General features: G+C 42.6%; 2 protein-coding genes and 1 pseudogene across 2 annotated transcripts; 1 reads left to right on the top strand and 2 right to left on the bottom strand.

The window, feature by feature from the left end:
• Positions 1–11722: 11722 nt before the first annotated feature.
• LOC127913247 (YTH domain-containing family protein 1-like) lies at positions 11723–18467 on the bottom strand (annotated as a pseudogene).
• Positions 18468–24548: 6081 nt separating this feature from the next.
• On the bottom strand, positions 24549–28286 carry LOC127913251 (sodium/potassium-transporting ATPase subunit beta-1-interacting protein 3-like). Its single transcript, XM_052485108.1, has 5 exons — positions 28097–28286; positions 27007–27144; positions 25567–25647; positions 25206–25403; positions 24549–24640 (listed from the first exon to the last, which is right to left on the bottom strand). The coding sequence occupies exons 1-5, from the start codon at positions 28148–28150 to the stop codon at positions 24575–24577; spliced, it is 537 nt and encodes a 178-aa protein (XP_052341068.1). The 5' UTR covers positions 28151–28286; the 3' UTR covers positions 24549–24574.
• Positions 28287–30057: 1771 nt separating this feature from the next.
• On the top strand, positions 30058–42400 carry LOC127913249 (proteoglycan 4-like). Its single transcript, XM_052485102.1, has 7 exons — positions 30058–30102; positions 36748–36955; positions 37364–37421; positions 37540–37618; positions 37779–38338; positions 41467–41604; positions 41700–42400. Exons 2-7 carry the CDS (start codon positions 36822–36824, stop codon positions 42180–42182), a joined length of 1452 nt encoding a protein of 483 aa, XP_052341062.1. The 5' UTR covers positions 30058–30102; positions 36748–36821; the 3' UTR covers positions 42183–42400.
• Positions 42401–51217: the final 8817 nt, after the last annotated feature.

Genomic DNA, 51217 nt, shown 5'->3' on the forward strand with positions numbered 1-51217 from the left:
AACTTACATCAAACAGGTGTCTCACAAAACTAAATTTGGATAACTCAATGTGCAGAACTTTAGTTTTTTCACAACAGGTGTCTGCTTACCCTTTTTAGTTGACCGGTCAGGATTTGTGAGACACACCGTCCGACGACAGTACTGGCCAATCGGCTGGCACACCAATGTCCAGCGATGTCTTTTTACCAGATCACGTCGGGGTCACCATTTGTCATGTATTGTATGTTTTAGTAAATATATATGTATATGTTGACCAATTGAAATATATATTCAGTTGTACCCTGCGTGTCTCTTCGATAGCCCAAGTGTCCATTTTTAACTTCAATCCCTCCCAGACTTTCTTTATATGCTTCCACTGTCCCTTTCCCCCTGATCTATATTCCATTTTTTTGTCTAGGAACTCATTAAACTTCAGCTTTGGAGTATTGGGGGTCGCCATTGTGATTTTTTTAAAATCGTAATTCAATTTAATTCAATCGGAAATTAATTGTAACTTAATCGGAATTTTACCAGACTACTTGAATATAATTAGAATATACTTAGCCCGTCGTTAGTTAATAACAACGATGTATTCGAGGAGACACTATTGCTCACACTGCCTTATCTCAGAGCTTCTCCTTGTATATTCAGTTCGAGAAAAACGATTGGGTTGGTATAGCTTTTGTGGAGCGCGCAACCAAGGGATCTATTCGACTATATAGTCGCAATATTAAATATTATATTCAGATCTTATTTCAATTATACATCAGTCATTTTGTTCCTGATTATACATTTTACACAGAAGTTATAGATACATACAACATAGAAGTTTACATACAACATAGAAGTTTCGGACAACATAAAAGTTTACATACAACATATGAAGTTTCGGACAACATAGAAGTTTACATACAACATAGAAGTTTCGGACAACATAAAAGTTTACATACAACATATAAGTTTCGGATTTATCAAATAACCCTTCTTGAGTTCTCTCTCTCTCTCTCTGTCTCTCAAACCATCAACAATCTTAATGGAGACGATTACAACCACATTACATTTTAATATGAACAGTTACAAATACACGTTATCTCTCTGACCCCTATCAGAATTATTACATATGTCCGACCCCTATCAGTATTTCACTGACCCCTATCGGAACTAAAAATTACACATGTCCGACCCCTATCAGTATTTCACTGACCCCTATCGGAACTAAAATTACACATGTCCGACCCCTATCAGTATTTCACTGACCCCTATCGGAACTAAAAATGACACATGTCCGACCCCTATCAGTATTTATCACTGGCCTCGATCGGAACTAAAGATGTCCGACATCATTTCTCTGTCCCCTCGGCAAAATGATTTAATGAATAATAATTAGCATGTCCCCCTACTGATATCTTTGACCCCTATCGGAACTACAGGCCTCAAGTGATCCCTCATCATTGAAAGCTATCAGACTGCGCTGACCGGGTCACGGGACAAAATTACAATTTATCCCCTCGGCGCCAGATTTAATGAATAGTAATTAGCTATCCCCTTACTGATATCTCATGAATGATTTAATCACCCGGCCGTCGCCGGTTTGTACCACATATGTTCACTTCACTGTTCTTTGACTCGTCAGCAAATTATACATTTACACAAGAATTCATACTTACTCGGAAATACTGATCAAAATTTAGACAGACTATCGACAATATGCAAGTTTGATTAAACAGGTTTTGCCCTTACCTTGTTTATGGTGCACCTTTTAGATCAGTTTCCCGAGTTGAGCAAATTTTTGTCCTCCCCAAATGTCTTCACCCGTCTTCCTACAACCGTCCTTCCTTCACTCTCCTTCTCACACCCAAATCAACTCACTTCGACCGGACCGTTATTAAACCATCCTCCTGCTACCAAGTTTCTGTTGATAATTAGCATAGCGTAAGCGTAAACAACACTGCTAGTAGCCAGCTGGCCCCGAATGTAGCACTGTAGAAACTATTACACTCAGCAGACGACTTGATTAGTGTAGTGTCAACAACACCCAGCTACTGCCAGCTAGCCTACTTTAGCAGTACTGTATCATTTTAATCATTTTAGTCAATAAGATTCTTGCTACGTAAACAACTTCTGAACGTTCGAGACGTGTAGTCCACTTGTCATTCAATCTCCTTGCATTAGCGTAGCCTTTTTCTGTAGCCTGTCAGCTATGTGTCTGTCTATCCCTGTTCTCTCCTCTCTGCACAGACCATACAAACGCTCCACACCGCGTGGCCGCGACCACCTAATCTGGTGGTCCCAGCGCGTACGACCCACGTGGAGTTCCAGGTCTCCGGTAGCCTCTGGAACTGCCGATCTGCGGCCAACAAGGCAGAGTTCATCTCAGCCTATGCCTCCCTCCAGTCCCTTGACTTCTTGGCACTGACGAAACATGGATCACCACAGATAACACTGCTACTCCTACTGCTCTCTCCTCGTCCGCCCACGTGTTCTCGCACACCCGAGCTTCTGGTCAGCGGGTTGGTGGCACCGGGATCCACATCTCTCCCCAAGTGGTCTTTCTCTCTTTCTCCCCTTACCCATCTGTCTATCGCCTCCTTTGAATTCCATGCTGTCACAGTTACCAGCCCTTTCAAGCTTAACATCCTTATCATTTATCGCCCTCAGGTTCCTCGGAGGATTCATCAATGAGCTTGATGCCTTGATAAGCTCCTTTCCTGAGGGCTTGTCACCTCTCACAGTTCTGGGCGACTTTAACCTCCCCCCGTCTACCTTTGACTCATTCCTCTCTGCCTCCTTCTTTCCACTCATCTCCTCTTTTGACCTCACCCTCTCACCTTCCCCCCCCTACTCTAGAAGCAGGCAATACGCTTGACCTCATCTTTACTAGATGCTGTTCTTCCACTAACCTCATTGCAACTCCCCTCCAAGTCTCCGACCACTACCTTGTATCCTTTTCCCTCTCGCTCTCATCCAACACTTCCCACACTGCCTCTACTCGGATGGTATCGCGCCGTCCCAACCTTCGCTCTCTCTCCCCCGCTACTCTCTCCTCTTCCATCCTATCATCTCTTCCCTCTGCTCAAACTTTCTCCAACCTATCTCGTGATTCTGCCTCCTCAACCCTCCTCTCCTCCCTTACTGCATCCTTTGACTCTCTATGTCCCCTATCCTCCAGGCCGGCTCGGTCCTCCCCTCCCGCTCCGTGGCTCGACGACTCATTGCGAGCTCACAGAACAGGGCTCCGGGCAGCCGAGCGGAAATGGAGGAAAACTCGCCTCCCTGCGGACCTGGCATCCTTTCACTCCCTCCTCTCTACATTTTCCTCCTCTGTCTCTGCTGCTAAAGCCACTTTCTACCATTCTAAATTCCAAGCATCTGCCTCCTAACCCCTAGGAAGCTCTTTGCCACCTTCTCTCCCTCCCTCCTGAATCCTCCCCCTCCTCCTCTCTGCAGATGACTTCGTCAACCATTTTGAAAAGAAGGTCGACGACATTCGATCCTCGTTTGCTAAGTCAAACGACACCGCTGATTTCTGCCACTGCCCTACCCTATGCTCTGACCTCTTTCTCCCCTCTCTCTCCAGATGAAATCTCGCGTCTTGTGACGCCGGCCGCCCAACAACCTGCCCGCTTGACCCTATCCCCTCCTCTCTTCTCAGACCATTTCCGGGAGACCTTCTCCCTTACCTCACCTCGCTCATCAACTCATCCCCTGACCGCTGGCTACGTCCCTCCCGTCTTCAAGAGAGCGAGAGTTGCACCTTCTGAAAAAACCTACACTCGATCCCTCCGATGTCAACAACTACAGACCAGTATCCCTTCTCTCTTTCTCTCCAAAACTCTTGAGCGTGCCGTCCTTGGCCAGCTCTACCGCTATCTCTCTCCAGAATGACCTTCTTGATCAAATCAGTCAGGTTTCAGACTAGTCATTCAACTGAGACTGCTCTTTCTCTGTATCACGGAGGCGCTCCGCACTGCTAAAGCTAACTCCTCTCTCCTCTGCTCTCATCCTTCTAGACCTATCGGCTGCCTTCGATACTGTGAACCATCTGATCCTCCTCTCCACCTCTCCGAGTTGGGCATCTCCCGGCGCGGCCCACGCTTGCTTTGCGTCCTACCTGACAGGTCGCTCCTACCAGGTGGCGTGGGCGAGAATCTGTCTCCTCACCACGCGCTCTCACCACTGGTGTCCCCAGGGCTCTGTTCTAGGCCCTCTCTTATTCTCGCTATACACCAAGTCACTTGGCTCTGTCATAACCTCATGGTCTCTCTATCATTGCTATGCAGACGACACACAATTAATCTTCTCCTTTCCCCCTTCTGATGACCAGGTGGCGACCGCATCTCTGCATGTCTGGCAGACATATCCAGTGTGGATGACGGATCACCACCTCAAGCTGAACTCTCAGCAAGACGGAGCTCCTCTTCCTCCCGGGGAAGGACTGCCGTTCCATGATCTCGCCATCACGGTTGACAACTCCATTGTGTCCTCCTCCCAGAGCGCTAAAACCCGGCGTGATCCTGGACAACACCCTGACATTCTCAACTAACATCAAGGCGGTGTCCCGTTCCTGTAGGTTCATGCTCTACAACATCCGCAGAGTGCGACCCTGCCTCACACAGGAAGCGGCGCAGGTCCTAATCCAGGCACTTGTCATCTCCCGTCTTGATTACTGCAACTCGCTGTTGGCTGGGCTCCCCTGCCTGTGCCATTAAACCCCTACAACTCATCCAGAACGCCGCAGCCCGTCTGGTGTTCAACCTTCCCAAGTTCTCTCACGTCACCCCGCTCCCTCCGCTCTCTCCACTGGCACCAGTTGAAGCTCGCATCCGGCTACAAGACCATGGTGCTTGCCTACGGAGCTGTGAGGGGAACGGCACCTCAGTACCTCCAGGCTCTGATCAGGCCCTACACCCAAACAAGGGCACTGCGTTCATCCACCTCTGGCCTGCTCGCCTCCCTACCACTGAGGAAGTACAGTTCCCGCTCAGCCCAGTCAAACTGTTCGCTGCTCTGGCCCCCCAATGGTGGAACAAACTCCCTCACGCACGCCAGGACAGGCGGGAGTCAATCACCACCTTCCGAGACACCTGAAACCCCACCTCTTCAAGGAATACCTAGGATAGGGTAAGTATGGGTAAGTAATCCTTCTCACCCCCCAAAAGATTTAGATGCAAAAATGGCTGTTCCACTGGATGTCATAAGGTGTATGCACCAATTTGTAAGTCGCTCTGGATAAGAGCTACTGCTAAATGACTTAAATGTAAATGTATAATTGGATATGTAGAAGGGGCGAGCCGGTTAAGGATCGATTCAGACAAGGTGGTAAAATTGTACGACAAGCGACAGTTTATTCAGAGTGAAATATCTGGTACAGCGTAATTACGGCCCTTCCGTTAGCTCGACAGAACCAGCAGGAAAGAGAGCGAGTTAACCGCTACACACACAATTTATACAGAACAGAAAGTAGGTTGATTCTAGAAGATCGGTTCTTCGGATTGGTTCAGGCTGGGGGTAGTCTTCTTGCATTGGCTCAGCTGGGCCGTCCGTCACTCTAGAATCCCGCCGTCACACAATGTTCAGCTAACAAAGGAGATTTGGTGTGTGCGCTGGCCTAGCAGTTATTGTGTGTGTGTGTGTGTGGGAGCTATCCTGTAGGGGGCCCCACATGCTTTACTGTGAAAATACGTTGCTATGTGTTGTCTCAGTTATAACAATGCAATAGCAGTAAGCTGGTCACCTGCATAAGAAATAGCACTTCCTAACACGCCTGATCCATTTCGGCCAGTTTTGAATGTCCATACAAACAAAATTGTCCGGGGGACTTATGCGAAATCCGTCAGCACTCGCCACTGGCCTGTCCGTGTTAGCGCCAGAGCACATTGAACTTGGAGTCGCAAATCCTGCAATACCGCCAGCTTCTTCTTCTTGCAACATGTTGCTTAGCAGTAATTTAGTCCTTGCTCGTTAGCTAGCAAAATAATGATATGCGCTGTTTTATCTCCAACCCTGTGCCCTGTGGGATTCTGTATTTTTACATTATAGTCCTTACCATATATATATGATTAAATATTATCTGATGTTGGTTGTGTGAGGTGTCTGCCTTTGTGCACTGGAGCATCATTATGAGATTAAACAAGTGCTTGCTACTTGCCTGTTTGTGTGTGTCAAGAACTGAGTAACATGGTGTGACCTGCATGTTGCAAAACTGTAGATAACAGCCCAGCAGATGCTTTGTCCTTGTGTTTGTATGTAACAATATTGAGCACATGGTGTGACCTGCTGTATCTTACAAAGTTGTGATAGGGAGGGGTGGTCATCACGAGGTTTAACTGAAATGGAAAAATACTGAACAACACAATAGCAGGAACTGAGCAACTGTTATAACTAGGGGTGATACCAGAACAGTAGGAATCTATACATCGACGGAGGGAGGACTGCAAGAAGCGCCAGAGGCGGGGACCCGCCTGAGCGCCTGCGATAGGCTGGGCAAGTTTAAACCACGCCCAGCCTCTACTGTGATAGGCCAACAGACGGGTTGGGACAATGTCTATCACAGTATAAGAACACTGTTTACATACATCTTGTCAGTTCTCTGTTCTGCCCTGCTTGGTATTACAGTGAGCCCCTATATACGAAAGTTGCATTTGCCATTTATTACTTAGCTAATAAAAAATACATAGTATACAATCGGTGACTCAATGTTATATTTATCCTGATACCAGATTCAATTTACGCAACTTTAACAGCCCTCCCTGGTTTGAAACAGCCTGAATGTATGATTTACTTGGTACGTCCTTCACGTTTTATGTGAGTTTTTAAAACCACTTCTGACACCATGTAGTATGATCTAAAATAAGGACGCACGACAACGAGGTTCTAGTTCCAGCCTGTTTATTAACCTAACCCTCGCATGTCCTACATAGGTACCTATACCCCCAAGGGACATCCTACTACAGCAAATTCAACAATAAGTGGTTTGGAAGGAATCAGTTGCTATCTGCAAGCGTTTCAAAGCAATCATGAGCCTGCTGTTCAGTGGAGTCGGTGTGTGGTCCAAGTCTGTGTTTAGGGATCTATTTTCCATGTTTAAAAGGATAAACATTCACATGCAACACCATGGGCCAGAAAGGTTGAATACATTGGCTATGGTGTCAGTCCAGCATAAATTCTGCCGAGTTCAAAACAACTGGAAACTCGGAACTGGGAAATCTCAGACTTCAGTGAGTTCAAGACAACTGGGACCTCGGAAAAAAACTAGCTCCAACTGGGAAAATACGTTTTGAACTGTCATCCAACTTGGGAATTAGTTTTTTTCCGAGGACCCAGTTGTCGTGAAAGCACTATAAATCCAGAGAATTCCAGACTTTGATGACACAGTTTGATGACAAAATTTACCACAAAGGACCGCAGCACCACCTTCCTGTTCAAGTGAGCACAGCACAACAAGGTCAGTCCAAAAATGTATTGTATGCTGCAGTATAAATTATGTAATATGTCAGGAAGATATGTATACTGTAGCTAAGAAAGTAATACTAAGGCTACTAACAGCTTACTACACAACATACACTATGTGCCTCACGCTAATAATTTGGCTCCCTTTCACCCTCATATAGCCTATAGCCTGTCTAAGAGAAATGTAATCATCTAATTTCGTAAGATTTCATTGTCTGCTTATATGCCCCTTTATTTATCATACATTTTGACTTGGTGTACAGGTATAATACTGTAAGAACGGTCCATGTTCTGAATTCTGTCGCTGTACATTTCAAAAGTACTGACCAAATAGTTATATTGACTATGTCCGACTGAGCTCGATCATTGTCTTAATCGAAATTACGGATTGTCTCTTATCCCATAGTTTGTACATCTCAATTGTCACTAGAAGCCACATTTGTGTCAGCAAGTCAGCCATATCAGATATGTTTTTAAAAAGGCAGTAATGAAACTGAATTAACTGTTTTGCTGCCAGACCAGACTCTACTGATAGCAGTGGTAAGGATTCACTCCATGGAGCTGAAAAGTAAGCTCTCCTGTTGGGACAACTTTATGTAGGCAAGTTGTGGGCACTGATTGTCACCGTTATAATGCAATACTGTATTGTTTAGTTGTGTTGTGTAGTGGCTTTGTTGGCATGCATCTACAATATCCCCCCACTAAAAATAACATGCTAAAATCGCAACTGCAAATCCAGATATGATGTATTATGGAAACACTGGAAGTGAACAGTACGTTGGTTAAAATGTATTTCTGCAGATTACTTTACTGCAGAAATATCCAGGTATGTCCTATTCTCAAATATGAATAGGTCATCATGGTTAGGCAATTCTCATTTGCTGTGATGAAGCTGAATGATGTTTGTCTGCTGTGTGTGCTGCTGCTGTGCAGTGTGAAATATTGTGCAGGTTTAGTGGGGCGGCTGATTTATTGTGCAATAAATGCCCCGTTCTGCAAAATGTCATGCTCATTTGCTAATTTCAAAAAAAAAAGATTTCGGTCGGTTTATGGTGGGGGAGTTTGACCCTGTCCTGTCCATGACGTCAAGCTTCCTCGATCTAATCCTCGAGCACTGCATTCAATAAACGGACGTTTTGGATGGGAAGAAGATAAGCAAATCCTGCTAGTTTGGGTTCAGAGATGGTGAAAACAAAATAAGTGGACAACTGTTTCTAAAAATCAAGGTTACGACATAGGGCAAATGTATTTCAACCGGTGTCCTTCTCGCTTTATGCGTTATTATGGCTGAGCGGTGCTGATGATGCGGACGCCTGATGCCTGGACCATTGTTTTAGGCCTAGCCTGTTAAATGTAGGCTATTCTGTAGCCAAATACGGACAACATTTCGTAGGCTTTCGAATTGATGCTTCTGGAATGATAGTGGCACCCTGTTGAAACTGGACCAATGTGTATGGACGCTGATTGGTGTTTTTTTCTGACACTGTGGATCCATATGAGATAGGATTCTAGTCTATACCTACAGCAAATACATTTTAACAGCCTGCGACAAATGCTCTATCGACGTAGTTGTGTAGATACGCCTTTGTGATCCGATTCAACTTTACATTCCTGAAGAAAAGGTAATGAGGTAATGGTGATATGGAAACGGTTTTGCTCGTGTTTATTGGCCTTATTCAAGGAATCAATTCGTCTGTAATCTAGGTACATTTACAGGAAATTTTGATTACCGCTTTTCGTGTTCACGGCAGACCTTGATTTAATAACAATACAATTAAGGCACGCGGTGAATGCCAAGAGGGAATCACCTTAACGTCGATCCAAATCATTGAAGTAATTGTATTTTTTTAGGCAATAACAAATATCAACGTAGTTAGTCTACAGTGGTGAGAAACATAGCCTACTGCAACTATGAGCTCGTGGGATGAAACACTGGACAAATAAGTAAAGGTAAAGTAAAATCAAGACAGATTTGACCTCCCTATTTTAAGTAAACAGATAGCTTTGGTTTGATGTGCTGTGAATGATGTACAGTTCTGTTTGTTAAATAATAAAGGCGTTTTGGGGTTTGGACTATGCCAATTCGTTTCCAGCAGAGACATGTTTTTGACCCAGGTGTGATACAGTTGAAGTCGGAAGTTTACATATACTTAGGTTGGAGTCATTAAAAATAGTTTTTCAACCACCCACAAATTTCTTGTTAACAAACTATATTTGGGCAAGTCGATTAGGACATCTACTTTGTGGATACAAGTCATTTTTCCAACAATTGTTTACAGATCATTTCACTTATAATTCACTGTATCACAATTCCAGTGGGTCAGAAGTTTACATATACTAAGTTGACTGTGCCTTTAACAGCTAGTTAAATTCAAAAAATGATGTCATGGCTTTAGAAGCTTTTGATAGGCTAATGTACATAATTTGAGTCAATTGGAGGTGTACCTGTGGATGTATTTCAGGCCACCACCTTCAAACTCAGTGCCCTCTTTGCATGACATCATGTGAAAAGCAAAATAAATCAACCTTTTCTTTATTTAATTTCACCTTTATTTAACCAGGTAGGCTAGTTGAGAACAAGTTCTCATTTACAACTGCAACCTAGACCTAAGAAAAAAAAATTGTAGACCACAAGTCTGGTTCATCCTTGTGAGAAATTTTGTGGGGGTGCTTTGCTGCAGGAGGACTGGTGCACTTCACAAAATAGATGGCATCACGAGGGGGAAATTATGTCGATATATTGAAGCAACATCTCAAGACATCAGTCAGGAAGTTCAAGCTTGGTCGCAAATGAGTTTTCCAAATGGACAATGACCCCAAGCATACTTCCAAAGTGGCAAAATGGCTTTACAACAACAAAGTCAAGATATTGGAGTGGCCATCACAGAGCCCTTACCTCAATCCTATAGAACATTTGTAGGCAGAACTGAAAAAGCATGTGCGAACAAAGAGGCCTACAAACCTGACTCAGTTACACCAGCTCGTTCAGGAGGAATGGGCCAAAATTCACCCAACTTATTGTGGGAAGCTTGTGGTAGGCTACCGAAACGTTTCACCCAAGTTTAACAATTTAAAAGCAACGCTACCAAATACTAATTGAGTGTATGTAAACTTCTGACCCACTAGGATGTGATGAAAGAAATAAAAGCTGAAATAAATCATTCTCTCTACTATTATTCTGACATTTCACATTCTTAAAATAAAGTGGTGATCCTAACTTAAGACAGTGAATTTTTACTAGGATTAAATGTCAGGAACTGTGAAAAACTAAGTTTAAATGTATTTGACTAAGGTATGTAAACTTTTGACTTCAACCGTATGTCAACATCCAGTATACTTTAGGCACCACTCTCTATCTAAAAGAATAACAAGAATGAGTTTCCCCCCAAAGGGAAACAGGGTTACAAAGGGAAACATACTTAGATGCAGATGTGATACCTTTCACTCACAATGGAACAAACCAAAAACACTTACAACAGATAGTATACCTTTAATAATGACCATGATCAAATCTAAGAATGTGATAGTGACCTTTGATACAATGCATATTTAATTCAGGGGTGACTTAAACATTTGTTTCTACATTTATTTTCATAAATGTTCATATATTATCATGAATCACTTCCTATACCATTATATAAATCTGACTCACTCAATAATCACACTCCCTCTCAGTCTTTCACAGACATACACAGTACAGCAAGCCCCCAAATTAAAGAAATCACACAGATACCATGAAGACCATTCTCTGGGTTTTCATACACTTTACATTAAATCAGTAACATTAATTATAAGGATACACATTTCAGGCGTTCTCAATTAGCTTTGCCAGTACATTAAAGCAACATTTGAGGATGAAGTGGAAGGGTTATAGCAAGAAAAATATCCACATTTTAATTCCGTATGGAAATGACAAGGCGCAGAAACAAAATGACAGGCCAATCTTGAATTAAAAAGCAATACATGCTACATTTTGTCCCAAAGTGACTTAAACAGGGACCCCCATTGTTGGAATAACAGGGAACAGAGAAATGTAACAGATATGATAAAGGAAAGACATGATTTAAAATAAGGGAAAAGACAATCGGTCTGGCTAAGAACCTGAACAGTATGTTTGCATTTCCACCTCATCAAAAACAAAGCGAGGACCTCCCTTGAGAGCGGATGTTCTAGACATCTTTCCTTTGAATCTTTTGCTAACACACTTGAGGTACAGTAGAGCAAATATCATTTAATTGACACTGTTGTCAGAAAGAAATGCCAAGGCTCCACTCTGAAAAAAATTTGTGAAAACATCTCTTCCACATAGTTTGTCAAGTGATACATTTTTTACATAAAATTAAAAAAAAAACTTTCACTTTATCCATAATATCAATCATTTGCAGAAGCTTTTTGGATAGACAATCCTCTACCATCCACAAAACCACTCTCAGATGGACAAGGGCAAAACAGAACACTTCTTTTTGACTATGCAAAATAAAACTGTTCCATGTAGTTATCAAACATTTGTCAAGATTCTGTTGTCACATTCACTCTTCCTAAATCAGAACAAGCAATACAAGCACTTAAAGTTTCTCCAACACTCACACCACAAGTTGAACAGTCACTGAATATCAGCAGCATGTTTTTTAAAGATGTGCAGATATTTGATTAATCATAATTAAGGATGTGCGTGTATAACAAATAGGAGACCAGGGTTAAAATACAGAATATAGAACACTAAAAATGATGGAGCAATTTGATTGGTGCACACAACTTGGAGACTGGGAACCAGACCAGGAGCAAGGTGGCTCAAAGTTTGATGTGGGCCAAAGTAATCAAAATTAAATAGAAAAAGAAATATAAGTTACAAATTTCTTTATGTCCTCTTGTTTTTTTATGACCTAAATTTCAATATGTCCATCCAAGTACAACCGTTGATCAAGCTGTAAGGAGTAGTCTTCTATTGTGGTTTACTTCGGTTTTGGTGTTCCTTGGTTGGGGAGGGAAGAAAAAACAAAATGGTTACCATTAGAAAACTGCAAAATAAATTAATAATCGCCTACCCCACAACCATGGTATATTATTCCCTTAGAGACATATGTAGAATGTCGATGGGCAGAAGCAAATAGAACTGACATTTTAGAAAAGATTCTTTACCTGATCAAGTCGGGACCCTCGCTGTATTGGAATTGGCTCATAGGTCTGTTGAAAGAAGAGGAATTTCGTTATGGTTACACCTACTGCACAAAACGCAATAAAATGGCAGCAAACAAATACAAAACAGTAGACATTTCGCTGTGATGGGACAAAATAAGAAATACAAACTCAGGTTTGCATCCCTATGTAAAGGAGATGTTTGTTATGGTTTTGGATTATTACAAACATTGACGTAACCCATCCTTAATTAATGATCAGTTCAGGATCTTTGCGATCAACAGCAGACTAATAATTGATTACCTTTCTGACAACCTCCTCTTCCTCTTGTCTTTTCTCATAGTGGGAGAAGTCATCAAAGATGGAGGTGGTGTGTTTGAAGCCCACAATGATCTTCAGCACTTGCTTGGCCTTCTCCAGAGGGACCTCCTGAGTGTCCCTGGGTTGGTCACCGGCTTGTTGTCATTGTTCTCCAGCCTGATGTGCCTCAGCTGGCTATTGGGCACGTCCTTCACAAACAGCCAGTCTACGTCAAACTTGCCTTTCCACTTGTCCTGCGCCCAGACGCCAGCACTGGTGCCATAATCCACAGGCGAGCATCTCTGCCACGCCACAGAAGTGCCCACTGCCATTAACGCTGAACAGCAGATAGACAGGGCCTTTGGCACTGATGGCACGAAAGGCTGAGTCCAGACGCTTGTTGCCGTGCTCTGTGCTGCACCAGATGGAGTACTTTATGGAGCGGTGGATGTCGTCCTCAGAGTAGCTCTTGATGATAAACACGCGGCCGTTCTTCAGGTTCCAGTCAAACTCCTTAGGGTTGTAGCTGTGGGCAGCCCGCAGCTTCTCCAGAACAGGGTGGTTCTCTAGACCTGAGCCAGAACCTGGAGGAACACCCCCTCCATTCCCGACACCCCCGCCACTAGAGGAACCGCTGCTGTCCATGCTGCCCCCTCCGTAGCCTGGATTACGGTTGCGCGGGGCAACCCAGCGGGTCTGAGGGGACGGGCCTAAGTTGTGGTTCTGGTATGACTGTGGAGGGGGCGGGCCCATGGTCATCTGCTGCACAAGGGACTGGGCAGATTGAATGGACTGCTGAGGGGAGGGGGCCATGGGGAAGGTGGGCATGGCTATGAGAGTGGAGCTGCTGATGGTGGTGGTGGGGGGCAGCGGAGGGGCCACTTTGCTTATAGGCCCCTTGTTATCCCATGTCCCAATGTCCATGTTGTGTTTGATGGGCGGTGGTGGCAGAGCTCCCCCATGGGCATGCCTGGCTTGGCCTTGACCTTCAGCAGCTGTGGCCTGGCTGGTTTGCTGGCGATAGCGGCCCAGGACGTGGGCTTAGGAGGGGCATGCCAATTGGTGTTCCACCGTTGCCTGTAGCAACAGCCTGAGCTACAGCACCACTGCCGCCGATCACAGAACTCACGCTCTTCACACCTGAGCCACTGCCAGACACATCCCCACCCATCTTCAGCCCCAGCATCCCTTGTTCAAGGCTGTTCATACCTGGTGCCTTGCTCAGAGTGTCACTGTGGAACCCTGTTTGGCCATCAGGGACTAGTGTGCCCCCAGGGAGCTGGGAGGGTAGCTGTAGCTGCCCCCATAGGCTGAACTCTGGGTCTGCTGGCCTTGAGACCCACTGGTACCCCAGGCAGAGAAGGCCGGGTTCTCAGGGAAAAAGTTAAACCTATGCGGGTAGATGCTGCTGCAAGTCCCCCAGGCTGGCCAAACACAGTGTCATGCATGAAGTGGTGGTCTCCATTGCTGAGGCGCATAGGGAGTCAGGTAAGGGATAGGGGGTCGCCACCGGTGGACCAAGGGGCCTCGCTAAGAGGGTAGGGAAATCCAATGGAGGGGCATAGTAGCTGGACAGGTAAGGGTCAGTCATGGATTGGTAGCTATTGTTCTAGAAGACAGAAAAAGAGGAGTGTAAGTACAATTTGTTTTTAAATCTGACACATTAAACTAAATGTCAACAACATGACCTACCACCACCAATACTCCAATGACCGTTAGCTTATACCCCAACAACCCTGACTTTAGACCTAAAAGGGTATGCGTACCAGTACTTCGACATCACACATAATCTGTAATGATGTTAATGGAGTAATATCTGCTAACAAGGTAGCCAAGCATATTCTCCTGTGAGACAGTATTGATTTGTGGTCTACCCCTGCAGCCAAGTTGAAAAATATTCTATAATGACAAAGATACACACCATGATTTCAAAAGTCACTCACCTGATTGGATTGGCCAGAGAGATAGGGCTCAAAGTCATTATCATGGACAGTTTCCTTCTGGTGGAGTGAGCCATTTTGCACTGAAACCGGAAAGACTGATAGTAGGGTTATTTTTCACTGTCAAATCAAAATGTATTTGTCACATGCTTCTTAAACAACAGGTGCAGACTAACAGTGAAATGCTTACTTAACAATACAGACAAACACACAAGTACCCCTCCTTCATTCACGAAAAAACAAGACACGCTTAGAGAAGCATGAGAAGACAACAGAAATCTGATGTTAGCAATGTTGTTCTGTAGTACTGTAACACTTGCAAAATAAGGCATCACTGAAATCATGTCAAAGAATCTGGTGTGATGACTGTTAGGTAGACTATTTGCGAGAGAAAATGATCCTTGGGTCATATAACTGGGGTTACTTCAGTAAACCTCCATTAGCAGTTGCAGTGCATTCAGAAAGTATTAAGACCCCTTGACTTTTTCCACATTTTGTTACATTACAGGCTTATTCTAAAATTGATTACATATTTTTCCCCTCAATCTACACAATACCCCATAATGACAAAGCAATTTTTTTTTTGAAATGTTTGCAAATATATACATAAAAAAACAGAAATACCTTATTTAGATAACTATTCAGACCTTTGCTATGAGACTATATTAAGCTCAGGTGCATCCTTTTTCCATTGATCATCCTTGAGATATTTCTACAACCTGATTGGAGTTCACCTGTGGTAAATTCAATTGTTTGGACATGATTTGGAAAGGCACACACCTGTCTATGTAAGGTCCCACAGTTGACAGTGCATGTCAGAGCAAAAACCAAGCCATATGGTCGAAGGAATTGTCTGTAGAGCTCCGAGACAGGATTGTGTCGAGGCACAGATCTGGAGAAGGGTACCAAAAAATGTCTGCAGCATTGAAGGTCCCCAAGAACACAGTGGCCTCTGCAATTCATAAAATGGAAGTTTGGAACCACCAAGACTCTTCCTACAGCTGGACGCCCGGCCAAACTGACCCATCGGGCGAGAAGGGCCTTGGTCCAGAGTTCCTCTGTGGAGAAGGGAGAACCTTCCAGAAGGACAACCATCTCTGCAGCACTCCACCAATCAGGCCTTTATGGTAGAGTGGCCAGAAAAGGTACCTAAAACTCCCAGACCATGAGAAACAAGATTCTCTGGTCTGATGAAATCAACATTGAACTCTTTGGCCTGAATGCCAAGCGTCACATCTGGAGGAAACCTGCCACCATCCCTACAGTGAAGCATGGTGATTGCTGTATCATGCTGGGGGGATGTTTTTTGCAGGAGGGGGGACTGGGAGACTAGTATGGATCGAGGGTAAGATGAACGGGGAAAAGTACAAAGAGTTCCTTTTTGAAAACCTGCTCCAGACCACTCAGGACCTCAGACTGGGGTGAGGGTTTACCTTCCAACAGGACAACGACACTAAGCACACAGCAAAGACAAAGCAGAAGTGACTTTGGGACAAGTCTCTGCATGTCCTTGAGTGGCCCAGCCAGACCCCAGACTTGAACCATCAAACCTGACAGAGCTTGAGATGATCTGCAGAGAAGAATGGGAGAAACTCCCCAAATACAGGTGTGCCAAGCTTGTAGCATCATACCCAATAAGACATGAGGCTGTAAAGGTGCTTCAACAAAGTACTGAGTAAAGGTGTGAATACTTATGTAAATGTAATAATTCCAGGGTGTGTTGCAAAATGCCTAAAATACTGGTTTTGCTTTGTCATTATGGGGTATTGTGTGTGGATTGAGGGAATAAATTAGAGAACAAATGATCTTTCCTACACAGATGATAATAAAACTGCCCGATCTTCTGAATTTCCCAATATGCATTTCAGTCACTTAAAACCATACTTTGAAATACTGTAAAATGCACTGTCAGACTGATTTGTAAAAGACTGTCATAGTCCCAATTAAAAAGGTAAACATGGTCCGTTGATTACATCACCTTACACGGTGGGGTCGCGATTTTTGTATTTATATCAAAATAGGTAGCAGGCCAAAAGGTTTGGGAACCCCCTGCCCTAGCACGACTTGACTTCATCTTTGACCAATATTTTGTATTGCAAGAGCCAGCATTGTATTTACACCGCAGGTGCATTGTTGGTGTGCATGGTCTGTACTCGCGACCCGCCACCGGCTGAGCAATCATCGTCTAGCTAGCAGCCAGCGACATATATTGTCTAGCAAAGCCACGAGCGCTAACGTTAGCTACAGTGCTCTTACCTTTAGCGTCTTGTCCTTTTGAAGTCTTCGGTCCACGTGGTGGTTTTAAATGTAAAAAATAAAAAAATCAACATTTTAGCATTCTACTTTCTAGACAAAAATACACGCGCACTGAAAATGAGAAGTTCGCTTAGCTACATTAGCTGGCTGGCTAACTACAGATATAAGGCTCAATCTTTACATAGCGTTAGCACATGAAAGGGTTAGTTATCATAATATTGGGCGTCGTTAAGTCTGAAAACAACTTGCTAGCGCTGGTTAACCACTTTTGCAACAGATGAAAGTTGTCCTAACAATCGGAAATGCAGACTTTTAGCAAACCACATTGCTAAATGCTAACTACCAAACCATTACCCCATTTGAGTAAACGTTAGCTAGCCAGTTGGTAGCATCGCATATCTCAGCAATGGTAACAGGGATGGATTGGACGCATAAGCCCCTTTTATCAAATTTAAAGGCCTTCTTGACTGTGAATGGATATATTCCCGGCAAATACAGCCTGCCTACCTGAGGGTCAATACTTGTTGCAGACATAATTCATGAAGCAAGCCACTGGATTTGTGTAGAAGCCTTTCAATTAGACGTCTGTTCTCTCAAAAACTACGTTTTCTTCGGATCCCAGTAGAGTAACGATAGCTACCTTGCTAAAAGCAAGTTTTTTCTTCTTCTATATACTACGTTAGTCAGTAGCAAGCTAGCTCCAGCTCCACTGTTCAATTCTGCCAGTCCCCATGAGTTTACTTAAATCCAATTTGGAGGTGTTCCGAAGGGTCCACTGCTAAGAGTTTATTTGAGCTTCCCCCCTCCACCAAATTTCATTTACTGTGCTTTGATGGCCCTATTCACTTCCCCCACTGGCAGGTTCATCCGGGGTCTAAATGAAGGGGATTGACGTCAGCGGCACAACAGGCGCGGTGCGTCAAAGACCAAACGTCGGAAGTAATTAATCTTCAATGGGAGTACCGCGGTAGTCGCGTTTCAATATCGACTGTGATTTTAACATTCTGCCGCGATGACGATCCAGCGCGCTAACCAATCGAACGGAAGAGTGATGGGGAACGTCCAGAAACAGGCCGAATTATTTGGGGCTCAATCTACTATATTCAAGGTAAAGCTTTGATTATCAAATAAAAACGTGCTAGAGAAATAACTCTCTATTGCAATTTAGATATACATTACGATATTATCTTGACGACTGCAAGTCACTTGAGTAGGCTTACCTGTGCACCAAAGGTATGGAATAGTCTACAATCCAGGCTTCACCTAGATATGTTAGTGCCATTGAATGAATTTAAAATGTTGATAGGAGACTGTTACAGAGGAGTGTAAATGCTTTTTTTTAGGCTGAATCATGTTGTATTGTATTGTATGTTTTAATTCTGTAATGTATTGATTGTTGCTGCCTTCTTGGCCAGGTCTCCCTTGAAAGAGAGACTCTGGGTCTCAATGGGCTTTTCCTGGTTAAATAAAGGTTAAATACACAAATATATTTTTTAAGTACTATGAGACAAAGTGTGAAACAGTGCAGTGAAGCAATTTAGTGAGTTGTTTCCGTTCACACTTTTAAAATTATGCAATTATTCTGTTTCTCTAATTGACCGACAAACACGTTGTTATAAGTGCTTAATAGAGATACTGTATCATAGGCTCTGAGTACACTACAGCCCTGCAATACTTATATCATATTCTGATTTGATGGACTGGACTCTGAGTTGAAAAAATTTGAGCAAATATTGAATAATATTGAGTGATACTCACTGACCAACCCACTGATTAACATTGGATTGGTAGCCTAGTGGTTAGCGGCAGGTAGACAAATCGAAAGTTTGCAAGATTGAATCCCTAAGCTGGCAAGGTAAAAAGCTGTCGTTCTGCCCCTGAACAAGGCAGTTAACCCACTGTTCCTAGGCCGTCAGTGAGAATAAGAATTTGTTCTTAACTGACCTGTCTTGTAAAATATTTTTTGAAATATGATTTTTATCAGTAGTAAGGAAAGTAAATTAGTAATATGACACTAACAAAACACATTGCACACATTAGCTAAAAGACAAGTGCTGTTTATTTCAACAAAATCCACTTAAAGATACATTCAGGGCTTTTTTCCAGCAGTGACATCTACATTCAGAGGTAGGCCTAGGAGATGCTTCCTGACTATATCTTTAAGATTTTTGTTTTTTACATGAACCACTGACATTAACTTATTTCTATCACAATATTGAAGATTATTTACTAAATGTCTTTATTTTCCTCTGGTGTCTGGAATCAGTACATGCTCATGTATGAACTACTGTACTGTACTGTACTGTGTACAAACACACACACACACACACACACACACACACACACACACACACACACACACACACACACACCACACACACACACACACACACACACACACGAGAGAGAGAGAAAGACAGCAACACAAACACACACACACACACAGAGAGACACGCTGACGGATACCTTCACATACACTACCGTTCAAATGTTTGGGGTCACTTAGAAATGTCATTATTTTTGTCCATTAAAATAACATCAAATTTATCAGAAACACAGTGTGGATATTGTTAATGTTGTAAATGGCTATTGTAGCTGGAAATTGCTGTTTTTTATGGAATATCTAATTGAAAACAGGTTTTCTAATGATCAATTAGCCTTTTAAAATGATAAACTTTAATTAGCTAACACAATGTGCCATTGGAACACAGGAGTGATGGTTGTTGATAATGGGCCTCTGTATGCCTATGTAGATATTCCATTTTTTTAAAACAGCCGTTTCCAGCTAAAATAGTCATTTACAACATTAACAATGTCTACACTGTACTTCTGATCAATTTGATGTCATTTTAATGGACAAAAAATGGCTTTTCTTTCAAAAACAAGGACATTTCAAAGTGACCCCAAACTTTTGAACGGTAGTGTAGGTCCAAATCCTAAATTGAAATCTGTATACATAACTTTGATAATTTGCACGTGACTGTAGTTTTCGTGCAAATCTCTCATTAACATCAATGTAGGACACACAATTATAAGATTCGGTCCATATTCAACTGTTTGCATAATTGCTTATTTTTACAAAGTGCCATTATGTCATAATACAACGAATACTATTTCCTGCACACTGATACATGTTATGTCAGAAGTATCAGTAGTGTTCTGAGTGTACCTGTATTGACCTAGCCTGGGTACCGGTCTGTTTCTGCTCTCTTGCCAACTAGGAATAGTTATGCCAAACAACTTGACAATGACAATGGAGCGGGCAAAAACACAAACAGATCTGCAGAGTGTAAGTAACTAGTACAACTACTCTCGTTACTATAATTTAGTAGCTTTTCCAGATATTTGTACTTTTTTGTATTTTTTTCAAAGTCAGTCATTTACTTCTACTTGAGTAAAATGTTATATAAGTAACAGTACTTCTACTTGAGTAGGATATTTGAGTACTCTTCCACCCCTGGTAATTGAGTGAAAGGGGAGTTTGTGTGTGTGTGTGTGTTTGTGTGAGTGATTTAGTGAGTGAGTGAGCAAGTGATTTAGTGAGTGATTTAGTGAGTGGAAAGAGGGGTGTGAGTGTGTGTGAATGGGGGAGTGAGTGAATGTCACCGTTCCCACGGACAAGTAACAAGTAACGAAGGGGGTAATGAATGGGTGCAGGATTATTATGTATTAATAATCCTATTATATTATATTATTATTATTATTATATTATTATTATTATGTTTATTTCTGGAGTCTGAAGTATATTGAAGTCTGTCAACTTTATTGTTTAGTACTTTATTTTGTATTGCTTTTTAAAATCATAAATACACTTTGAATGTTTACTTTATTTTCTAATATTAATAGTATAATTTTGACAAATTTTAGTTTTTACATGTGATGTGCATTGTTGCACTGAACTTAGTTCCTAGTTCCTTGCACTGAATATTAATTTCCTCTCTTTCTTTTTAATGTAATGCATGGAAAAGATCATGTTTAACAACTTTCAGGTAACCTTAGCGAAATTAGCTAAGTATCAAGTCAATGTTTTTATTTGAAAAGTAACTTCTTTATTTTTACTTTTATTTTATTTTAAATTTGCTACTTTTTTTATTTCAGTTTTTTTACACCAGTAATTTGACATCTACTTTAATAAAATGTCATTAAACTAACAGTGCTTCTACTTGAGTAGGATATTTCTGTACTCTTTCCACCTTTGCAGATCTGGGATTAAGCTAGTATTGACCATCATTACATTAAACAGAGAACTCATGCTGGTTTACTCTAGTATGCATTAAGAGTGCTGGTAGGCAGAGGAATGATGTTTTGTGAGCATTGTGGGAATGTCTTCTGTTTCACTGACTGGAGATATTCCACTCTTTGTACCTCTTCTGCCCTCCTTGCCCGTCAGTCATTTTCAACCCACTTGAAATCTTTATCTATAGTCTGTAAACAAAGCATGATGGTGAGATAATAAGGTAACTGCACAGTCTCACACAGAAACATATTGAATACACTTAGAAGAAGGTGCGACCTAGTACCTACGGTAAAAAGTTATTTGGTTGTCCCCATAGGACAACCCTTTGATAACCCTTTGGTTCCAGGTAGAACCCTTTTCGGGTAAAATGTAGAACCCATTCCACAGAGGGCTCTATCTAGAACCCAAAAAGGGTTCTCCTATGGGGACAGCCGAAGAACCCTTTGGAACCCTTTTTCTAAGAGTGTACTACAATATCAAATATGTGCCAACGCACGCACACAGACACACACATACGTTTGTATGGCCTGGAACAACACTGTGTGTGCCGAATATGTATGATTTCCCCCCTGAGAAAGTAATGAAACAAGCCCAATTCTGAACATTATAAGTACAACTGCGATGGTTTAGATGGGTATTATAAACTGGGTTCAATCTGAATGCTCATTGTCTGAAAGCCATGGTATATCAGACCGTATACCATGGGTATAACACAAATGTTTGTTGTACTGCTCTAATTACGTTGGTAACCAGTTTATAATAATTTTGCAATAGACGATGGCTAAGGGTGGTATCCAGGCACTCCACGTTGCGTCATGCTTAAGAACAGCCTTCTAGCCGGGTATATTGGCTATATATCTCACCCCCTCGGGCTTTATTGGTTAAATTAACCCCACCAATGAAATTAACTGAAAAAATAAAATAAAAACAGAATTATATGAATAAATATATAATGATTTGAAGATGTTGTTCCCATAGCAACGATTAAAACATTCCCAAACCAGAAATCGTGGATTGATGGCAGCATTCGAGTGAAACTGAAAGCCCAACCACTGCTTTTAATCAGGGCAAGGTGACCGGAAACATGACCGAATACAAAACAGTGTAACTATTCCCTCCGCAAGGCAATCAAACAAGCTAAGCGTCAGTATAGAGACGAAGTAGAATCTCAATTCAACGGCTCCAGACACAAGAGGTATGTGGCAGGGTCTACAGTCAATCACGGATTACAAAAAAGAAACCAGCCCAGTCACGGACCAGGATGTCTTGCTCCCAGGCAGACTAAATAACTTTTTTGCCCGCTTTGAGGACAATACAGTGCCACTGACACGGCCCGCAACTAAAACATGCGGACTCTCCTTCACTGCAGCCGACGGAGGAAAACATTTAAACGTGTCAACCCTCGCAAGGCTGCAGGGCCCAGACGGCATCCCCAGCCGCGCCCTCAGAGCATGCGCAGACCAGCTGGCTGGTGTGTTTACGGACATATTCAATCAATCCCTATCCCAGTCTGTTGTTCCCACATGCTTCAAGAGGGCCACCATTGTTCCTGTTCCCAAGAAAGCTAAGGTAACTGAGCTAAATGACTACCGCCCCCAGAAGCACTCACTTCCGTCATCATGAAGTGCTTTGAGAGACTAGTCAAGGACCATATCACCTCCACCCTACCTGACACCCTAGACCCACTCCAATTTGCTTACCAAATAGGTCCACAGACGATGCAATCTCAACCACACTGCACACTGCCCTAACCCATCTGGACAAGAGGAATACCTATGTGAGAATGCTGTTCATCAACTACAGCTCGGCATTTAACACCATAGTGCCCTCCAAGCTCGTCATCAAGCTCGAGACCCTGGGTCTCGACCCCGCCCTGTGCAACTGGGTACTGGACTTCCTGATGGGCCTCACCAGGTGGTGAGGGTAGGCAACAACATTTCCACCCCGCTGATCCTCAACACTGGGGCCCCACAAGGGTGCGTTCTGAGCCCTTTCCTGTACTCCCTGTTCACCCATGATGCGTGGCCACGCACGCCTCCAACTCAATCATCAAGTTTTGCGGACGACACAACAGTGGTCGGCTTGATTACCAACAACGACGAGACGGCCTACAGGGAGGAGGTGAGGGCCCTCGAGTGTGGTGTCAGGAAAAAATAACCTCACACTCAACAAAACTAAGGAGATGATTGTGGACTTCAGGAAACAGTAGAGGGAACACCCCCCTATCCACATTGATGGGACAATGCTCCGCCCACAACCGTAAGGCTCTCCAGAGGGTAGTGAGGTCTGCACAACGCATCACCGGGGGCAAACTAATTGCCCCCCAGACACCTACCTACACCACCCGATGTCACAGGAAGGCCATAAAGATCATAAAGGACAACAACCACCGAGCCACTGCCTGTTCACCCCGCTATCATCCAGAAGGCGAGGTCAGTACAGGTGCATCAAAGCTGGGACCGAGAGACTGAAAAACAGCTTCTATCTCAAGGCCATCAGACTGTTAAACAGCCACCACTAACATTGAGTGGCTGCTGCCAACACACTGACTCAACTCCAGCCACTCTAATAATGGGAATTGATGGGAAATTATGTAAAAATATATCACTAGCCACTTTAAACAATGCTACCTAATATAATGTTTACATACCCTACATTATTCATCTCATATGTATATGTATATACTGTACTCTATATCATCTACTGCATATTTATGTAATACATGTATCACTAGCCACTTTAACTATGCCACTTTGTTTACATACTCATCTCATATGTATATACTGCACTCAATACCATCTGCTGTATCTTGCCTATGCCGCTCTGTACCATCACTCACTCATATATCTTTATGTACATATTCTTATCCCCTTACACTTGTGTCTATAAGGTAGTAGTTTTGGAATTGTTAGCTAGATTACTTGTTGGTTATTACTGCATTGTCGGAACTAGAAGCACAAGCATTTCGCTACACTCGCATTAACATCTGCTAACCATGTGTATGTGACAAATAAAATTTGATTTGATTTGATGATGCAACACTAACTTGGTCAATGTACCTTTTCTATTGAATCTTCTCTTTTAACCTCTAGACAGTTTGAACCAACTCATAATTAGAAGGGTATAAATGATTACAATAACTAAAAGTGGGGTGGAAGGAAAAAAGAGGCATTGATAGTATTACATTTATGTGCCTGTGACTTAATGTTTTAGTATCTGTTCTAGTTTGTGTGTTTTCTTGTTTGTTGTGACCACGTATAAAATGCACTTTGAAAATTCACATACAGCTGTCCTCCTCTGTGAAGATGCTGACCACATAGCAGGCGTAGGCAAATCCCAAGAACTGTAGGCACAAACATAGAGACCACAAGTTCAACATTACATTACAATGAAGAACACAGCATAGATATGTTCTGAATTTATTTCTGAGAGTGAGAGGGAGAGAAATGGGTGGGGAGGTGGACAGACAGAGACAGCAAGGCAGCAGCTCTGGGAACCTGGCTCCGGAAATGACAGCCTCTTCTCATCATCAGCTTTTCAGCTCCTTCAAGCACCTGCCACAAAACTCCTACTCACATGCTGAGGGCCTCTCTTTTTCTTCCTCACCTTCCTTCCAGCCCTACTCTGCTTCCTCTCTTCCTCTTGCCTTGCTCTTGCTCTCTACATCTGTGGTCTGTTCTCAATGTGAATTAGGTGTAGTTACACTGGAATCTGTCAGAATTGTGAATGAATAGAATGTCATTGTGGATCCATTTGGGTGTTTCAGGATATTCTGGTGAGAGTGTTACAAAATACATATTCTGGGTGAACTCTGGGAGAGTGTTGACAGTTGAATTCTGGTGAGAAATGTTTGACATTTTATAATGTTATATATTTTTTTTACCTCTCCTGAGAGAGAGAGAACTCACAGAGATTAGGACTTGTACAATGCAGTGTAGGACCTCTATGTATTGATATTCCAGCCAGCATCCCAGAGCAGAGATGAGTTCTGGGCTCTCCAGACTCTGCCATCTAGTGGCAGGAAGGCCCCTGTCATCACAGCCTGGACTGTTGTCTTTCCACCATGAACGGTGTGAGGATACACCCAGAGAAAGCAGGTCGCTCTCCTGCAGTGACACAGCATATGGGTTGTTCATGATAACATGTTTATGGTATATAATTGTTTTGGAAAAAAAGAGACTGATTGATTCAATGCCAAAAGAACACACAATTCAAGGTGTGGCAAAATTAGGCTAGTTGATAGTGGGTCTGAATATTAGTGATCAATACCTTGGAAAGGCCTCCCAGGTCCAAGTAGAGACAGCTCACAAAGACATTCCATGCCACCCATAGTAATGTCCACAGCAGGTACTGAGGGATGAACGTATATTTGATGAGCATTTTAGACACATACAGTACATTCGGAAAGTATTCAGACCCCTTGACTTTTTACGTTACAGCCTCATTCTAAAATTGATTAAATATTTTTTTCCTCGTCAATCTACACAGGTTTTTAGAAACAGAAATGCCTTATTTACTTAAGTATTCAGACCTTTGCTATGAGACTCGAAATTGAGCTCAGGTGCACCCTGTTGCCATTGACCATCCTTGAGATGTTTCGACAACTTGATTGGAGTCCACCTGTGGAAGATTCAATTGATTGAACATGATTTGAAAAGGCACACACCTGTCTATATAAGGTCCCACAGTTGACAGTGCATGCCACAGCAAAAACCAAGCCATGAGGTCAAAGGAATTGTCCGTAGAGCTCTGAGACAGGATTGTTTCAAGGCACAGAGTTCCTCTGTGGAAATGGGAAAACCTTCTAGAAGGAAAACCATCTCTGCAGCATTCCACCAATCAGGCCTTTATAGTAGAGTGGCCAGACGGAAGCCACTCCTCAGTAAAAGGCAACTGACAGCCCTCTTTGAGTTTGACAAAATGCATCTAAAGGACTCAGACCATGAGAAACACGATTCTCTGGTCTGATGAAAGCAAGATTGAACTCTTTGGCCTGAATGCCAAGCATCACGTCCGGAGGAAACCTGGCACCATCCCTACGGTGAAGCATGGTGGTGGCAGCATCATGCTGTGGGGATGTTTTTCAGTGGCAGGGACTGGGAGATTATTCAGGATCGAGGGATAGATGAAAGGAGCAAAGTGCAGAGAGATCCTTGATGAAAACCTCCTCCAGAGCGCTCAGGAACTCAGACTGGGGTGAAGGTTCACCTTCCAATAGGACAACGACACTAAGCACACAGCCAAAACAACACATGAGTATGGTTCAACAAAGTACTGAGCAAAGGGTTTGAATACTTATGTAAATGTGACATTTACGTTTTTTATTTTATAAAGGAGCACAAAATAATTGTAAACGGTTTTTGCTTTTTCATTATGGAGTATTGTGTGTAGATTGAAGAGGGAGAAAAAAAACAATTTAATCAATTTTAGAACAAGCCTGTAAGGTAACAAAATGTGGAAAAAATCAAAAGGACTGAATACTTTCCGAATGCACTGTAAATGTGTATCTATTTATATGGCGGCAAATCACTATACATGACAGAATTCAAACAGTGGCCAACGCTATTCCACAATAGTTATACAAATGGCTTTGCCTTCAACACAGTTCCATTCTCTATGAAGAATTGACACATTTCATCAAATTATCCATGTTGATTACAAGGTGGGGGCAGATTAACACAAAAGTAGTGTGGCCTAGATGTGACTTACTAGAACAACATAGCGTGGTCTGTACTGAATGGTGCCAAAGAGGCAGAGGATAACCATAATTATGTGCAGGAAGTTGACCATGATGGGAGCCCACTGGTATCCAAGGAAGTCCAAAGCCTGCCTCTCCAATGCTGTCATCTGGTGTGTCAAAGGGAGAGAGCAGGATTGGGAGAAGGAGATGGAGGGGGAACTCTATTACAGTATTATGCATGATAAAGCATCTTGTCAAGTCATCCACTCACTGGGTCCAGACTCTTCAGAGATTCTAATCTACAGTTGAATCAATGAGAGATGGATGATGGTGTTGTGACTTGTTAAATGGACATTTCCCTCCTATATACCCTATAAAACATCCACTGCACATATTTTTTTCCCTATGATGACTGCTCTCTCTGTGTTGTCAAGGTAACTGAGCCACGGGGGACAAAGCATGTTGCATGGAGAGGGGAAGAGCAGGGATATGAGTTCTGTCCTCTGAGGTCGCCCTTCTCCATCACTCAAAAGGGGGGCAGGGTGGGAAGAAAGAGCAAGGACAAAGTCTGAGGTTCAGACAGAGTGGGGGTTGGCTCCCTTTCCCCATCGGCAACTCAAGATAAACATGGAAATGGTGTACTCTAAAACACACAATAAATGAGCAAGAATACAAAAATCTTAGCTAGATAAAAATGTATATTAACTGATGTTTGATTGACCCGTAATATTTATATTATATTAATAGAACTTACATATGTTTTTCTCAGAACACAAATATAGGCTATGTGTCCAACTATTAGGCTACATAATTTTACTACAACATATTTTTATTCCATTTAGTTGGATATGGAAATGTTAAGACTCTTTGACTTGGGTTTCGTGAGTCGTGGGAACTAGCTATAATGTACACATGTTTATATCTCAAATTGTAAATATGCCTACTTCCTTTCCTCAATCTGAAAATATTAACAATATCAGTATACAATTTCAACAACATCAGCCAGCGGAAGTGGCAGTAATCGTTCAAGAGAATAAGTAAAGCAAGGCAATGGTAGCAGGTGTGTTTTTAAAGTATGTAAACAGTAGAGATAGCATCATCACAGAAGAATGATCTCACCAATTGGAGAGTGCAGAAGAAGATCAGCATACATCGTCCTGAACAGCACCCCATTATCTATCTGCGTAAACAGGTTTCAAATACGCGAATCGAAACCGCAATATGACTTTTGGTAAATTCAGAGGGGCAAATTTAATAGTCCTATATCCAAACAAGCTCTGGTGCGGGGACGTGTTGTGGTTTGCGGAGGTGGAATAAAACTGGCGGAGATGAAAACACGTAAGGTCTGTGTTACAACGAGGGGGAGGGTAGGGGGCATAGTAATAGCCCTACTCGGATGCTCTGGTAGGTGTGGCGCTAAGCACGCTTGGGACTACTAGTGTAAAACGCCAGCATGTGGTGGTGCTGGTGTAAGGGACAATGCCATACACGTTGAGTAGACCCAGACAAAATGGTATCCGTGATATTTTCTGAAATACAGGACAAACATATATTGGTCCATTCTTACCCCCCCAAATTGTTAACTTTCAAGCAACCCTCATCTGTGGTCACGTACACACATTCCGTAGGCCTAGAGAGACCCACTGGTTCCCACATCGTGGACCGTGGAAGTAGACCCCTACTAGACATGGAAGTCAAACTCATGTAGTCTATAAACCAAACAGGGAAACCTGCGCACGTCACTGTGCGTGTGTTTGGTTGATGCTGAAGGACAGCTTCACTCAATAGGCCGGGTTGGAATCACAGTGATTGAGGGCACACTTTTTCACAAGGCTTTTATTTCATGCTCCAGCTTCTTGTGACCTGTGAGACAGTAAAATAGGCTCCGGAATAATAGGCCTATTCGTTTTAATCCAGTGATGTATACCACATTAGCCTGACCAACCAACCTTTTTTATCCATCCTTGGTGATTAAAAATCAACACCACTCACCACATTAGTATTACACATTTATTAGTAGTCTACATCAGTGGTGTAAAGTACTGAAGTAAAAATACTTTAAAGTAGTACTTAAGTAGTTTTTTGGTGTATCTGTACTTTACTTTACTATTTATATTTTTGAAAACGTAGACTTTTACTCCACTACATTCATAAAGAAAATTATGTAATTTTTACTCCATACATTTTCTCTTACACACAAAAGTACTCGTTACATTTTAAATGCTTAGGGGGACAGAAAATGGTCCAATTCACACACTTATCAAGAGAACATCCCTGGTCATCCCTACCACCTCTGATCTGGCGGATTCACTAAACACAAATGCTTTGTTTGAAAATGATGTTTGAGTGTTGGAGTGTGCCCATGGCTATCCATACATTTAAAAACAATAACATTTCGCCGTTTGGTTTGCTTAATATAAGGAATTTTAAATTATTCGTACTTTTACTTTTGATACTTAAGTATATTCAAAACCAAATAGTTTTAGACTTTTACTGGGTAACTTTCACTTTTACTTGAGTCATTTTTCTAATAAGGCATCTTTACTTTTACTCAAGTAGGACAATTGGGTACTTTTTCCGCAGCTGGTTTATACATGGTCATCTATTTCAGCACAGGCGTCCACATCTGTGGCTTATATATGAAATATTATTCCAGTCTCCATTGCATTCATTCGCTTCCCGGTCCGTCCGAGTGATGGCGCTAGATAGAAACAAAATACTAATAATTGGGGTTCTCAAATTCTCTCCGTCACATAGTTCTACCATTGAGCTGAGCGAGGAATAGAGTGTAGAGAGATAGATGGAGGGGGTTTGAGAAACTGTGGAGGAAAATCTGACAGTTCGATACAACACAGGTGATACAGTGGAAAATAGTTAATCTGTCTGCTTGCTTTGCTTTTCCCTTTGGAAACGGTTCGCATTCACAGGGGTTGGACGGAGGTGTCAAAAAATGCCAAACGCAATGATGCATTATGCTCATGTTTTCTCACACACAAGAAGCTCCGGTTATCGCCTTTAATTGATTATGCTAGTGGGGAGTGGATGGTCCGAGTGGAAGCAGAATTTGAAGGAACCGACCAAGGTGGATGCTGCGCGCCGTCGCGCATCCCGAATCGCTGAGCTGAGTGAGTATGAGATTAGCTCCTGGCACAATGCTCTGCCTTAAGCATGTCTGTCAGCATGTGAGAAATTCTCATATATATACATCATTAGATTCTAGATGTTTTGCTGACATACATTTGATTAGCCTTTTCACATTTTGCCATTTGATCATTGATTGGTCAGCTTTATACATAGCATTGTGCGATTTTTTCCTTTGTGTTGTTCACAGGCTCCGTTACCATAATTTCTAGTGGTCCTACATACAGTACAGCAGACACGTGTGCAACAGCCACAATGTCACTGCACTGCTTGGCTTTTGTGATTCGATGTCTAATCAACCGATTTATCAGATAACCTGGATGCGAGCAATATGTAAACGTTTATGTGTAGCCTACGTCGATGTCGTATGCTTAGCATTCAAGAGGCCTCTGTGAATCATGAAAGATAATTAACATTAGATTGATACAATGACTGTTTTCTGCCCCCCCCCCCCTTCAAAAAGGGGTAATGGGGGTATGTCTTTGTGGTGTGAGTTGCAAGCTGCTGACCTTAGGGACCAAGCAACACCGGCGTTGTGCGTTCATTTTCACTTTGATCTTGACATGTTTTTTAAAAATGCTTTAATTATGGAGGGAACCATAGACTAAGGGGTAAACGAATAGAGATCCCCAAGTTTAGTCAGACAGTGAATGAAACCACACACACACCACTGCATCGATTTGAACCTTTTTGGGGGTGGCATTCTTTGACAAATTCCTTGGCACTGCTATATTCGCCTTGCGTGATCTATCTGTTCACACCGTCTTCTCTGTCATGGCCAGTGTCATGGTGTGCCATGCCTGCTCGGTGTTTGGGCTCTAACCTGTTGTCTCCGGAACCACCGCAGTTTGAGCTGTCGGGGTTCTCGATGTTAAAACCCAGCCTATGAGAGTGTTGTGGTTGGTGCAGGCAAGGGCGCGAATCATTATACGGGCACATAGCAGACTTCTGGACTGATGGTTAGGAAGCGTTTAACACCCTTCTCTCTACGCACGCGTGTAGCCTACGTGTGTTGCTTACTTGTGGAGAATACATATGTCTGAGCCTGCTACAGGATCAAATGTATCAAAGGAGAAATGTGGTTTGGGATTAGCTTTTGTCAGCTGTATAAGGTGTAGACAAATTCATCTCAGTTGGAGTTCAGAGCCATGGAGGGGAGAAGAACCACAGGGCCAGTATATGAGCAGCTTCCTGTAGCCTATGAAGTCTTTATGGCACCCAATACTCACACACATGCAACTGAGAATGCTCTCAGTGACAATATTCTCCCTCACTCAGGGATAAAATGGTTCATCATTATTGCAAGCTAGTATTTGACCTCTTTCACATCATCACAGGATCATACATCTCTTTCTTTCTCTCACACATGCACACACACACACAGACCCATGGGTTTTGAATTGTGGGTAATTGTGCTCTGTGGTGTGTGTGTGTGTGTGACTGGAATGACTCAGATATAAGATGGGTCTGCTCTCTCCCAATTGATTGATCAGCATTGAAGCAGATGAGCTGCTTTGTTTGCTGTGGCCAGGGACAGTTCAGGACATACAGAGAATAGAGACAATGAAATGAAATCTGTTGGCATATGAGTGTGTGTGTGTGTGTGTATGTGTGTGTGTGTGTGTGTGTGTGTGTGTGTGTGTGTGTGTGTGTGTGTGTGTGTGTGTGTGTGTGTGTGTGTGTGTGTGTGTGTGTGTGTGCGTGCGTGCGTGCGTGCGTGCGTGCGTGCGTGCGTGCGTGTGTGTGAAAGGTTTTGATGATGTGATGGATAAGCAGATTACTGACCACCAGTAAAATGCCTTAATTTGGAATCATACTATGTCTCTAGGGGACATTCATCATGTGATCATGTTTTGGTGTATTGATTGACTGTATTGGTAAACAATAAGGCTGATCAATGGGAATTCTACTGGAACTTTAGGCTACCTAAAGTTTCCAGAAACATTCCCAGTTGGATGCACAGAGGTTTAGCCACTTAACACAATTACCTCTGTCCACTCACTGTTCTTGACACCTGAAAGAAGTGTCAGAACTGCCATTAGCAGTATTTTGGAGACCACATAATTGACTTGGAACCCCCAGAATGATTTTTACAAAGGTCTCTTTTTTGATACATGTATTCTCTTTGTGTGTATACTCCTTAGGGTAACCCTAGCCTACCAACTCTAAGGTGTTGCTGTTACTCCTCTATTTTTCTATGGATTATATTACTGGAGTATTGCATGCTTCGGTTGGTCTTTCATATTCGTTTTAAACTAAAGGAACATCCTGTAATAATTTATTTCCCTGTGCTCAACTGATAGCATAGAAATCACCCAGAGAGAGGTGGAGAGAGGGAGTGCTGACATATTTTAATTACTGGAGCCCTAGATTTGAGGCAGAGGAAGATCTGTTTGTATGGGCCTGGGGTTTATGAAGGATGTTCCAGTTACGTGCTTCTCCCTCCCTCCCTCCTCCCTCCCTCCCTCCCTCCCTCCCTCCCCCTCCCTCCTCCCTCCCTCCCTCCCCCTCCCTCCCTCCCTCCCTCCCTCCCTCCCTCCCCCTCCTCCCTCCCTCCCTCCCTCCCTCCCTGTCTGTCTGTCTGTCTGTCTGTCTGTCTGTCTGTCTGTCTGTCTGTCTGTCTGTCTGTCTGTCTGTCTGTCTGTCTGTCTGTCTGACTCCTTCCTTCTTGGCTATAACAAGCAAATCACATAATGTGAGTCTCTTACTAGGATAAAAATGATCTGGTGAATACATGAGTGTTTCTATGCCAAATAATTAGAAAATTATTAAGTTGTTGTATTGTTAGAAAAATATTTATGAGTGACTTTGTTTTGTTTTGTAGAGTGGGCCCTTTGCAATCGGCCATGAGGGGGTAATCTTTAGTCCATATGATGCTTAAGGGCTGATGGTAGGTTAACAAGCACAGCCACATTTTTAAGATTTCAATCCCAGTATCTTAAACCCCCAGATCCCGTCTTCACAAAACAGATGAGCATGGAGATACAGGCATAAATAGATAATGTAGGCATAGAGAGGTGTGTCAAAATACTCTAAAACTATCCTCTCAAGGACCCACAACATATGTCTTCACCTTAGCTCACTGATACCCCAACATCATGGCCAGTCACTACACTTACACCCAGGCAGGTAGGGCAGCACAAGGGGATGTCTAGAGTGAGGGTTATGGGGAAGGACCAGATTAGAAGAAGATTGAGCATTTGCAGTTAGCGGTTTAAATGCGTAGTAGAGTGCCATAGGATGAGGGGATTTTATCTGGCTGGGGAGAGGGTCTTTGTTTAGCAGAGGAGCCTCTGGTTGAGGGCCATTTGACTGCTTTGCTCGGAGTGCAACGTCCAATTGGTTCGTTTAGAGAAAGAGCTCTAGGGCCAGAGATTACACTGCAGTGCTGAGGCGTCATTCTGCCTAAGAACCTAGGGGAAACGCAAAGAGAGAGAGAAAGCGAGAGAGACTGGAAATGACAGCCTCTTCTCATCATCAGCTTTTCAGCTCCTTCAAGCACCTGCCACAGAACTCCTACTCACATGCTGAGGGCCTCTCTTTTTCTTCCTCACCTTCCTTCCAGCCCTACTCTGCTTCCTCTCCTCCTCTTGCCTTGCTCTTGCTCTCTACATCTGGGGTCTGTTCTCAATGTGATTTAGTTGTAGTTACACTGGAATCTGTCAGAATTGTGAATGAATAGAATGTCATTGTGGATCCATTTGGGTGTTTCAGGATATTCTGGTGAGAGTGTTACAAAATACATATTCTGGGTGAACTCTGGGGAGAGTGTTGACAGTTGAATTCTGGTGAGAAATGTTTGACATTTTATAATGTTACAGGTCTTTTCACCTCCTGCCTTTAACATTTAGGACACGTTTTACACACAGTATACGATATATAAGTACGTCCATTAAGTAGTAAGGTAACGCAGAAGTGTGATAAAGCATGTTTCCTGCCTCAATGTATTGTACGGTCATTGCCAAAAGAGCTGTATGTAAGGGTTGACAGTTGCTCTAGTGTAGCAAAATATATTTGATTAATAAATTATATTAACATATATCAACCAGGGATTTAATTGCCAGCGTTTGGGCTCTGTTGAAAGCACTCTGTGTCGTTCTTGTGAGAAAGCAGAAGACGGTTTGGATGAAACCATATTTTTGGAGGAATCAGAACATTGTCTCCCATATCATTTGCAATGTTGACATGTGCCCTAATAGCACTGTACAGACCACCATCACACCACACTGCAATGGTAAGGCTAAAGCTAATTTAACTGAGCTGTTTCAGCCATTTTGGATCACCACACTAGTATGCTAATGAGCTACAATACTAACCATGTTAGTGCATACCAAATTGGCTCATTGGTCCCATAGCCACTGAATTGATCTGACCACCATTGACACTCTTCTGGATAAAATGAAAACAAAGTATGTGCATTCCACTGATTATCTACTCCCAATCCCAAAGAGGATATAAGATAAATGCTTCAAAGATACAGTATCAACACTTGGCAGAATAATGCATACAGTGTCTGTTGGTGGTGATATTCCCTGTCAGAAATGTCCATATGTTGGGAATTTCCACATGTTGGGAACCCCCACACACCTCCCCACCTGTTTCCTCTATACTGGAACAGGATTCAGTGCAGAGCTCTCTGTTTGTAGGAGACAATTTACTATTATGTCAAATTGAAGAGATGGTTGAGAGATAGGGATGCCAGACAGAGAGGGGAGAAAATGGTGTGTTTGTGTGTGAGGGAGAGAGAGAGAAGGAAATAGGAGTAACCTAGTAGGAGTTAATTGAAGAGGGGAAAAGCACCTGTGAAACTGGACATACTGTTCCTACTAATGATCTAGCAGCTGGTCTGAACCAGTATTCGAGAGGAGATGGGGGTAGTGGGGCCTAAAACAATGTTATACTGTTAACAAGGACAGCAAGGCATAATATACTGTACCTCAGCATGCTGTGTGTCCTAAGGATTTAAATGTCAAATGTTTTTCATGCCATGTTATGGCACTCCATAGTTAGCATTAATATATTCAGAAGCACAGATGTCCCAATAGCCACATGCAGAGGCAAAGTTGATCCTCTCCTCTTTCCTTCCATGTACTAATTGAGACCGTACCTACTCAGCCTCAACTGTTGGTCAACAAGAGGCTATGATATGCTCTGGGGAAGTCATGGAAGTTGAGGGTATAGAGACTTTGGACTCTACTGTAGACCAGAGTGGGATGAGTCATATGAATCCCATCGTTTGAAGAGCGTTACAGTATATTCTCCAATGAATATACATGCCAGAAGAGGTTTGGGAACCTGTTTCAAAATAGGCTAGTACCTTGATGGTTGCTGGTTCAAACCATTGGGGCGGCAGCGTAGCTTAGTGGTTAGAGTGTTGGACTAGTAACCGGAAGGTTGCGAGTTCAAACCCCGAGCTGACAAGGTATAAATCTGTCATTCTACCCCTGAACAGGCAGTTAACCCACTGTTCCCAGGCCGTCATTGAAAATAAGAATGTGTTCTTAACTGGCTTGCCTGGTTAAATAAAGGTTTTAAAAAAAAAATTGGTGGTGAATATTTTTGCTTCTGTAAATGTGTAGTTCAATAAGTAAATCATTCGTAAACCTTGAAGAGTGTCCCAGGACAGTTATATCAGAAACACATCTGCATATCTGATGTCCCTTGGAGATTTGGAGGGCATCATTAAACAATCCTGATAAGAACTTGTCCTCATTGTTTGAACCAAACTGCCTACCTAAAACATCTCCTTTCACTGAGAGAGGAAAAAGCTTGGAGGACCAAAAAAAATCTAAGAAAACATTGTTTCCTCTGTTCTCTGTTTTCTCTTTGGTTTTGGAATAAGATAACAATGTGGGCCTCCTCTCTCTGTTCCTGTGTCTGTCTGTATTGCAGTAATTTTATCTTCGCTGTGACTCATTGACTCCGCAATACTTACAGTGTTTTGAACAAATGATTAAACACTTTGGAAAACTATGATAATTACAGAGGTGAAGAATTATATTACACTTAAACAAACAAATATATCAGAATATCTTCAACTGGTGTCTCAGGGATGATTGATATCTGTGTGTGGAGGAAAGTTCCTGGTAAGGATGGTCCCTGTGTAGACTGAAGACTAAGTGTATGGTTTAGACTACACTGTGTTCGTGTCAAGGACATAAGTCCAGCACAAATTTGAATCTGGATATGAACTCCATTGCTGGGACTGATATTCATCTAGAACTATGGGCTCTTTGGACACTACAGGTTAGCGACCTGATGTTTTTAGATCTGACAGAAAGCAAAGAGAAAAAAATGGCACAAATCCTTAACAAGCCCAAATGAAGATAAAGAGGCCAGAGGGTAAATGACAGTCAATGGAGGGGAAGAGAGACAGAAAAGAGAAGGACAAAGAAAATGAGTGGCAGAAATGCTGTGGTTGACCTTTTTGTATATTCCTGTCTTCCTTTTGTTTGTTTTTGGTGCAACTATAGCAATAGAAGCAACTGTTGTGTGTCATAACATGTTCTCCATTTATTTGAATTATATGTTTGCCCCAATCCCCATTTTAATTCTGTGTTCTTAAATAAGACCAGCTGATCTGTATGACAAACAACCCATCTCTTTCCTCTCCTTCTCCATCTCGGCAGATCCCAGGGAGGTTGTGGTCTGCATGTGTGTGGTGAGTGTGTGGTTGTGAGAGAGAGAGCGCCAGCGCTCCCACATGGCCTCCATGCAGGACGGGCTGAACTTCACGTCTCCTACCTACGGCAAGGTCCTGCTGCTGGGTGCCATCGCTGCTGCCTCAGCCTTCATCGTCACCATCCTCATCGTGGTGCTCTGTGTGGGCTGCCAGAGGTGAGATGAGTTAATGTGCATGACCATGTGCACACATGGATATACACACATTTATAAGTAACAGAGTTAAAGAACATACTGTAAACTCACTCCACAGCTAGTTTGTAATTTTGCAGATGGAGCTATCGAATTAGATATCTTTTGATAGTTTAAACGGTCGGTACGTTGTCAAGGAGGGTGGTTACGTGTGCTAGCAAGGCAGAGGTCCTGGGTTCGAGCCTCTCATTGTGAGCCAAATCAGGAGGAAGTGGTACTCGCTTAGCAAGCAGCGTGACGTCCGTAACACCTGTACGAATGCACGTTCACACGCACGGACACAGCTGTTTGCATGTTTATAATACATTAACTGTTGTTACGGACACAGCTGTTTGCATGTTTATAATACATTAACTGTTGTGTTTAATATAGGAAGGGAAAGACGCATAATGTCTCCAGTGAAAGTGGGAAACACAGGTTGATGGACATGGTGAGTCGTAGAGATCACTCCAATAACCACATTTAACATTTTACTTTAGTAAAACATGGATACATTTAGCATTCACAAGCAATTGATAAAAAACATTTGTCTGTTTATGTGTTGTTAGAGTATACTCAGGCAGTCAAAGCTGCGTTCCATCAGCAAGTCGGACGGTGAGATGAACAAGCTAAACTGCAATGGCAAAAGTGAGTAGAACTCTTAGACATAAGAGTGTCACTGTTCAGTTTAGTTTGTAGAAATATTCACCACATAACAAACACTGATCCTTACCACTTTTACAAGGCTTTTTTTCATATACTGTAGGTGAAAGAATGCCAACCTTTCTGGTTTCCATGTGTCCTGCAGAGTCATCTAAAAAGAACCGTCCGTCTAGCATGGACCTCCTGCCCAGCCGCCGGTCCAACTCCGACCTCCGGTCAGGGGGAAGGACGCTACCCCAGATCCCCTCTGGCACCGGAGAGGACGGGGAGCACACCTACTCTGAGGTAGGTCAACGCTCCTCCCCGAAGCGTGGCCCTGATAACAACCTCTACGCCATAGTGGGCAGGGCCGGAGAGACCGACACCCCAGCCCCTCCGGCCGTTCCAGCCAACACCCCTGCCCCCCCTGATCTAGACGGGGATGGGTTGAATGAACCGCTCCCCGAGCCTGAGCCCATGCCCCAGGCTATGGCTCATCCGCAACCCCCGGAGACGACTGCAGAGTACGCCTGCGTCCGGAAGCTCCGGAAGGTGGACAAGGCTGTCCCCCAGAAGAGAGACAGCGGGACCGATATGGGGGAGGCACCGCTGCCGCCTCCCCGCCACGCCCCACCATCACACCCTGCCCCGCCTCCGCCACACCCTCACAGCATGAAGATGCCCCGGAAAAACGTGGATGCTTTCAAGCTGCCCACCTTTCCCAAGGTTGGTAGAGAAATGGCTGATGGTACAGAATGATAAAGATAAAGTTTGTTCATGTAGGAAGTCCTTGCCAAAGTCAGACCTTGTGACGAAGGCAATGTGTTCAGAAATGTTGATTCATTTCATTGCATTTTTCTGCCTATTTGTACGTGTCTTTGCAGTTCCCTACATGTATTACTAAAGGCTGTATTTGTGTGTGTTTATGTGTTTTGTATATAGAGCATTGAAAGTCGATTTCTCCTGATGCCTCTTTGTAGCTCAAGCAATTCTGTTAAGAGCTACACATTTAATTGTAATGTTTAGAGCCAAATGAAATGCATTTATATGTCTGTTTGCACACATTTCCTCTCTCAAGGCCCATTTTAAAACCTCTTAAGAATCGGACGCTTTTTTAAAATCTTCGCCTAAAATGACATACCTGAAGCAAGGATATGATATTCTTGATACCATTTGAAAGGAAACACTTTGAAGTTTGTGGAAATGTGAAATGAATGTAGGATAATATAACACATTAGATTTGGTAAAAGATAATACGAACACAAAAATATGTGTTTTCTATTTAAAAGAAATCTTCATTATCTTTGAAATTCAAGAGAAAGGCTATATATCCAGATAGGAGTTTGTGTAATTTAGATATTGGCCACCAGATGACAGCAGTGTGTGTGCAAAGTTTCAGACTGATCCAGTGAAGCATTACATTACTACACTATATATTTTATCAAGTTTGCCCAAATGTGCCCGAATTGGTCAATTGATACATTTTCAAGTACATAACTACAGAGAACATACAACAATGCTATGATAATAAAAATTTTAAGTTTACACACATCCAGGAATGTCAAACATGATGGATAATTACCTTCCCTACAGAAAAAACACTAACCTTCACACATCTACAGTTGAAGTTTACATAAACTAGTTTTAATGACTCCAACCTAAGTGTTTCAACCACTTCACAAATTTCTTGTTAACAAACTACAGTTCTGGGAAAGTCAGTTAGGACATCTACTTTGTGCATGACACAAGTCCTTTTTCCAACAATTGTTTACAGACAGATTATTTCACTGTGTCACAATTCCAGTGGGTCAGAAGTTTACAAACACTAAATTGACTGTGCCTTTAGACAGCTTGGAAAATTACAGGAAATTATGTCATGGCTTTAGAAGCTTCTGATAGGATAATTGACATCATTTGAGTCAATTGGAGGTCTACCTGTGGATGTATTTCAAAGCTTACCTTCAAACTCAGTCCCTCTTTGCTTGACATCATGGGAAAATCAAAAGAAATCAGCCAAGACCTCAGAAAAAAAATGTATACCTCCACAAGTCTGGTTCATCATTGTGAGCAATTTCCAAACGTCTGAAGGTACCACATTCTATCTGTACAAACAATAGTACGCAAGTATAAACACCATGGGACCATGCAGCCGTCATAGTGCTCAGGAAAGAGATGCATTCTGTCTCCTAGATATGAACGTACTTTGGTGCGAACAGTGCAAATCAATCCCAGAACAACAGCAAAGGATCTTGTGAAGATGCTGGAGGAAACGGGTACAAATGTATCTATATCCACATTAAAACGAGTCCTATATAGACATAACCTGAAAGGCCGCTCAGCAAGGAAGAAGCCACTGCTCCAAAACCGCCATAAAAAAGCCAGACTACGGTTTACAACTGCACATGGGGACAAATATTGTACTTTTTGGAGAAATGTCCTCTTGTCTGATGAAACAAAAATATAACTTTTTGGCCATAATGACCATCGTTATGTTTGGAGGAAAAAAGGGGATTCTTGCAAGCCGAAGAACACCATCCCAACTGTGAAGTACGGGGGTGGCAGCATCATGTTGTGGGGGTGCTTTGCTGCTGGAGGGACTGGTGCACTTCACAAAATGGCATAATGAGGAAGGAAAATGATGTGGATATATTGAAGCGACATCTCAAGACATCAGTCAGGATGTTTGTCATCAGTCAGGATGTTTGTAAAATACTAACTGAGTGTATGTAAACTTCTGCCAATGGGTCTTCAAATGGACAATGACCCCAAGCACAATAAGTACATTATTTACCTTCAGAGGTGAATGTATCAAACCAGCTGTGATAAAAGTGTTTTGTTGTTGTGCACTCCCCTCAAACAATAGAATTGTATTTTTTCACTGTAATAGCTATTGTAAATTGCACTGGTGTAAAGTACTTTAGTAACAATACTTTAAAGTACTACTTAAGTATTTTCGGGGGGTATCTGTACTTTACTTTACTATTTATATTTTTGACAACTTTTACTTTTACTTTACGACATTCCTTAAGAAAATATTGTACTTTTTACTCCATACATTTTCCGTGACACCCAAAAGTACTCCTTACATTTTGAAATCTTAGAAGGACAGAAAAATTGTCAAAATCACGCACTTATCAACAGAAGATCCCTGGTCATCCTTACTGTCTCTGATCTGGCGGACTCAGTAAACGCACATGCTTCGTTTGTAAATTATGTCTGAATGTTGGAGTGTGCCCATGGCTGTCCTAAATGGTGCCGTCTACTTTGCTTGATATAATGAATTTAAAATGATTTATAATTTGACTCTTGATACTTAAGTATATTTTAGCAGTTGACTTTGACTTTTTATACTTAAGTATATTTTAAACCAAATACTTTTAGACTTTTACTCAAATATAATTTTACTGGGTGACTTATATATCTTACTTGAGTCATTTTATATTGAGGTATCTTTACTTTTACTCAAGTATGACAATTAGGTACTTTTTCCACCACTGGTAAATTGGACACTGCAGTTCGACTAACAAGAATTTAAGCTTTCTGCCCATATAAGACATGTCTATGTCCTGGAAAGTTGGCTTTTACTTACAACGTCATTCTAGTCACATTAGCGCGCGTTAGCAACAACCGTCCCGGTTTAGGGACACCAATCCCGTAGAGGTTTAATGGACTGACTTGTATACTCCTGGGGGAGCAAAAAATGATTTTGAACAGTAAGCCTGAAACATTACTTTTCATTTCAGTCCACCAAGTATTATACAAAAGCATTGTTTTATTTGTTTTATTCTTGTGTTTCCTCTTAATCATATGTGAAGTTGACAACCCATTCATCCTGTTCTCTGATTGGCTGGCAGGAGGCAGTGTTCATGGGTAATGGAGAGCAGTACATATGGAAGCCTCCAGAGGATGATGACATCACCATGCTCCAAAACAAACCATTAGGCCCTCTGAGTCCTCACAGTGGAGAGAACATACAGCCTTCCACTGCTATGGTGAGTATGTATGTCATTACAAAGTACTGTATGTGTGTATGGTGTTTATCAGTTTGATTTGTACTGACGGTTGTCCTGTGCTGTGTGGTTTACAGGTTGCAGAGATGTACTCCAAGGTATGCAAACCAGGCAAGAAGAAGAGAACTGTTCCTGGGTCTCCTCCAGCAAACATTGGCTTCCGGACCTTGGGGCGTGGTGACCGGGACCGGGAGCGAGATGGGGGATTCAGTGTGGTGGTCAAGCCACAGACCTGGGCCCCGCAAGAGGGGAAACCCGTCGGAGGAGCCTCTGCCACTCTGGAAGACCACTGTTATGAGTCCATCGAGACGGGGGAGGAGTGCGACCCCACTTATGAGCCTATGGAAGGTGGTGGTGGTTGGAAGCGAGTTGGAGGAACCGAACGGCCTCCAAACACCTGCGCCACACTCAGGCCCAGGAGGAAGAAATCCCATCAGCCCTTGCAGCAGCAGCAGCCTCCCCCGCCGCCGCCCACACAGCAGACCCCCAAGTTACAGCACCTTCCAGCCAAAGCCCTGCTGCTGCCCGGGAGAACCTGTACGAGAGCATTGGGGAACTGAAGCAGGGCGGAACTGCCAACTCCAGCACCACTACCATCTTCACCTTCAACGACGGCATGGAGATGTATGTCACTGGGCTCTAAGGCTGTGACCTATCTGACCTCTTACCTCCTTCCCAGCAAAAAGAAGACCACGGTTGGGAAGAGCTGGTTGAGCCCCTCTCATGCTCACTCACACATACTGTCTACATTACAGTCATAAATTCCTGCCTTTCAGAGCCTAGGGCAAAGGGTTGGTCAGTGGTTAACGGGCTGAAGAGAATGTCCTTTGCTGGGTCAAACCCCTATCTTGAATCCAAAGGTAGTGATGAGAAATGAGCACAAAACTATTACAGAGAAATCTGTAGGATGGTAGCACTATTTTAACAATGTGCACAGCACAATTAGAGGGAAAATTGCCTAAATTCTTCCCCCATTTTAGTGGGTAAAAATCATAGAAATAAACTCAGCAAAAAAAGAAAAGTCATCACTGTCAACTCAAATCAAATCAAATCAAATGTATTTATATAGCCCTTCGTACATCAGTTGATATCTCAAAGTGCTGTACAGAAACTCAGCCTAAAATCCCAAACAGCAAGCAATGCAGGTGTAGAAGCACGGTGGCTAGGAAAAACTCCCTAGAAAGGCCAAAACCTAGGAAGAAACCTAGAGAGGAACCAGGCTATGTGGGGTGGCCAGTCCTCTTCTGGCTGTGCCGGGTGGAGATTATAACAGAACATGGCCAAGATGTTCAAATGTTCATAAATGACCAGCATGGTCAAATAATAGTAAGGCAGAACAGTTGAAACTGGAGCAGCAGCATGGCCAGGTGGACTGGGGACAGCAAGGAGTCATCATGTGAGGTAGTCCTGGGGCATAGTCCTAGGGCTCAGGTCCTCCGAGAGAGAGAAAGAAAGAAGGAGAGAATTAGAGAACGCACACTTAGATTCACACAGGACACCGAATAGGACAGGAGAAGTACTCCAGATATAACAAACTGACCCTAGCCCCCCGACACAAACTACTGCAGCATAAATACTGGAGGCTGAGACAGGAGGGGTCAGAAGAGACTGTGGCCCCATCCGAGGACACCCCCGGACAGGGCCAAACAGGAAGGATATAACCCCACCCACTTTGCCAAAGCACAGCCCCCACACCACTAGAGGGATATCTTCAACCACCAACTTACCATCCTGAGACAAGGCTGAGTATAGCCCACAAAGATCTCCGCCACGGCACAACCCAAGGGGGGGGCACCAACCCAGACAGGATGACCACAACAGTGAATCAACCCACTCAGGTGACGCACCCCCTGCAGGGACGGCATGAGAGAGCCCCAGTAAGCCAGTGACTCAGCCCCTGTAATAGGGTTAGAGGCAGAGAATCCCCGTGGAAAGAGGGGAACCGGCCAGGCAGAGACAGCAAGGGCGGTTCGTTGCTCCAGAGCCTTTCCGTTCACCTTCCCACTCCTGGGCCAGACTACACTCAATCATATGACCCACTGAAGAGATGAGTCTTCAGTAAAGACTTAAAGGTTGAGACCGAGTTTGCGTCTCTGACATGGGTAGGCAGACCGTTCCATAAAAATGGAGCTCTATAGGAGAAAGCCCTGCCTCCAGCTGTTTGCTTAGAAATTCTAGGGACAATTAGGAGGCTTGCGTCTTGTGACCGTAGCGTACGTGTAGGTATGTACGGCAGGACCAAATCAGAGAGATAGGTAGGAGCAAGCCCATGTAATGCTTTGTAGGTTAGCAGTAAAACCTTGAAATCAGCCCTTGCTTTGACAGGAATCCAGTGTAGAGAGGCTAGCACTGGAGTAATATGATCAAATTTTTTGGTTCTAGTCAGGATTCTAGCAGCCGTATTTAGCACTAACTGAAGTTTATTTAGTGCTTTATCCGGGTAGCCGGAAAGTAGAGCATTGCAGTAGTCTAACCTAGAAGTGACAAAAGCATGGATTAATTTTTTCTGCATCATTTTTGGACAGAAAGTTTCTGATTTTTGTAATATTATGTAGATGGAAAAAAAGCTGTCCTCGAAATGGTCTTGATATGTTCTTCAAAAGAGAGATCAGGGTCCAGAGTAACGCCGAGGTCCTTCACAGTTTTATTTGAGACGACTGTACAACCATTTAGATTAATTGTCAGATTCAACAGAAGATCTCTTTGTTTCTTGGGACCTAGAACAAGCATCTCTGTTTTGTCCGACTTTAATAGTAGAAAGTTTGCAGCCATCCACTTCCTTATGTCTGAAACACATGCTTCTAGCGAGGGCAATTTTGGGGCTTCACCATGTTTCATTGAAATGTACAGCTGTGTGTCATCCGCATAGCAGTGAAAGTTAACATTATGTTTTCGAATAACATCCCCAAGAGGTAAAATGTATAGTGAAAACAATAGTGGTCCTAAAACGGAACCTTGAGGAACACCGAAATTTACAGTTGATTTGTCTGAGGACAAACCATTCACAGAGACAAACTGATATCTTTCCGACAGATAAGATCTAAACCAGGCCAGAACATGTCCGCGTAGACCAATTTGGGTTTCCAATCTCTCCAAAAGAATGTGGTGATCGATGGTATCAAAAGCAGCACTAAGGTCTAGGAGCACGAGGACAGATGCAGAGCCTCGGTCCAATGCCATTAAAATGTCATTTACCACCTTCACAAGTGCCGTCTCAGTGCTATGATGGGGTCTAAAACCAGACTGAAGCATTTCGTATACATTGTTTGTCTTCAGGAAGGCAGTGAGTTGCTGCGCAACAGCCTTCTCTAAAATTTTGGAGAGGAATGGAAGATTCGATATAGGCTGATAGTTTTTATATTTTCTGGGTCAAGATTTGGCTTTTTCAAGAGAGGCTTTATTACTGCCACTTTTAGTGAGTTTGGTACACATCCAGTGGATAGAGAGCCGTTTATTATGTTCAACATAGGAGGGCCAAGCACAGGAAGCAGCTCTTTCAGTAGTTTAGTTGGAATAGGGTATGCAGTATGCAGCTTGAAGGTTTAGAGGCCATGATTATTTTCATCATTGTGTCAAGAGATATAGTACTAAAACACTTGAGCGTCTCTCTTGATCCTAGGTCCTGGCAGAGTTGTGCAGACTCAGGACAACTGAGGTTTGGAGGAATACGCAGGTTTAAAGAGGAGCCCGTAATTTGCTTTCTAATAATCATAATCTTTTCCTCAAAGAAGTTCATGAATTTATCACTGCTAAAGTGAAAGTCATCCTCTCTTGGGGAATGCTGCTTTTTAGTTAGCTTTGCGACAGTATCAAAAGGAATTTCGGATTGTTCTTATTTTCCTCAATTAAGTTAGAAAAATAGGATGATCGAGCAGCAGTAAGGGCTCTTCGGTACTGCACGGTACTGTCTTTCCAAGCTAGTCGGAAGACTTCCAGTTTGGTGTGGCGCCATTTCCGTTCCAAATTTCTGGAAGCTTGCTTCAGAGCTCGGGTATTTACTTTGTACCAGGGAGCTAGTTTCTTATGAGAAATGTTTTTAGTTTTTAGGGTGCAACTGCATCTAGGGTATTGCGCAAGGTTAAATCGAGATCCTCAGTAAGGTGGTTAACTGATTTTTGTCCTCTGGCGTCCTTGGGTAGGCAGAGGGAGTCTGGAAGGGCATCAAGGAATCTTTGTGTTGTCTGTGAATTTATAGCACGACTTTTGATGGTCCTTGGTTGGGGTCTGAGCAGATTATTTGTTGCAATTGCAAACGTAATAAAATGGTGGTCCGATAGTCCAGGATTATGAGGAAAAACATTAAGATCCACATCATTTATTCCATGGGACAAAACTTGGTCAGCGTATGACTGTGACAGTGAGTGGGTCCAGAGACATGTTGGACAAAACCCACTGAGTCGATGATGGCTCCGAAAGCCTTTTGGAGTGGGTCTGTGGACTTTTCCATGTGAATATTAAAGTCACCAAAGATTAGAATATTATCTGCTATGACTACAAGGTCCGATAGGAATTCAGGAACTCAGTGAGAAACGCTGTATATGGCCCAGGAGGCCTGTAAACAGTAGCTATAAAAAGTGATTGAGTAGGCTGCATAGATTTCATGACTAGAAGCTCAAAAGACGAAAACTTCTTTTTTTTTTTTTTGTAAATTGAAATTTGCTATCGTAAATGCTAGCAACACCTCCGCCTTTGCGGGATGCACGGGGATATGGTCACTAGTGTAGCCAGGAGGTGAGGCCTCATTTAAAACAGTAAATTCATCAGGCTTAAGCCATGTTTCAGTCAGGCCAATCACATCAAGATTATGATCAGTGATTAGTTCATTGACTATAATTGCCTTTGAAGTAAGGGATCTAACATTAAGTAGCCCTATTTTGAGATGTGAGGTATCATGATCTCTTTCAGTAATGAAATGGAGGTGGTCTTTATCCTAGTGAGATTGCTAAGGCGAACACCGCAATGTTTAGTTTTGCCCAACCTAGGTCGAGGCACAGACACGGTCTCAATGGTGATAGCTGAGCTGACTACACTGACTGTGCTAGTGGCAGACTCCACTATGCTGGCAGGCTGGCTAACAGCCTGCTGCCTGGCCTGCACCCTATTTCATTGTGGAGCTAGAGGAGTTAGAGCCCTGTCTATATGTCTCTGCGTATGTCAACTGCGTTTATTTTCTGCCAACTTAACATGTGTAAATACTTGTATGAACATAACAAGATTCAACAACTGAGACATAAACTGAACAAGTTCCACAGACATGTGACTAACATAAATTGAATAATGTGTCCCTGTGCATGGGGGGTCAGTATCTGGTGTGGCCACCAGCTGCATTAAGTATTGCAGTGCATCTCCTCCTCATGGACTGCACCAGATTTGCCAGTTCTTGCAGTGAGATGTTACCCCACTCTTCCACCAAGGCACCTGCACGTTCCCGGACATTTCTGGGGGAATGGCCCTAGTCCTCACCCTCCGATCCAACAGGTCCCAGATGTGCTCAATGGGATTGAGATCCGGGCTCTTCACTGGCCATGGCAAAACACTGACATTCCTGTCTTGCAGGAAATCATTCACAGAACGATCAGGATGAGCCTGCAGGAAGGGTACCACATGAGGGAGGAGGATGTCCTCCCTGCAACGCACAGCGTTGAGATTGCCTGCAATGACAACAATCTCAGTCTGATGATGCTGTGACACACCGCCCCAGACCATGACGGACCCTCCACCTCCAAATCGATCCTGCTCCAGAGTACAGACCTCGGTGTAACGCTCATTCCTTCGACGATAAACGCGAATCCAACCATCACCCCTGGTGAAACAAAACCACGACTTGTCAGTGAAGAGCACTTTTTGCCAGTCCTGTCTGGTCCAGCGATGGTGTGCCCATAGGTGACATTGTTGCCGGTGATGTCTGGTGAAGACCTGCCTTTACAACAGGCCTACAAGCCCTCAGTCCAGCCTCTCTCAGCCTATTGCGGACAGTCTGAGCACTGATGGAGGGATTGTGCGTTCCTGGTGTAACTCGGGCAGTTGTTGTTGCCATCTTGTACCTGTCCTGCAGGTGTGATGTTCGGATGTACCGATCCTGTGCAGGTGTTGTTACACGTGGTCTGCCACTGCGAGGACGATCAGCTGTCCGTCCTGTCTCCCTGTAGCGCTGTCTTAGACGTCTCACAGTCCGGACATTGCAATTTGTTGCCCTGGCCACATCTGCAGTCCTCATGCCTCCGTGCAGCATGCCTAAGGCACGCTCACGTAGATGAGCAGGGACCCTGGGCTTCTTTCTTTTGGTGTTTTTCAGAGTCAGTAGAAAGGCCTCTTTAGTGTCCTAAGTTTTCATAAAGGTGACCTTAATTGCCTAGTGTTAGTGTCTTAACAACTGTTCCACAGGTGCATGTTCATTAATTGTTTATGGTTCATTGAACAAGCATGGGAAACAGTGTTTAAACCCTATACAATGAAGATCTGTGAAGTTATTTGGATTTTTACAAATTATCTTTGAAAGACAGGGTCCTGAAAAAGGTATGTTTCTTTTTTTGCTGAGTTCATAATTCATTGCCATGGTTAAAACAGTGTTATTGTACTGGCAATCCTGGAGCCCTAGTTTACGAACGAGCACAACTTTCAGTTTTCTCTCTATGTAGCACTTAGTCTGTTTATGGCAGACCTTTCCCCCAAGTTGGTCGATGTGTGATTCAGGAAGGAATTAAAATAATAATATAAAATACATTAATATTAATCAACAGACTTGAAAGCTCAGGGACAAAGAGTCAAATGAGAGAATAATTAACTAAATTGCAAAAATGTTGGCATTCTTCCTAAAGAAAAAATAATAATTTTGACCATATTCACAGATAAAAATACCAGATATTTTTCCCTTTTCATTTGTTACATATCACATGGACTGTCTCCACTACCATCTGTAAATTAAGTATTTTACTTCAGTTTTACTGTTTTTACTTGCCAATCTTTTTCCTGCACTTTGCCTGCTTAATGTTGCATGCTAAAAAACACAAACAAAAATCAAGCACTGTCATGTGGTACCGAAGAACATTTTTTTAAATATATATTTTTTACTAATTGTTTAGTTGTTATGTTGCTTTGTTTCTCTTAGAGAGCACAATGTCATTTTAATTCAGGATAGCTTTGGCTACTAGGAATCTCTGGCAATCGTTACTGTCAAGTTGGTCACTGCCTGCGTCTTCAACACAGAGAGGAAAGGATACTACTATCTGAACCACAGGGGCCATATCAAGTCAGGGGCCATATCAACTCAAGGGGACATACTGTTGAAGTCTACACAAATGTAATAGCCCCATCCTCAGTCTCAAAACTGTGGCTCAATCAAGATACTGCTTCAGCCTCACGATGGTGATTTCACCCTCCTAAGCTTTGAACGCAGGTGGAGCATTCATTAACACTCTCTGTAGCGATCTCATCACTACACTGATGAACATTTTTATGTCCTCTCAATAGCCAGTGTGATCCTAAATGAAAATAAAAAAATTCAGCTGTGCAGTGACAACAAATGATAACGACACAACAGAGATATTGTAAAGGAGCGTATCTGAAGTATAACACAAAATGTAATCTCAACCTGGACACTAAAGAACTTCATTTGACCAAATATACCCAGCACATAATGTGGTTATTATTCTGTATGTTGATGCAATGTGTACGTGCGTATGTTACAAAAAGAGAAAGAATAATAAATATATAATTGGTGTCAAGAAATCTATCTTTTACTATTTATGTTTGGCTGTATTTTTGGAATGACTTATCTGGTGACAAAATTGCAAAGCAATGAAACAATGTGAATTTGGATGTTTTTGTTTAATTTTCCCAAGCAATTTAAGTTATGGTGTGTTATTTGAAAAGCCCAGCTAAGTTTTATGTGGCAGCTAATGTTGTGTGTTTGCTAATCAGACTACAGGGTCTTGTACTCGAAGCGTGTAATTAAGTGCTAAAAATGCAAAAGATTGTAATGTTTTATATCAAGATTACTATTCATGAAAATGTCAGTCAAGTTTATACTTTTGTAATAAAGTGGCACTTTGAAAAATTGTTTTCTCTAAGCTTCACTTAAATATATATATAATCTAAACATGTACCTCATGTGCATTTTATTAGACGGGATTAACTCCACCAGAAGGTAATAATTATTTGTCCAACCATGCCAGCTAACTTCACTAGACCACAGCACAGTCTAAAGCTGTCCCTCCATTGAACTCTTTGTCATATGCGCTGTTCATGATCTGTTAAGATATTATTATTTAGCCTATTACAACATCATGATCAAATTATTGCCATATAATAAAGACACAAATCAAGCACAGGCTGGGTTTAGACAGGAATCCCAATTCTGATATTTTTCTACGAATTGGTCTTTTGACAAATCACATTAGATCTTTTTCAAAGCTGATCTGATTGGTCAAAAGATGAATTACTGAGAAAAAAAAGATCAGAATTGGGCTGCCTGTCTAAAAGCAGCCATAGTAGGCAAAATAATATAAATCAATATCAAACTGCTCCTGAAACCAAAAGGCAGCTCTGAAAAACATTGGTGGTGACTAATGGAAGACAAACGTTCTACAATCGTGCTACAGATTTATCACAGGAAAACATGATTTAATTGGCTATGAAGGCATTGAGAAAGTTGGATGCATTCAAGTAGATGTTTATCATTTTTGTACCCTTATTTTACCAGGTAAATTGACTGAGAACACATCCTCATTTACACCAACGACCTGGGTGATAGTTAAATGGGGGGGGGGGGTGAATGAGCCAATTGGAAGCTGGGGATGATTAGGTGACCATGATGGTATGAGAGCTAGGTTAGGAATTTAAGTAGATGTAAGTAAGGGTGACTGTTTCCTAAATGATAATCTGACATTCACTTTATTCCATAATTACACTCTAATAACACATGCATTTCCCAGAGATAAATGTTCAAATGTGGCGGCGTGCGTGTGTGTGTGTACAGAGGGGTCTGTGTCTGACTAGCGGGAGAAAAAAAAATAGGTCACCCTTAAAACAAAAAAGCTTACAGTCAACATCGCAACCGTCTGCTGAATTTTCATTGGTGGGCTTGTCTCCATAGTAACAGGTTAACCTTGAGGCAGTAGTCACTTGGGCAGGCCGAGTCTTGTGCTGTCTTGGAGAATACAACATGCATTGCATGACATCCATGATCACAACCACCTACTCTGAGGGCTCTCACAGAGAAATATTGTGATTATAAATAAACAAATACCCCACAAAACAGTGCTCTCTCATAACTCTAAATGTAGGCTATGCTTGTAAGAGGTAGACAATATAATGCATTCAACATTCATACATATGTGTGTACTATGTTAGGTGAAAATGACTACAATAAGCGTAACGTATGTCACACCCTAAAAAATTTGGGTAAGATAGATACAAACATATCTCATATTTGGCATTTAGCATCAAACATCAGCACATGTCATGATCTCTTTGTTCAGGTGAAGATCATTTAATTGCTAGTGACTGTTCTCTCAGTCATGGGTGGAGAGGATTCAATACCATTTCAACTCAATAGCTTTCAAATTGCTATACGTTTTCAAATACTTGAAAATAA

The sequence above is a fragment of the Oncorhynchus keta genome, chromosome 28 (genome assembly GCF_023373465.1).
Source record: "Oncorhynchus keta strain PuntledgeMale-10-30-2019 chromosome 28, Oket_V2, whole genome shotgun sequence".
Classification (NCBI taxonomy): domain Eukaryota; kingdom Metazoa; phylum Chordata; class Actinopteri; order Salmoniformes; family Salmonidae; genus Oncorhynchus; species Oncorhynchus keta.

Bases quoted from the DNA above. Each gene is read 5' to 3' on its own strand.
- LOC127913249 (XM_052485102.1), top strand. From the start codon at position 36,822: ATGGCCTCCATGCAGGACGGGCTGAACTTCACGTCTCCTACCTACGGC. The intron at 36,956-37,363 runs GTGAGATGAGTT...TGTTTAATATAG, and splicing joins CTCTGTGTGGGCTGCCAGAG to GAAGGGAAAGACGCATAATG. The intron at 37,422-37,539 runs GTGAGTCGTAGA...ATGTGTTGTTAG, and splicing joins AACACAGGTTGATGGACATG to AGTATACTCAGGCAGTCAAA.
- LOC127913251 (XM_052485108.1), bottom strand. From the start codon at position 28,150: ATGGGGTGCTGTTCAGGACGATGTATGCTGATCTTCTTCTGCACTCTC. The intron at 27,145-28,096 runs GTGAGATCATTC...TTGACACACCAG, and splicing joins TCTTCTGCACTCTCCAATTG to ATGACAGCATTGGAGAGGCA. The intron at 24,641-25,205 runs GTGAGTTCTCTC...TTGTGCCTACAG, and splicing joins TTGTACAAGTCCTAATCTCT to TTCTTGGGATTTGCCTACGC.